Source organism: Conger conger, chromosome 9 (assembly GCF_963514075.1).
Source record: "Conger conger chromosome 9, fConCon1.1, whole genome shotgun sequence".
NCBI lineage: Eukaryota > Metazoa > Chordata > Actinopteri > Anguilliformes > Congridae > Conger > Conger conger.
The window spans coordinates 27,341,190-27,413,278 of NC_083768.1; the positions used below are offsets into that span (position 1 = coordinate 27,341,190).

Consider the following 72,089-nt stretch of genomic DNA (forward strand, 5'->3'; position numbering starts at 1 on the left):
ATCGGTACATAAAAAATAACTTTACCGCTGAAAAGCAAAACGTTTTGCACTTTCAAGGAAACGTTCTCACTTCAACACAGTAGGCCATTGCTATTTATCTCATTCTTACCCAACTGTCGCGTAAGTACACAGGTTATCACCTGAAACTTTCCAATTTCAAATCCGTTAAGTTTACAGCGTACATTCACTTATGCTACTTAAGCTCCACTACTCACGTCATGGAAGTTGAAAATATCCTACCTCAAGCAGGCACTCATCTTGCGAAATAACCCATTCTCCCTTTTTTGAAGTGATGGACGTAGCTGTCTTTGAGAGACGCACTGCAACACACTGCTTTCGGAAGTTCCCAGCTGATCGAAGTTGTATGGGTGAGCCGTAAATGCTGTTCGTGAGGAAAAAGTTGACAGCGTGCAGCCAAGTAACCGCAGAACTTTTTCAACACGTGACCTGAACTCAACACTTGCGATTAGTTGCTTCCCCGTTTTCAGTGCGCCCGGGATCTTACATTTTACCCAAGCGAAAACTTCTGTACCGAGTTTATGTGCCCTAACACGTAAATACGGCAGCCCACAACATATTGTTAGTCATGAATGCATGGAATAAAATAGTAGCCTATGAGTCATGTCATGGAAGAAAATGTCAGTTTCCAAACACAAAGGACATATGACATGCAAATCGTAAACAACGACATTGAACACTGAACAAAAGACACATGCCACTGTAATGTTTACATTTGGTGAGTGAAACAGCAGGTGCATAGCGGCCACAAAATGCGCTAGGTTGTGGTGGGAAACAATATCACCATATATATTTATAAATTTTGCTTTTTCCAGTCTTTGAAATAAGCAAAACAATTATTATTAAAAAAAATAATAGGCCTATATATAACTATCGCGATACAAATACAAGTTCGATACATACTTGAGGTGTAATTGATGCGTCTTTTTGTGTAATTGCACAAATGTCCATATATAGGCCTACATAATGTAGCCTAATAAAAAATCCTAAAATCTGTATTCCACGGGAATTTGCATCGAACATATTTGCATTGCTTATACAAGAGTATTTGCATGTAGGCAAGCTGTTGTCTTCAGAAATGAGCAGGCAAGAACTACCAATAGCTGATAATGATCGACTTAAGCTCTGTGGAGCTTTTTTACATTTTATTTATTTATTTATTTATTTATTTATTTATTTATTGTTTGTATAGATGATAGTACCAAAGTGAAATGGAAATGTTTTTGAAACGTTTGATACAACGTTCATCATCATTAACATATTTATGCATTTGTCATGGGAACTTTCAATGTAACTTTCCGGTCACTTTCTCTTATATGGAAAAAGAGACATGCGGCTGTTGTATTCTTAAAACCATCTAAGAAGAAATCCTGAATCACTGCTCTTAAAATAAAATGATTTAAAAAAAAAAAGGAATTTAAAAGGATGCATGGAAACTATATGCTAATTTAGCATCTTGACTCCTCTAAAGTTTTTTGGGGGAGTTTTGTTATTGTACTGTCGCTATTCAGGTGAATTACACGTTTTTTTTTATTTAACAATTCAAACAAATTTCTTTGGTCAGTGCCCTCCTTGTGGGTCTGCGTTGCCACTGTTAGAACGAATGGTTTAACGAGTTATTACGGATGGCGATAGCGCCCCCTGGAGCCTCGATCACTGGCCCTCATTCCAATCTGAAGGACCACCATGCTGGAAACGACTTTCAGCTGAGTGTAAGATATTATGCGTCATTGTTAGGCAGCTTGATATAAAAAAAATTGGCTAGTTTTGTTGTTAAAACATCATACTTGTGTCCCTTTGACCGGGAAATCATGTTGTACATTTAAGTGACATACTAAGATCTGTAAATATCTAGCCTAAATGGATTGACCTGCATCCGAGAGTACATTTAATATAAAATCAAAGAATATAGGCTAAAGGATTAACCTTAGCCGGCATTGCGCTTTTAAACCACTAGAGATAACATTGTGATAACTTTGTCAGCTTCATATGCCCAGCATATTAAAATGGGATAATCAGTTGCTGATATATGAAACCAGCATAAAACAACAAAAACAGGGCCAGGATGCATCCCGTTCCCTGATGAGAGGAACACAGTGGGGGGCTGTAAACATTAGCACAGAGAGCCTGTCCATTGCACATGGTTGGTTGTCGTCGACAACCTCAGTAGCAAGTGTTGTGTTGCACATTTCATCGCTCAAGCCCGTCCTGCGAAACAGAGATTGGACAAACTGCACCATCAATTTTCCGAAAACGCGGCCCAAATGTGACAACAGACGTATGCTAAATGGAGGAAATAAAGCAAAACATTGTTGAAACACCCTTAGCCCCACATGTTAGCGGCGGCTCGGCGAAGAGCTGCCATGCTCCCCGCTGTGAACTGGGAAAGTGATGTTGGTGCAGTTCCTCTTGCACAAGGGCAATGCCGTTCTCCGGGCCCGACTGAAGCCTTTTCATAGTCTGTTTTCTATTGCGACGTGCCAACATTGCAGCACTTGCTGGTGCCCCATAAAAAATATCAACTCTGATGAAATAAAACGTTTTTAAGAAAACTCTTATGGTTTCCCCCCTTAAACATGCGAAATACAGGAATTAAAGTTACAGTTGTATACATACTGTATATGCTGACATATTCTTCATTATGTAAAAGTTAATCAATTTACGAATTAAGGCTTTAAATACAAATACTAATTGTATTAATTACATAAAGAGATAGCATAACGTGGCTCTAATAAAAAACACATTATTGGAAAGAGATTTAAAACTGAACATTTCTCAAATTTGAGAATTCAAGATTTATTTTTAACTTACATATCATATGAAGTAAGAGTAATATATTTGGGAAACACATATCTGGGTGATTATATACACAGAACAGGGATTCCGATAAGAATAAAAAAAGAAGATGAATACATATTAGTGCTCTGATTATTATTAGTGCTTGTGCGCATATTTATGTATGTGGATACATTGATATGCATGTGTGTGAATCTGTATAGATACACTGACATTGAGGTCTCTATGGATATAAACAAACATACAACCACAGATAGACAGAGACAGACACGCAAACAAAAACCCATATGCACAACACACGCAGGTACACGCACGCACACAGACACAAACACAGAGTTAAAGATTAAATTAGATAGAATTTAAGATGAAGACAGCTCCCCAGGGATGAAAGTTAAGGAGAAGCAGGGGAAAAGAGTGAAACCCTTCTTGCACTCGTGTTTGGTTTTACTTAGAGAAACTACAACTGCCATGCAAAGCTCAGCAGTGGGAGACAAGAGAAGGGGAGGTGGGACTCACGGAAAGGGAACTTATGCAAATGTATTCAGGACAAAAGGCCCATTCATATGTCATAAACTGAAGACAGCAAACGTTAAACTGAGTATTTTAGTTTTGTCTGTTCATTTTACGGCTGGCGAGATGTTTGGACCTTATTACAAGTCAGAACCAATCTGCTTACTTGTACAATTCCAAACAATTTTAATAGGTAAAAATGTTAACTATAAAAAGTGTAGTGGATTATTTGCTTAGCGGTCCACAAAGTCTGTCACAACTTGCATAAATTACAATAATTGTATTTTATACAACATCCATTTGAATGGCAAGATATTATGCCTTATGTCTATTGTGTTTCTGTATCGAACAGCATAAACAACCCAGCAAGGCTTTTTGCAAATTTGATAAACTGTAATTATGAGTCCACTCATGTCTGCGTTAGTTTCTCTAAGGGTCAGTACACTTGTATTTTTCATGGAATGGGATTGTAATCTCATCTCTTAAACTGCACTAATTTCAATAATGAATTTTGACTTGATGATTTTAACTAAAATACACCCCCATCTTAAAATCAGTCCAAGTAAGAAGATGACCTGAGGAAAGAAAATGCAATGCTGTGGTTCTTCAGTGGGTGAGATTTATGATACAGCTCTGGCTGAATGGTACCATTTGTGCTAGTTGCAGGATTTTGTGTATAGCTCAACTAGGTTTGCTGAACTGTAAATAAATTCTGATTTAGCAGTGTCCAACAATTCTATTAAAACCCACTGTCTATGCATCCTCTAATACCACACAATTAGTGTAAAATTACCTACGCATACTCTCTGCTTCAAAGCAACTATGAGTTTGAAGCTATTGTGATGACATGACATTTTTATTAATTTTACCCATGGTATCAAATCCCTCATTTGAATCCCATTTGTTGAAATTAAGATTTATTTATTTTCCCCATTAGGAGTTAATATTACACTGCAAATAAAATATAAAAAAGGATTAAAATGTCTCAGTACATAGCAAATCTCAATACCTTTCTGAACTTATACATGGTGACAATTAATAAGCAGATACTCAGGTATCAGCAATAAATGGGAAGGTATGTGCGGTATTAACACTGACTGAAGATAGCACACTTAAACCTATTTCCCGGGATCAAACCTTTATTGTTTCAAAACTCTAAATTCCTTTACAATACAGTCATTTATTGTTACTTGTATGACTTGATGGATAATGTACAATGCCATATTTAATCCAATAATGAAACACAAGATCACAAATATGAAATATTTATCTCTAAGGATGAACGTTCTATGATAGTGGGAAGTTATGCACTGTTTCAATGTTAAAAGCAGCACACCCTCTTCCCTTTTTCAATCCATGACAGCATTGTTTTTTTTTTTTCTTCCAAAAGTGCATTTTAAGGATTGCAGTGATGACTGTTATATTTTTCTCAGTCTCAATGTACATTTCAATATTATCCTTTCAGAGGACTTTCTTACTGTGTTGTGTGTAACAAACAGCATTTTTACCTACAGATCCAACTACAACATTTATCTGAAGTAAATTAAAGAAAAATATATCAATATGCATGCCATGAACATTCCTCCATAAACATTTATAATAAATGTGTATTTTCAGAACATTACAGGGAAATTATTTTGATAATGATATTTTCCACAAAAGGACAAATGTCCATAATAATGAGAACTAATATATAACATCCAAAGACTTATGTTTAATTTACAGACAATATAACGGCTTTATGCCAATATGTATAGGGCATGCCCTTACAAAGAAAAGAAATTATTTGGTCCACGATTATAAATCTTCTGGGTTAAAAAACAAAACAAAAAAAAAAGTGTTCTTGCAACTGTCAAACCATGTCATGATAATGATTTTTTTTTTTTTTTTTCATTTTTCTAATGCAATGTTGATAAGAGAATTTATGAATAACACGAGATGTCTTTTTTTTTCTTTAAAAAAAATGTATGCAACACAAACAATTTTTTTTTTAGCTCATAATGCAACGATATTATACTTTTTTGTTCCAGGGAACAGCCTTCACTCTGTAGAATTTGGTACCCAGAGGAACTTTAAATCTGTTTTGAGCCTGAGGAGGGAAAAAAAGAGGGATATATTAATTACAGCAATACTCACCAAACAACCAAGAAACAGGCCCATAAATGATTTACCAAAATCATAATACCATTTGAATTGTTATTGTTCAAGCCTTGGCATGGATCCCCACTGTAAGAAAACTGTTCAAACCATACAACTCTAATTTGGTTTGTGGAGTGAAATGCATGTCGTTAATTGAACTGGATCAAATGTCACAAGGCACCTCCAGATTAAAAAACCAGAAGAGCTTCATATCTACACTCCTGCATATCACCAAGTCAAAAATATAATTAAGCAACACAAACAATTAAAGTATCGGAACAACAGGTGAAATTGTGATTCAATGCAGTAGCCTACGGATAATATTATCATGTCGTCAAAATTGTGATCGACACATTAAACCTCATTTCCCTAATAAAAAATAAATACCTAAATTGTACATGTATTTATCAGTATGCCAATTGATTACTTATAATAATTACTGCTGCGTTATAACAATCCATGTTACTGTCGAGGCACAATAAACGCAAATTAATTAATGCCATTACATGACCACGCTTAACTACAATGATCAATATGTTCTTGACACTAATGTCTGTAGGGAGGATTATTTTAAACGACGTAAACGCGCGATATCTGTGAGATTAAATTAGGTTCGATTTAAATACGACACCGTTAGACCTCCATCTCCTCGAGTCAGTATCTGGAGCGGTAATTTGAATTCCATTACGAGCAAACAGCAGAACTGTGGTCCTTAGGCACCCAAGTATGAAATCACTTGAATTGATGTAATGGGATGTAACTGGTTAACAATAATACAAATGGGGGCATTGTAATTGAAATTAATTCTTCACTTTCAGCAATAGATGGGAAATGGAAGAGATGTGACTAGAGAAACTGAAGGTGTGCGTTGCTGTTGCAGCGGATAAAAAACACAACCGGAATACAATATATTTTACAACAGACAAAAACTAATCAAATATATTGATCAAATCCACCGATTAATTTTACATCTGCGACCAAGATTTTATATACTAGCTCATGTTATTTCCAATCAGCGAGCTGCAATTCCCTAATGAAAAATACTAAGGCATGTTACGTCAGTCCATTACCTTTTTCGCCTGGCAATATTCCTTCTCCATCACTTTTCCCAGAACCCATGGCCGTCTGGCTGCCCCAGATGCTATTAAAAAGAAAAGCAAAGGAAATCTCATTACAGGACATGAAGCCATGATTTCTAGACCAGTATGTGTCTAACAACAGTAAGCAAGCCTGTTCCTGGAGTGCGAGAGATGGTCCTGATTTTTACTCCATCTAAACCTACAACTACATAAATGTAATATTTATAGGCACAATGATGTGACCACAGTTGATCATTTAAACTTCACTTCATCATTCATAATTTCACCACTCCGGCTCAGAATATACAGTCCACCAACCCTTGCCTACAAGTTCAGATCGAATAGAAACCAAAAACATCACTGGAACTCGAGTTGCCTATCGCTGAACAAGATTGATATTGCTCGAGACCCCAGAAAACTCACTGCCCATTACACGTTCCATTTTTGCAGAAAGCAATCAAAACTTCATTAGTTCCCCATTGACCTCAGTCATGATCTGCCTTTAGGTCCGTTTAAATACATTCAAATAAATTCAAATTTGAAATCAAAGTATAATCGGTGTAATCTGTGATGTGAATGAAAAATTTGACACTGATGACGATTTTTGAGACTGGGGGGGGGCTTGATGGCAAGATTTATTCTCTCCACGGTGGTGAAATCCGGTCAAGCCACTGGTTGAAATGCCCGATCGATTTTGAATAACAGAGGACTCAAATAAAAAGAATTCAAATCTGAGCTTGTCCAGCGCCTCCCGGTACAAAGCGGGCAGTGAGAACACCGCCCTTCAAATCCTTGTTTGAATGATGCGGTTTGAAGATAGTCCCTCCCTCTGGACAGTGTCAGGCAAAATCGCTCTCTGATTATCTGCATTCAAAGCCGGACTGCAGGATGGCAGTGGATGCACATATTAAGTGAATGTTTTTGTTACGCTGATTTCCAAGCCCAAAACACTAATTGGGAGTTTTGTTCTCTTTTGAAAATTTCTATCCTGTTCTAATTATAGATATCTTTATCTTTCCAGTCTTTTTGCTTTCTTTTATTTTTTTTTTATGAGTTAGTTCAATTGTGACTTCTTCAGACTCATATTTGGGGAACACATGAAAGGGAGATGGAGGCTTACTAAAGTCACTTCATTTCTTTGGTCTCAGCCTTATTTCTGTTGAGCGTTTGATTTTATGATAAAAGGACTGGTTTCAAATTTTGGGACCCCACAATAATTCCTGAATAAACTAGGATGTTGGGCTCTGTTTTCTCAGATCAGAGTTTAGTTTCCTCTGAAGTAGGAGTGTATTCTTCATTTATTCAGCCATTTCCACTGACTGCATCATCCTCTGTTAAACCAGGAGTGTAGAGTAGCCTTCCCCAAAAAGCAAGCGATTGGTGGCTGTCCAGACCAGTCAAACTGTACAGTGGCCAGTGAACCAGAGGAGGCACCTTTGGGTAGAGGCAGGGGAAACCCTCCCTCCCACTCCCTACAGAGACACTAACCAGGCAGCGCTAGCAGGGTCAGGAGGCATGAAATCACATGCTCTGGTCGGAAGGAACAACCAACAAATGAATGTAGAATTGACCAAGATGTATTCTCAAGCTGGAGCTTGAGCTACACTGAAACTATATTTTGAGTTTGCCGTATAATAGCTTGGCTTGCAGTGGACAATGGAGCTTTAAATCTTCATACACAATCATGAAATCATCCATGATTAAAACACATCTCTCTAAAATACAGAGATCATGACCGAGCACGCGGTAACAGATTTGTGACAAGTTTGGCATATGTTAAATAGACAATGCTCTTAATACAATCCAAACATGCCCTTAACTCTGACTCACAACTGAAAGCAAGTGTTACTTTTTTCCTCCAAAAAGACAGTTTGGAGACTTTGGCAATCGCTGAAATTAAAGAGGAAAAAAAAACATGTGCTTGTACTGAAAAACAAATGCTTTTAACCAAGGAACCGGAGAGTTAACACACAATCCAAAAAGTTCTTGGCATAAGGTGCAGAGTGAAAAATTCACATTTGGAAAAACAGAATGGAATACTTTGACATGCTTAAATAAAATCCTCACTGTTTTATCCTGTCTTCGGGGGATAAAACAGAGTTTTCAGTCTGTATTTCCTTTATATAAAATACAAACATTGACAGCGTCCAGGCCTGTGCCTTTACTGTATGTTTTAGGTCCAGTGACGGGTACTGACCTGGTTTGAGATCCAGGGCGGCGAGAGACTCAGAATGGAGGAAGTATAGAGTCGGGCCCACGGTGAACAGGACGTAGTTGTCGTGCCTTTCATCTAAGATGATGAGAACCAAGTCCCCAACCTGAAAACTTGGCACAGTAAAAAGAAACAAAATATTAGCTATATACCTATAACATTCACCCGATATAGATGAGTAAATATCCTCAACAAAAAGTAACAAATTTGACATTCTGCACTCATATTCACCGTTCCACTTGCAATCCAATGCATGGAGTACAAAGCCAAAACAACAGAAATTGTCGATGTCCAAATACTTACAGATACTCCTCTATACAGTGGTTTCAGGAAGTATTGAGGGGGTCACTTTCACTTTTTAAACACTTTATTGTGAAATCTATATATAAGTATTCAGACCGTGAATTCAGTACTTTGTAGAAGCCCCTTTGGCAACAATTACAGCTTTGAGTCTTGTGTAAGTCTCTACAAGCTTTGCAGTTCATCCTTCCTGTCAGATCCTCTCAAGGTCCATCAGATTGAATGGAAAGTGTCTGTGAACTGTCATTGTCAGATCTATCCACAGGTGTTCTATAGAGTTTAAGTCTGGGCTGGGCCACTCAAGGACAGTCAGAGACTCCACTCCAGCGTTGTCTTGGCTGTATGCTTCAGGTTGCTGTCATGCTGAAAGGTGAACCGTCACCCTAGTCTGAGGTTGCGTGCACTCCGGAGCAGGTTTTCTTCAAGGACCGCTCTGTATTTGGCAGCATTCATCCATCCATCCATCATCACCCGCTTATCCGGAGTCGGGTCGCGGGGGCAGTAGGCAAAGCCGGGTATTCCAGGCGTCCCTCTCCCCAGCAACACATTCTAGCTCCTCCTGGGGGATCCCGAGGCGTTCCCTGGCCAGGAGAGATATATAATCTCTCCAGCGGGCTCTGGGTCTCCCTCGGGGTCTCCGCCCAGTTGGACGAGCCCGGAAAACCTCCAAAGGGAGGCGCCCGGGAGGCATCCTGATCAGATGCCCGAACCACCTCAATTGGCTCCTTTCGACGTGAAGGAGCAGCGGCTCTACTCCGAGCTCCCTCCGGATGTCCGAGCTCCTCACCCTATCTCTAAGGCTGAGCCCGGCCACCCTACGGAGGAAGCTCATTTCGGCCGCTTGTATACGCGATCTCGTTCTTTCGGTCACTACCCAAAGCTCGTGACCATAGGTGAGGGTTGGGACGTAGATCGACCAGTAAATCGAGAGCTTCGCCTTCCGGCTCAGCTCCTTCTTCACCACAACGGTCCGGTGCAACGCCCGCATTACTGCTGACGCTGCACCGATCCGCCTGTCGATCTCACGCTCCCTTCTACCCTCACTCGTGAACAAGACCCCGAAATACTTGAACTCCTTCACTTGGGGCAAAGACTCGTTCCCAACCCGGAGGGAGCAATCCACCGTTTTCCGGCAGAGAACCATGGCCTCGGACTTGGAGGTGCTGACTCTCATCCCGGCCGCTTCACACTCGGCTGCAAACCGCTCCAGTGCGTGCTGAAGGTCACGGTCCGATGAAGCCAGCAGAACCACATCATCCGCAAAAAGCAGAGATGCGATTCTGAGGTCACCAAACCGGACACTCTCCTCACCTCGGCTGCGCCTTGAGATCCTGTCCATGAATACCACAAACAGGACCGGTGACAAGGGGCAACCTTGGCGGAGTCAAACACCCACCGGAAACGTGCTTGACTTTGTGCCGAGAATGCGGACACAGCTCTCACTTCGGTTATACAGGGACCTGATGGCTCGTAACAACGGCCCCGGTACCCCATACTCCCGCAGTACACCCCACAGGGTTCCCCGGGGGACACGGTCGAAAGCCTTCTCCAAGTCCACAAAGCACATGTGGACTGGATGGGCAAACTCCCATGACCCCGCCAGCAACCCTGCCAAGGTAAAGAGCTGGTCCACTGTTCCACGGCCAGGACGGAAGCCACATTGCTCCTCCTGAATCCGAGGTTCGACCGTCGGTCGGAGCCTCCTTTCCAGTACCCTAGAGTAAGCTTTCCCAGGGAGGCTGAGGAGTGTGATACCCCGGTAATTGGAGCACACCCTCCGGTCCCCCTTCTTGAAAATGGGGACCACCACCCAGGTCTGCCACTCTACAGGTACTGTCCCCGATCTCCACGCGACACTGAAGAGGCGTGTCAGCCAAGACAGCCCAACAATGTCCAGAGCCTTCAGCATCTCAGGGCGAATCTCATCTACACCCGGCGACTTGCCACTGAGGAGCTTTTTGACTACCTCAGCAACTTCCGCCAGGGATATAGGTGCAGATTCCCCCGAGTCTTCAGGCTCTGCCTCTTCCACAGAGGACGTGTTGTTCGGGTTCAGGAGCTCCTCGAAGTGCTCTTTCCACCGCCCGACAATATCCCCAGTCCGGGTCAGCAGTTCTCCTCCCCTGCTGAAAACAGCCTGAGACAAGCCCTGCTTTCCCTTTCTGAGTCGTCGGATGGTTTGCCAGAACTTCCTCGAGGCCAACCGAAAGTCCTTCTCCATAGCCTCCCCGAACTCCTCCCATACCCGGGTTTTTGCTTCAGCGACTGCCGAAGCTGCAGCCCTTCTGGCCACCCGGTACCTGTCTGCTGCTTCAGGGGACCCCCGGGCCAGCCAAGCCCGAAAGGCCTCCTTCTTCAGCAGCATTTATACTACCCTCAATTCTGACCAGTCTCCCTGTCCCTGCCTCTGAGAAGAACCCCCATAACATGATGCCACCACCATGCTTCCCTGTAGGGATGGTATTATCGAGGTAATGAGCAGTACCTGGTTCAATTTTTGTCTCATCAGTCCAGAGAATCTTTTTCCTCAGGCTTTCAGGAGTCCTTTAAATGCCGTTTTCCTAAACTCCAAGAGGGCTGTCGTATGCGTTTTACTCAAGATTGGCTTCTGTCGAGCCACTCTATCATAAAGGCTTGATTGATGGAATGCTGAGGAGATGGTCATCCTTCCGGTAGGTTCTCCCATCTCTGCAGAGGACCTCCCAAGCTCTGTTAAAGTGACTTGTTGGGTTCTTGGTCACCTCCCTGACCAAGGTCATTTTTGCCTGGTTACCCAGTTTGGCTGGACGGCCAACTATAGGAAGAGTCCTGGTGGTTCCAAACTTCTTCCACTGTTTGTGCTTGTGGGAACACTCAAAGCTCTAGAAATGGTTTTATACCCATGCACTGGTCTATAGCTCGCGAAAACAAATGCCTTCATGGCTTGGTTTTTGTCCTGAAATGCAGTGTGAATTGTGGGACCGTATTTACACATTCTAAACCAATCAATTAAATTTGCCACAGGTAGACTCAAGGCAATCAATTTCAAGACATATCCCAATGATAATTAAAGCAAACAGGATGCACCTGACCACAATTTGGAGTGACACAGCAAAGGGTGTGTTGATTGATGGGCAAAAATGTCAAATTAAATCTACAACACAACAAAGTGTGCAAAAAGTGAAGGGGTCTGAATACTTTCTGAAGCCACTGTACATATGTATAGTATACTTGGTGAGCACTTAATTAGGAATACCTGTACACCTACTTATTCATGCGATAACCTAATCAGCCAATTGTGTGGCAGCAGTGCAATGCATACAACCATGCAGATACGAGTCAGGAGCTTCAATTAATGTTCACATCATTTGTTATTGAGAGAGGTCAGAGAATGGCCAGACTGTGACCTTCCTGTCAGCTTTGAACAGTCTGGCCATTCTCTCTGGCCAATAACACATTACAACAGTGGTATCCAGAAGAGTGTCATCTCTGAATACACAACGGGGCGGCCTGTAGTGTAGTGTTTAAGGTACATGACTGGGACCCGCAAGGTCAGCGGTTCGATTCCCAATGTAGTCACAATAAGATCTGCACAGCCGTTGGGGCCTTGAGTAAGGCCTTTAACCCTGCATTGCTCCAGGCGGGAATGTCTCCTGCTTGGTCTAATCAACTGTACGTTGCTCTGGATAAGAGTGTCTGCCAAAATGCCAATAATGTAATGTAATAATGTAACAACACCTCAAACCTTTAAGTGGATAGGCTACAACAGCAGAATACTTAATACAAAATAAGTATAATAAATACCTAATAAAGTGCTCACTGAGTATATACCATATATGTAAGGCTCTGCAATGTACTTACTCTCTTATAGCGATTTTCTCAGAATGCCGTGAAGATACTGAAGACATGCTCTGGGACATCTACAAAGAATATACAAAGAAAAGAAAACTGATCAGTACTTATTTACTTAAATTCTATAACTGATAAAATTTCAAGCATTCAAACAAGAAAGGCATTTGTTGTTGAGCTTTTAAAAATGGTTGTACCATTCACCCTTCTTATGTAGTGTTTTCTAATAAGCTCTTAAATTTAATTCAATTCAATATGAATTTCAACATTTAATTCACTCGATTAAGATCATCCAAGCAAGCCTGACAAGACAATGTCTTCTGAAATAATAGGCAACGATACATGTTAAGTTCAAGCGCAGTGCACAGAGCACAAAACAAGAGTAGGTAAATAGCTTCTCAACCAGCCATGTGTCGATCAAATTTATTTACATACATATGTTACTCATGCATATTGCTCGATGAGGAGACTATTTTGATGCCAGATATTGTATGTGCGGCTCTGTAACAAAGATGTTTTTACTCCGTGGTGCTATGTTATGCAGACGGTTTGGTTTCTGAAGTCTACATTTCAACATCTGACTCACCATGCACACCCTCTCACAGCAGGTGAAATGATGTCTGACACAATGCCAAAGCAAAAGCGAGCTATGTTTTCGGCCTTGGATATTGGTTTTACCATGATATTTAGAAATGTTTTATCATTGAAACGGATCTGCATCAAAACTCTTTGAGTGAAAGGGAGGCGGCATGGATTATCCATAAACAGAACTGCCCAACAGGGAACTAAAGCAATATGTAAAAATCTTCATATATTTCTTCAATTACTATTAAATATGGGCTAATTGCTGCAACTGCCTGACAATACAAAATAATCTATCAATGGAATTCAAAATAATGTTTTTTCAAGAGACTTTACAACAAATTAGTGTAAAAGTAATAAAAATATAAATGATTAAATAAATAAAACAGAATATTACCAGTCTTTGACTGAGACGTTTGTTTTCTTCCTCCTTCATGTGTAAGGTCTGTAAAAATATATACAAAAATATTTCATTACAATGCACTCATATCAAATGACTAAATTCTACACAATTCTCTTCACACTCATTTCTATAAAGCATTCCAGTAAACCAGTATCCACATTTTGCTTTACCATTGGCAATACCAGCCCTTTGCAATTCTCCAAAATGGAATACATTTGAATTCAATCAACCTGAATGCTACACTGCAGACATGTGCGTTATTTACATAATTATTCACATTCTTCAAACACTACTTGAATTCATGGACCATCACTGAGATGCATGTATATTGATATCTCTGAAGCCCAATGCATGATGGGATTGTATTTACCCTTTCCAAAATAAGTATCCGCTGCTTCTCCTCAGATAACATGAGAATGTTTTCGCTGAAATGGAAAACATGGACTTATAACATGGAAGCTGTACATGCAAAGAAATTACACAATAATTACTAAGTGACATTACTAAGTCAGTGACTATGTTTTCACGGACACACACTATTCCAATTATATGTTCAACCACCGAACAAAGCACACACCCAGACAGCTATGTATTTTTGGCTGTCAATGTTAACATGTCAACTCAGGTCATTCATTTTAATTACAATTATTATTTACAATTGTTAAAGATAGGATGGTAGATGGAAAAATGGACCTTAGATACCTATTGGGTCTACCACAGGAAAAATAAGAAAATTTATTTAATTATAAAATTCAGAAAAAACAATCCCAGCGGTTGACACCCAGTGAATTTTAAACACTTGAAGAATGATATTAAACTATCCTTTAGCGCTGACCGAAAGATGTATACAAAATATTCAACCACGTAGAGAGGAATAAGATTGGGTTATTCCAATATGACCAAAACCACAATAAGGATTGTTACTTGGAATATAGTGCGCATGCAAACGTGGTCAATGGATACAAGAACTGTAATCAATTAAATGGAAATTCAGTAGTAAATTACCCTTTGAACACTATAACACTTGAGCGCTATAGCCCCTTCCATCCGATTGCTTTAGCTAGCTGTGCTCAGAGGCCGAACAGACACTATGTGGCGCGACGGCGGGCGCTTACTGAACGGTCATCATGCTGGCCTCCACGGCAGAGTCCACCCTCTCCTCCTCCCGGATGGCTGCGACCGAGGCCAGCCTCTCCGGGTCGCCAGGGGGCTCGTTGGAGCAGGTAGCGGGGCTGGGCTGGAAGTAGGTGGATGAAAGCATGGCGCTGCTTCGCAGGCGGTTCAGCTCCTCCTCCAGCTGCTTCTTCTCCTGCAGCAGGTCTGCCCGATCCCCCAGCAGGGTTTCAATCACACCTGCAGACACGCATCGCAGGTAAATATTCACACACCAAACACCAAACACAGTGTCTTTATACCCAATATATAAAAACCACCTGCAGACACACACACACCAAACACACAGTGTCTATATACCCAATATAAAAAACACCTGTTGACACACGCACCGCAGGTAAATATCCCACATGCCACACACCAAACACAGTGTGTATATACCAAACATAAAAAACACCAAACACAGTGTCTATACACCCAATATAAAACACCAAACACAGTGTCTATATACCCAATATATAAAACACCAAATGTACAGGGTCTATATACCCAATATAAAAATATACCAATCACCACTGCAGACACACGCAGCACCTATACTGTATACCTGACATAATAATCACGCAATATACACCTGATGTATATAAACAAGTCTATCAAAACTTACTACAATCTAAAACCTGTATGCCAGATATAATGCAGTTTATTACCCCACCAGCAGAGGTACACACTTTTTTCTGCTATTTTTTCGTCTAAAATGGCAGCTTGTTGTACATCTGGCACACTGTACACCTGACATCCTACTCACAATTTAGCAGTAAGAGAAATGCAGCAGATTGCATTCAATCTACTCTGCACTTGCTGGTTGTTGCTCGCTAATTATTGTTTATCCAGCAGTAGTAAATTAGCAGTGCTACATTTGGTGCATTGCATAATATGGGTCATGTTTAAATGAATCATTATACACATCTCTAACTGACAGTGTGGATGGATTTATAGATTCAGTCAAATGATAAACTGTATGCAAGGACAATAAACACACTAAATAAGCATAAAATCTACGAAAATGCAAACACATATTTAACACTGCGGTCAAGATGCCCTTTTTATGCAAAACAAGTTTATTCATTCATTTATATGATTGAGACTAGTTAAAATGAAAATTATAATGCAATTTATAAACCTCAGCTACATAAAGCATGTCAAACACATCACAAGTAGCTATAAAATTGACTAAAATATGAGAGTGGTTAGAAACCTTTGTCTTCTTCTTGCTGTTGGGTGACTTTTCTCAGCTTGTCAGTAAGTTCGTTGATTATCTGTTCCTTCTTCAGTTTTTCTCTCGTCAAAACAGTATTGAAGTTTGTCTAAATGTAAGAAAATTATAGAAAGAAATTAAATGACAGTTACCAGTTAGTGAATTCAGTCAAACAGTTCGGCAGGACTGCCATCTACCATGCCCAATTATAATACTTTCTATTTTGAACTCCAAATTGAGCAGCATGACTTGTTTGGCAAAGCCTATATTAAATTACTTGAGGCAAAAACTAAGGAAAACAGTGGGTAAGCCTTGCTGCTCATTTTTTTTGTATTTATAAAACACTGATAAGACAGTACAAGGTAAAAAGAGGATATTTGCAAGAACAGAGCTAATCCTTACACATCGCATTATAAATTATCAATGAAGCAAATGTTTTCTCCCAAACAGATTTTTTCCCCCCCGTTACATAATTAAAATCATCAAACACACTTTTTTTAAATTACATATAGATCCTGTCCTCAATGTAAACTATACTCACAGCATTACAATTTATTTTTCAGCAACAGCTGCAGAAATGCATTTCCTTTAATTCCACATCGACACAACAAATTGCTACAGATTTACATGACAATTTGTTTATTTTCAAGGGTTTGCAGCGTGGTATGCTTTACACAATGCAAGTGTACGGAACTCTTACAAAGGTTGATGTTGTAAAATGCCTTGTTGTTCTTGTAGCAGTTCTTGCTATTGTTAGATATTTCAAGTTATTTTAGACATTATTCATGTCATCATTTCAGTTTGTACACTGATTTTGCTGGTAAACGGGTGGTTAAGTTCCAATCAATCAATTGATCGATCAATGAATTAATCAAGGAAAAAATTTACTTCAACTGCAATGTTGCGATGTCAGAAGGCTTACATAAGACTGCAGCACAGTGATGCCTTTCAATTCCCCTGAAAAACTGGATAAATATATAAGAATGTAAAAACACAGGTCAAATGCCTGTTAAAACATTAAAAGAACAGCGTGTAGTGTTCCTCATGACTCATAACAAACAGTCTGCATGACTTTCTGTGCAAGTGACTCACTTAACAACAGTGACAGGCAACAAATACAGAAAAAAAAAAAAAAAACTAAAAACAAGCTATATTTACCCATACTCCACACCACTACCCACACAAGATCCATATATTTATATTCAATGTAAACACTCCGGACCTGATTTTGTTTAGTTTTTTTTAATACTGGTTCCAGTTTTTTCTTGACATTCTGACATTCTGTATATCAATGTGAAGGTCATATCTGCCTTTCAGTGTACGAAACCAAGTCTGGAGTTGTGGGCTGAAACTGTCTCAACAGTTCTCTTACATTTGAGAGGTCAGTGTGACCAAATGGAAAGAAGGGCTTCAAAATCCCTCAGAAATACGGAAATATTTCAACAGGAAAATGAAAGACGCCTTAACTGAACATGTTTATTTTGGTGTCGGAATGACATGTGTCATTTAAAGACGTTTGTTTCAATGGCGTTGAGACATTTGAACAAACAAAAGCTTTTTTAAAAACTTCATCAGAATAATGTAGAACCCACCAAAGAATTTAATGAACCTCTGAAATAGCCCACTCCAGCCAAATGAGAAGGCAACAATTCCTTCAGGATCTATTTGACCCTAACAGACGAAGTCTGAAGGTAATTAGTGAAATTATGATTCTTTTTCACATGTGCTAATTATGCAGATATAACGCATGTGGGTTTGACGGAAAATATGGTTTTTCCAGGTTCCATCTGTTTTCCCCGCTCACAGCCAGATCACTCCACTGATGCAAAGGAGCAGAGAGGTGGCGCGTGGCATTACAACGGGTGACGCAGTTGGCCCTTAGCAGCCTCTGCTTCAGAACTGGGTGCGAGTTGCATCAAGAGAGTGAAATCGCTAAAACGTCCAGAGGGAGTTATGGCACAAGAGCCGAGCGGCGCCTTCGCATTGGCCCGACGTGACGGCGGCACCCAGCTGACCCGGGGAACCAACCGGCGTCGATGGCGAATGGAACATCGGCAGGTACCCCGCGGTGGAGCGAGGGCGACAGCCGCGAACGCGACGTGTTCCTGCCACCGCAGATGAGGATTCGCAAACAGATGAGAACGCCCACCGCGTCGCCCGCTTCTGCCGTTGGCTCGGGGAGGGGCCAATCCACGATCCGTGGGAGTGGGGTGGGGTGGAGTGTGTGACAGCGAGGGGGGGGGGAGGGGGCTACGCGCACAGACAGGGAAAGGGGCGCACTACCTGTTGCTCTGCGATGAGTGACGTCTTGAGGTTCTGCATCTCCTCGTTCTTCCTCTTCTCCAGGGCCTCCAGCTGGGCCAGCAAGGCAGCCCGCTCCCCCTGCAGACGCTCCTCCAGACTGGCGCTGAGACTGTGCGCCACCTCAGGCTGGCCCCCGGCGTGCTCTGGCACCGAGGCTGCCCTGTGTCAGGCACAGGCAGAAGGGCACTGTCAGTCCTGTCAATCAACGCCAACAAAACGCTTCCACACAAAGGCATGCACCAGCTAGGACCGAGAGGTCGCCCGTCAAACACTGTTTTCGCCATTACACTTACAATAAACTGTAATAGTGGAATAGTTTACACTTAAACCATTCCACTATAGTGGAAACAAACACCCAATCAAAATAACAGCAAATATATAAGAGCTTCAAACATGTGCTTTGAAATGCTTCTAATCCTTCAGAAATAGAGCAGGCTGCCAAAACTGACGGCTGAAATTTATGGTTTTGGAAAATTCAAGAAACAGCTGCTATTTCTTCCTCCAGCCCTTTATTGGCTGTAATAAAACAGTGCGATAAACTTTTCATCCATGACGGTAGAGGCACAAACAACCCTGTCTGAGGTGAACAGTTGAATGCTGGAGAAACAAACAATGGTGAGGAAAGCGTAACTGAACACTACTGCAGATCAGTCAGGTAAATATATATGTACAGAAGACTTAAACTATAATTACAATAAACCATTATAATCAGGTCACTGTGAAAATTAATTTGGTCAACTAATTAACTGAATTCACTTAATTAAATGCATTATTCTGTGCAGTTGAGTCAAAATTGTTTACAAAAAACTGGTACCAAGGACTATTTAATTATTTTCCATATTTAGATGTTTTCCATCTTTAGAAGTATCATTTTGACTGCTATGCCAGACATCAATATTAATTTGTATTTTTTATTTTAGCACATTTTTGTTCTAATACTATATTAGCCAGAAGTCTACAATGTGACATGGATTGTCTGGTGAAAATGAATTTTCCATGAGTAACCAAAGCACATCTTTCAATTACACATATGGTCTCAAAAAGCAGTGGCCTTGAATTCCATTCCTTACCTTTCTGATGACCCTCTCTCCTTGAGCTCGTTTTCAAGTTGTCTGACTTTTGTTAACAGTCTTTCCTCGATTTCCTCCTTTTGCTGTTCAAAGTTTTTTAAGGCATTTGATAATGCAGCCTTCACTGCTTCCTCTTTCTGCTCCTCTATACTTTGTGCCGTCTCCACCTGCGCCAACCTTTGAGAAAGGAGTTCATTCTGCGACTCCAAATCGCAGATAACCTTCCTTAACTGCTGCTGCTCCTCCTGAAGGGCCCTTTCGTGATTGTCTTTCTCCTCCTTCAGGGCGGCAGCCCGGTCCTCCAGATCGTTCTTGAGCACTTGCACCTGCTCAATGAGGCTTCTCTCCGTCTCCTGAGCATCCTCTCGCAAAGTTGAGAAGTCATTGCGGAGTAAAGCGCTCTCCTCCTCGTGCCTGTCCACCAGCTCAGAGATGCAGTGGTCCTTCTCGATTCTCATCAGCGTCCTCAGCTCGGCCAGTCCCACTTCGTACTCTTCGTTCTTAACCTGGAGCTGCTCCTTCAGGGCGCTCATCTGCTTTCGCAAAGAGTCGGTCTCCGCCTCCACCCTGGAGTTCAACGTCTCCTGCTGCTGGCACCTGGCCTCTTGGTACAACAGTCGGACCTCCTCCATCTCCGCCTCTTTCAGGGCCATCTCCACCTCCAGCTTGCAGCGCATGTCGGAGAGCTCAGAGACGCGGGACTCGAGGTCCTTCACGCGACCCTCCCACTCCGTCAGCTCCACTGCGTGGAGGTCCACCAGCTCCTTCAGCTTGCTCACGTTCTCGGTGGCCAGGACGTCCAGGGCGGATCGGCCCTCCTGTCTGGCAGCATCCAGCTCACCGGCGTGCTGCTGCCGAAGCCGCTCCTCCAGCTCCTGGAGTCGGGACTTCTCCAGGTCTTCCATTTCCGCCCTGATCTTCTGCTGGCTGCGCTCGATCTCAAAATGCAGGTGCTCCAGTTGGTCCGCCAGCGAGTCTCTGGATAGAGTGACGGTCTTCATTTCATTGCTCTGATCGGCGAGCTTCTGTTCTAGGCCGAGCAAATGCTGTTTCTGACGGCTCTCCGATTCCGCAGTCCTTTCCCTGTCGCTTTCTAGCTGTGAGATCTCCTTTTCCTTCCGTTCCACGATACCTTCAAGCTCCAGGATGGCCCTTTGTAGGTCCTTGACCATATTCTGGTTCACCTCAGATTCTTCTTTGAGAGCTAGCATTTCTTTTTCATGGTCTGTTTTGAGAGCGCACAACTCATTTTGATGCATTTCATTCAAGTTTCCGTCATGGACGTACTTAATATTGTCAACAATGCTCCGCACTTCCATCGACATCGTTTTAAAAGCGAAACCGAAGTCCCTCTGTTCTTTCAGCACGAGACCGCGAAAGTGGTAGAGGTCCTCTTTGACGCTTTTCAAGTTGCACTGGGACTCCTCTGCGGCCGACCTGTACTTCTCTATGCACTGCTTCAGGACTGCCAGCCTGGAGTTCTCCCTCTCCAAGGTGGTTGTGTCCTGAATGCGTTTGCTGTCGATGGCATTTATGACCGAAGAATACAAGGACTCCACCATCATCTCGGGGCTCGTAGGGTCACTGATGGGATTCGGGGAGGTCAGGTGCTCCTCGATCACAAACTCGTTCACCGCGGACATGAAGTCCGACTCGGGGCTCTCGGCCAAAGAGTCGAGGTCCAGGGATCCCTGCTGTAGCACCGGGTCCATGTTGGGATGCCCTATAGTTTCGAAATCGAACGTGTGAGCATCGATGCTGTCCGGGGATAGTTCTTCTAATGGGCCAGGAATAGTCAGAGGCTGACATAGGGGACCCTGAAGACTTAGTGAGGAGGGCGTTTTGGAGGAGGTAGAGGAGGTTCCTACTGTGCTTTCAGGTCTTGGGACTGTAGGGGACCGTTGCCCCATCTGGCTGCTGGATATCTGGTGAAAAATTTGATAATTGTCAGTCATGAAACTGAAGCCGTCTTATTTTAAAAGAAAGAATAAATATAATTTAAGGAAGTGATTTGTGGAAATTTGAAGCATCTGGTGCGCATATAAAAAAAAATATTTCTTTATTTCAGTGGCATAACCCCAACATGCGCTTATACGCAATTAAAGCACTAACAGCAGACTACAGTGTGTGTTGGTATGGCTGATCACAAACATCCAGGGTGTTTGTCAGCCATTCAACAAACTCTCCATTTGAACACAGTACCTTTTGTTCACTCAGCAAGTCGGTGATGGTTTGAGACATTTCATCCACACTCTGGGTGGCTTGAACAAGCTGGTGGAGTATTTGAACATGTTGGTGCAAAGGCTCAAAATCACACAATGTTGGAACCCTTAAAAGAAAAAAAAACACTGATTAAAGATCAAAAAGCATATTAATGGCATGTGGAAAGCAATATGAAATTATTTTTGTCATTTATACTTTGTTATTTATACATTAAAGCCCCTGAATTTTCAGGCAGAAAAAACCATTTCCCTATACAGTTATTTGCCATACAAACTGAAAGCCTGAAATATAATGGCAGAATTTAAATTATTCCTGAAACTGTTCCTCTGATGCTACTCGTTGGTTACACAAGGAGGACTGAAATACATGCCATACCTGAGAAAAGGCTGGACTTCAGAAGGACAGCAAGACTTCAAAAACTGCAGGTCACACAGGGAGATTTCCGGAAGCTCAGAGTCAAACCTTCGAGGTTTGCGTGTCTGTGTGTGACCAGTAGGGACAGAGACAGAACGCCAGTGAGTGGGGTAACATTATTTGTAGGATGAATCCATTTCTACGTCCGCCTATCCATTGCGCTACCATGGAAAGTGCACGATCCTACTGTATACGGCAGAAAACTTACGCAAAATGAAGTGGGAGGCCATGAATCAAGTCCTCGAAACAATCGGTTTCTGAGAAAAGATTTCCCTGCGAACACCAGAAAATAAAGAAGTTAAGGACAACTGCTAATGCATTCCTTTTAATGCAAGATAAATTAAACAGTCTTTGGCAGCACAATCTTTGTTTTCTGAATGTTTGAAAAGGTAGAGAAGGCAGGATGAAAAGTAATGTTTGAGAAGGAATGTTTAGAGAACTCACTGAACAACTTCCCAAAGGTTTCCCTTTTTGCTTTCTCAGCTTCATAGAGCTGCTTCCCATCCTTCACGAGGGCACAGGCCCACTGAAACAGGAAACAAAAGCCATTGCTATCATTTGTATTCTAAAAATGGAATAAATGTGCCAAAAAGGTAGTTGATGATACAAAAAGGAGAAAGGAAAAAATAGTTATTGACATAAGCTTTATTTTCCAACATGCGTAAAGTTTATTAATGATTCGATGGAATCAACCATCATACATTTTTCTAATGAAAAATCTCAGAAAACAGGATCCACAATTAATTGCACCCCTGGTTTAGTACTTCGTGAAAAACCCCCTGGCAAAGATAACAGCCACAAGTCTTTTCCTATTTGTGAAAAGGGTAGAGGGATGGAGGGATTTTTGACCATACCTCCATGCAGAACTTTTCAGAATTATTGATATCCTTGGGATGCCCCCCTCTTTAGTTCAGACTACAGGACTTGCCATTGCAGAACACGGTTCTATTTACTTTTGGAGTCACTGTCCTGCTGGACAATCTACTTACGACCAAGACCAGCACCTGTGGTTTTTAGGAAGATTACTAAATATTGCCCGTGGTGCTGACCTCTCTGTAGTGCCGTATGAAAATCTTCCGCCTCACAACCTCCACCACGGCCAGACAGTACATCTGCGGGACGGTGCTGAGCGCCTCCACAATGCGCACCCTCTCCAGCAGCTCCGTCAGCAGACGCAGGAGGGCCTGCAGCTTCTCCCCATCCTGGTCCGCATGGAGCATCACGTAGCAGCACCATCTGGGCACATACGGAAAGGCGCAGTGGAGCTAAGTGGTTGCTGCTCATTAACCCTTAGAAGTTCAAGTAAGATCACTAATATGCGTTTAGTTTAGTATGGTATAGTTTTTTTATTTGCCATCTCCAATTCCATCGAATTTGGAATGTCCATTTCATGAACTCAAGCGGCCGTGCAGCCGGCATAGTAGAGTACTACATAGTAGCCGGTGGAGTGAAGAGACTCTGGCTGCTTCTTTTCACACTGAAGCCACAAGCTGCGCACATGCAGAGTAGGGGCGGAGGAGACCCATTCATACACGTGCATGAATGCTAGCCAAGGTGCCTGGACGGCCACAATTTGTGTTAAAGGGGCAGACCACCAAGCATCAAACGAAGTCTCACGGCTTTAATGAGATGCGCCATGAGAAAATGCCCTTTCAGTGGAACTGCCCCTTTAAGGCAGAAGCCTTCTTTTCCTCAGTCATACATTTTACCACGTCAACATTGTACTGCATATGTATTAGTGTGATTAATACACATCTGATTTACATTACATGTTTTAGCACAGAACAAAGATAATAACATTTGTGAGACATGACACATGTTGAAGCAAGGCAAGGATTCTTTGCATAGTATAATTTGATAAACTGCATGAATAGAGATTATTGATGTAAAGACGAGCAACTGTGCATTGCTTGATTTTAAGAACAAAGGACATCTACATTCCTGCCATCTGTCACACAGCATACAGCATGATGGCAAGCCAGTTGAAACCAGCAGCAGTCAATAGCCTCTGACATTCGGCAGAATTTTTGGTCATTATACTGAGCAGGATGATAAATAATTAAACACATGAAGCGCAGGGTTGTGCCTCATTTGTTAGAGTACACAATTATTAGTTTATTTAGTCTGACAAAGTAATCCATCACCGTCCACTCTCATAGATGCAGCTTTTATGGACACATTTCCCAATTATCACAACAATACCCTAGAACATGATGAATAAAAGTTCAAGAAATTAAGTGAGTGAAAGATTAAATGTATTTCTTACTTGAGGCGAACTTGCAGATTGTTGGCCAGCTCCTGTTTGGCAGTGGTGCACTTCTGCTTGATGTCTAAGAGTTTCCTGTGGTTGGTCAACATGATCATCAGCTGGTTTGCATGACTGAGACACAGGTCAGGAAGCACCGAAGTGTCCTTCAGGTTTTCAGCCCTCTTCTGATTGGCCAGAAATCCCTGGGCAAGGGTTAGTGGAAGACAAGTTAATTTAGTTTGAAACAAATAACAAAAACATCAATTAAAACTGATTAATGTAACCAATAGCTTTAATCTCAGACAGGTAAATAAACAACTCGGGTGTCAACAAAAATAGCTGGTAGACTTATCCAATGGAAGGAATGTCGCGTAAAATACTCAACAATGTTCATAGATCAGTTTTATGCAATATCTCCTTCAGAATACTTCTTCACGGTGCGCTGCCATATCAATGGAGAATGTGACGAGGAAGTTCCAGTTTTAGCCACTGAAGTAATCAGTTCAGCATTCGTACTCAAACTACAACAGAAATCCTAAACTACTACAGACCTTATAAAGGTGATATGCAGTATTTCACAGCACAGTTATCAAAATACAGCAATGATAGTTGTTATACATATTCAAAAAATGAATAAACAACCCCCCCTGCCATGATGAGACAAGACAACAAGATCTGGGGACTGGGGACTTGCAACTAAGAAGGCTTACACATGGACGCTATACCCGGGCCTGACCTGGCCTGGCTTGGTCCCCCTGGAAGTTCAGTTAAAGACCGCCACCTGCTGGTCAGCTTCCTCCTATCATTAATATCAGGGTGACTGGCTTTTTAAGACAGGTCGATACATTTGGACCCGAGGAGAGGGCCGAGCAAGCTTAGTCAATCTGAAACGAGCACACGTGCATCTGTCCCTTCCCATGTGCCCATATTTCCAGAGAACAGGGCTCTTACAATGCACAAACTCTAGAGCCACATAATCTAATTAATTCCCTCCTTTGTCCTGCCACACACAGGCTGTCCACACCCTACATGGTTAAAGGCTCTCGTGACACACACCCAGAAGACCGCCATGTCAAATAGGATGGAGGCCGGCCAACACGGCATTATGGAGGCACGCACCTGGAGAGTTAGAAAGTCCATTACTTCCCCTTTCAATCGTTTCAGCACAGAAAACCTGCGCTACTTCACACGGATATGAAATTTCTATTCTGTCACCTTTATGGGTCTTTATAAAAGAGAATTCCCCACTGGGGACCAGTTGTTCCAAACTGGTCTTAATAGCGTAGCACCCAGATGCTGCTATTCAGACACAAAGCTGGAAGCGAGTGTTTTATACCCCGTTTGGCATTCACAAAACATCACATTAAACAGGGAATAAAAATCTACGTGGAAAACTGAATCAACAACAGAAACAAAAAGAAAGTGAAGGAAGTAATTTGAATGTTGGGGTGCGTGGACATGAGTCTAGTTCTAAACTTCTTTTAAGGTATATTACCATGTATATTAAAACTTGAATTTACAAATGTTATCTTGCATGCGTGACTCTGCCAAAGAGAAAAGAAGGGGAAAGTATCTGTTCATGGCTGTAATTCATATAAAGTATGTACAATTGCCCAGATTCTGCATGGTGCACAGAGTATTAAAAGCACTGGAAAACTGATTCAAGGCAAGAATACAAGCCCTATATTATCAATAAAAACTGGCTGCGCCCAATTGATACTTCTGTCCCTTATGACAAACCATATTCATCCACATAAATGAGACTTTTTACCTGATATGGAAATGCTATATTCATCCGTTTGTGGAATGTTAAACATATTTTTATGAGATTAAAAACTCATTTTCGGCACATTAACTCCTAAATCCAAAGTTACAAAAGCAGCACATTTCTGACAGAGGCTTCTGTCGGATTCCATTTGCACAAGCCTCTGCGTTCAAGTAAAACTTTCCTTAACAGGATATGAAAAGACAAGATCCAGCGTCTTTCAGTTTTAAGAAAATCAATGCTTACCTGAGCAAGTTCTTTCTGTTCGTTGACCAACTTTTTACAGCTTGCAATCATCTGGTCAAGAGCGTACAGCCTGTCCTCCAGGCCCTTAATGGCCTTCATGTTCTGATTATCCAGTTTGGCAATAGTGTCCCGACAATCTGCCAAAAAGGGCTGAATGATCCTCGGATCAAGCTGAAAATTTTAGAAGACAGGTATTAACTGAGGGCACAACATCAGCTCTCCTTACACTCTCACTGTAAATAAATACACCACACAAAATCGCAGATATTCGAAGAAAAGCAAAGCTGTTGAATAGAGTATGTATTATGCCTAAAGAAGGATCCTTATCACAGGGAAAAATTTATTATAGCTGGATTTATTATATTTCTAATATGAGGCCAAATTGTGGTGGTCACCTCACCTCTAATGCAAAGAACAAAATGTTAAATTGTCTTTTAGTTGTATTACTTACTATTTATCGAAGGAAGAGAACTTGAGGTTGTTCACCTTAGCTGAACCGAGGAACAATCAAACTGATTTTACAGACACAATGTGCTGGTTTTGTGACCCATTTGCTTTGGCAAATAGAAGCAAAATATTTACTTTCAGACTCCTTGAGGGTGTGTATATAAGTGTGTGCATACATGCATGTTATGCAAAAGCATTAAGAAAAAAGGTTCACGTCAGGACAGGGTCACTCAAGGACATTCTCCCACTTCCTCTTAAACCACTCCAACATAGCTTCTGCCTTGAGCTTTGGGTCACTGCCCTGTAGGTGAACTTCCATCCAAAAGGTGTGTCTTTAACAGGTTAAAGCAGGCTCTCCATTAGGACTTGGCCTTACTTTGCTGCATGCATTTACCTCTTGAAAAGGTCCCTGGGGCCTGCTGCTAAGAAGCATCGCTGTAACGTGATGCCGTCAGCACTACACTTGACAGTAGGTTATGGTGCTCACTGAGTGGAACGCTGTATTAGATTTCCATGCAACATTTACAACAAAAGGCTCTAATTTTGTATGATTTGACCCCAGAATGTCCCATTAAATGCTTAGATACAAAGCTTACTGTTGAATGCTGTTTTTCGGTAATGGAAACAAATCCAGCCGTATTATCTAAGCCAATCATGTACTTAATATTAAGCGCCGTTTCAGCATGAAAGTTAGAAGAGTCCTCCAATAAAATACAAAAGCCACCTAACTCATATATAATGTATATGCTGGTGCAAACAAACTGGCTTCCCTTGGGATAAGGGCACTTTTCAAAAATGTCCAGATAACATATTGTTCCTGCTTAGTGAGGACAGCAACAACAAAGAATGGACTGTAACCACTGCTGTCCTCACTAAGTGGGAACAACGTGTTCTTTGAAAAGTGCCCATAGCCCACAGACATATCACTTAAACTAACAAATATATAATCAGAACAAGTAAAATGAACTGCACAGCATGCTACTGCAAATGAACTATGTCAGTCATCTTACTTTTTTGCTGTGGTCAGGCAGTCTAATAAATTACTACTGGCAACTCAGAGGTATTTACAAAGGTCCTTCAGCATTTTTGTAATTGGGTATGCCGACGTCGAAAATAAAGACAACCATTGAACAGTTTTTCAGTTTTTAAAGGTATGCAACAATTTACTCAGCACTTTAGGATGATTTCATGAACCAATTATGCATTTTGTTGAACAGGTGGTTGAACTAAGATTAGCCAGCATTAGCATAGCAAGTATTTGTGGCACTGTGACGTGTTTTCAGAAATGAGAATGAGCTGGGGTCTGGTCTTATTCAGTCTGTTTTTCCATTGTCTAGGTTGGTCAGAAAGGGAGTTGTCCAGGTTGTCTCACTGTGCCATTACGTCTGTAATCCTACACTTCCATCAATAAAATGCAATTTGAGATCTAGCCAACAGTAATTTTCAGATCTCAAACCACAGAGTATACACGGTGCTTTGTCCCGTGTGAACAAATTATTTTTGCAGCCATAAATGACTGCATTATGAAGTATGTGGACTTACTCTGTTGATGGAATCGAAGCACTTCCTCACGACCGACTCCACGTCGTTTGGCCTGTCCTGTACGTTGATCCAGTCCAGCAGGGTGACGTTAAAGGAGGGCGGGCTGCTCTCCTCTGGGGAGTCGGTCTCCTGCAGCGCCGCCCTCAGGCTGCTGCTGTCCGTCATCTCGCTCTCCTCCCGCGCCCCGCCGCCCGGCCCCTGCGTCGGCGTCTCTGCCGAAGCCGTGAAGGAGCCAGGGGACTTCCCTCCGCTCCGGGACTCCCCGGGACACAGGACCGAGTCCACCGACTTCTCCTCCTCCGTGCCCTCGCCGTCCGTTGGCGAGCTGGACTTCAGGCTCTCTCTGTAGCTGTTGCGCGTCAAACACTCCAGGAGGGGAATCTTGGCCATGACTGATACAGCGGTGCCTAGCCTTTAAAATGCATGCGACAAGACTGCGGTTAGCTGGGATCCATTTTGTACTGAATAAAATGCCAGTTCATCTTTAATACTTGTGAATAAGATAGCAGACACCATTTTATATGTACAATTTGGAAATAAAGGTATTGTGAAGCCAAATGTCAAAACATATTTTTGAAAATTTCTTGACAGCAGCTATGAGTTAAACTTTAGGGAAGTTCCTAGCCCAAACAGTACTCCCTATTGCCACAATGTGAGCATTGCAAGAAAACTGCACTGAATTTGGCAACAAGATTTTAAGAGTGACGTTTCATTTCAATAAATAACATATAATCATCTTTCATTTATGCAGACTAGTGACCTGTGGCACCTGTGGAATTTCCCTGAAGTTCATTACATGCCGGTTTAAAAATGCTCAGCTTTAGATTAATAATCTGTCACTTCACTGTGCTGGACTGGAGGATAATAACTGAAATAAAACTTTAAATCCCAAATGGTCAGGAGATGGAGACAGACACTGGCGGGACCAACTGTGGGACAGCAAGTTGTAATCTGAGGAGAAATGCGTCTCTCACTGAAGAACACTGAAAGCCTGTGGGGACCATGCGTGTCATCAACCTAATGGAGTGGTAACCTGAGGAACCTGGACCGGGTTAACCCCAAGTCAATTTCAGATTAAAATCGGTCAATATCCTTTCCTGTGTCAAGGACGGCTTTACAGGTCGAGCGTACTATGACTGTAAGGGGACTAAATAATCGTCCTTGTTTTAGTTGCCAAAATATCAGCTTCTGGATAACACTGCTATTAAAATTATATCATCTCACGTGGACGCTCAATGGTCTATCACCCTAACCTTATCAACATATATTTTTTTGAAATATTGTGGTAAAATTTATCGTAGGTCATTATAAATGAATAAAACATGATTCTGTTTCCCATCTGTCGGAATAAGGATGCCTGAGTCAGTGGTTCATCCGTCTGGTGGTTCAGTAAGGTTTCCCTTACCAAACACAGACCACTGCACTGCTCATTTCAAGCACACTGGTGCACTACAACTAACTACTTCAATCAAAATTTTATTAATACTATTATAAAACTCCCACTACAAAACCATGAGGCTGCATTTCGTGTGTGCCAAATGGTAACACAAGCAATGTTTGGCGCTGCATTTCAGTGCCTATGCATTTAAAAGAAAACAACTCTCTAAAAGCATGATATGATGTTATGAAGATCATTGGTATGAGGGAATTGTGATAGTGTAAACTATTTATCAAATTTACAAGCGTCCAACTGCACACTTTTACTAGGTTTTGTTTACCGTAACTAGAAAGCAAAAAAGTAAAAGAAAAAGTAAACAACAAAATGCCACATGGCACATAATTTAGTGCATATTGCACTGTAGCATTATATGCACTGCCTGAAGAGCTTTTTCCTTTTATAAGGAGCTATCTGTACAATATGTGTTCTTCAGTGCACTCAGTCACTCAATTAACTGGCCACACTTATAATGAGTGATAGACTATGTGTGATTTATAATGCATGAATCACAGATGACTGTGACAGGGGGGGCTGTTCTGGCTCTTACCAAAAGGTCAGGAAAAATAAAACAGTAAAAAAGCTGAACGTCAATAAACTGGATTTTGTGTGCGAAAAAAGCGGCAAGGGTGAGATGTTTTAGCCAGACATGCCGAGTTCCAGATTAGTGAGGCACAATTTAAAAACATTCACCGCTTGTTCTGACAATTCTCCAAGCCCGTATGACAGGTTTGGCTTTGACATATGAAGGTATTTTAGACTGAGTAAGACAATGAACAAGAACCAGATGAAAGACAATTAGGGGCCCAACTAGCAAGAGCTTTACTTAAATCCCAATTATTTATTGGAAGTTTTTTTATAGTGATCTATAGAAACAGCCACTTCTTTACAAAAGGTTTATGAACAAGTCTGCATTAAAGCTGAACTTGTGCCCAACCTGGCTGTTTCTGGAATTAAAGTGACAAGGCATCATACAACAAGAACCATAATTCGAATTAGCCATGGTTTAATTTGTATGTGCTGTGTGGTATGGTAAACATTACATTAACATTGTTCGGATGATAAAGCATACAGGAAGAGGAACTCGGGAACTGAGCATAATGATGGAGTTAGGGGGACCTCTAATGTTCAATTGGTAAATGCACACTGAAAGCACAGAAAACCTAAGCATGTATGAGAATCCAGCATGGAGGTTATTTTAATTGTTTTAAGTTGTCTTCAGAATGCTAAACAGGCACAGTCATGCATAAGATAATGTATTAATGCGCTGGTTTAAATTACAGCAAAGCTGATGTCCTAATGTAAACGTGATTGAAATATATGCAAGACAAAATACATTGCTGATGTCTCTATATAACCACTGCATTTGTCTTGTGCTGAGGTGTGTAAGTTATACAGTGGTGTGAAAACGTGTTTGCCCCCTTCCTGATTTCTTATTTTTTTGCATGTTTGTCACACTTAAATGTTTCAGATCATCAAACAAATTTAAATATTATTCAAAGACAACACAAGTAAACACAAATTGCAGTTTTTAAATGATGGTTTTTATTATTAAGGGAGAAAAAAAATCCAAACCTACATGGCCCTGTGTGAAAAAGTGATTGCCCCCTAAACCTAATAACTGGTTGGGCCACCGTTAGCAGCAACAACTCCAATCAAGCTTTTGCGATAATTTGCAATGAGTCTCTTACAGCGCTGTGGAGGAATTTTGGCCCACTCATCTTTGCAGAATTGTTGTAATTCAGCCACATTGGAGGGTTTTGGAGCATGAACCGCCTTTTTAAGGTCATGCCACAGCATCTCAATAGGATTCAGGTCAGGACTTTGACTAGGCCACTCCAAAGTCTTCATTTTGTTTTTCTTCAGCCATTCAGAGGTGGACTTGCTGGTGTGTTTGGGCTCATTGTCCTGCTGCAGAACCCAAGTTTGTTTCAGCTTGAGGTCACGAACAGATGGCCGGACATTCTCCTTCAGGATTTTTTTGGAAGACAGCAGAATTCATGGTTCCATTTATCACAGCAAGTCTTCCAGGTCCTGAAGCAGCAAAACAGCCCCAGACCATCACACTACCACCACCATACTTTACTGTTGGTATGATGTTCTTTTTCTGAAATGCGGTGTTACTTTTACGCCAGATGTAATGGGACACACACCTTCCAAAAAGTTCAACTTCTGTCTCATCAGACCACAGAGTATTTTCCCAAAAGTCTTGGGGATCAAGATGTTTTCTGGAAAAATTGAGACGTTCTTTTTGCTCAGCAGTGGTTTTCGTCTTGGAACTCTGCCATGCAGGCCATTTTTGCCCAGTCTCTTTCTTAAAGTGGAGTCATGAACACTGACCTTAACTGAGGCAAGTGAGGCCTGCAGTTCTTTGGATGTTGTTGTGGGGTCTTTTGTGACCTCTTGGATGAGTCGTCGCTGCGCTCTTGGGGTAATTTTGGTCGGCCGGCCACTCCTGGGAAGGTTTACCACTGTTCCATGTTTTCGCCATTTGTGGATAATGGCTCTCACTGTGGTTCACTGGAGTCCCAAAGCTTTAGAAATAGCTTTATAACCTTTTCCAGACTGATAGATCTCAATTACTTTCTTTCTCATTTGTTCCTGAATTTCTTTAGATCTCGGCATGATGTCTAGCTTTTGAGGATCATTTGGTCTACTTCACTTTGTCAGGCAGGTCCTATTTAAGTGATTTCTTGATTGAGAACAGGTGTGGCAGTAATCAGGCCTGGGTGTGGCTAGAGAAATTGAACTCAGGTTTGATAAACCACAGTTAAGTTATGTTTTAACAGGGGGGGCAATCACTTTTTCCACACAGGGCCATGTAGGTTTGCATTTTTTTTCTCCCTTAATAATAAAAACCTTCATTTAAAAACTACATTTTGTGTTTACTTGTGTTGTCTTTGAATAATATTTAAATTTGTTTGATGATCTCAAACATTTAAGTGTGACAAACATGAAAAGACACTTTTACACACCACTGTATGCACTTATAGGTTATTATCTTATATTTAACAAAACTGAATTAAGACACTCAGTGAAAATGATACTTACTTATTAAGTTTCAGTTTGATGTCTTCAATGTCCCGTTGATAATTCATGTAGGCAGTGTCGAATTTCCAAAGCAGCTTCTGGTATGACAAGGTGCAGTCATCCAGGTTTGCCATTATGGCTGCCCAGCCTTGATGCTGAAGGTGCTCATCGTGAACCAAGCGCTCACAGAAAGAGCAGAGTTTCTTGGCAACTTCAAACATTTCCTTTTGAACAAAAAAAAAAAAGAAAATCAGAAAGTTAATTAACAGTCATTTAAAATATGTTGTCACACCTGTTGATGTAGTAAAAGCATGTTTTGGTTTCAGTAAGGACCAAATAGAAAGTCACTTCAAAGTACCTGCCACAGAATGTTTAATAAAAATATTTAATCTACCAATTAAAGTTTGCTTACACTATTTGAGTCCACATATTGAGTTGTAACAATACATTTATTTAATTATTTCCGTTTTTTTAGGTCATATCTTGTGTAAAATAACTCCCGTTACTGTAGCAATACACATCGCATGCTCAATCCAACCACAATGAATTGAATTCCTTGGGGCAACCGCAAGAACAGATTCTGGTAAGAACGCCAGTACCAAAGTTGCTATGTTCCAAGTAGTTTAGCAGTTTAGTAATACCAGGAAATAAAAGCTTAAATTCTGAACTCTTGTCTCGTGTTCATCTCAACCCCAAATGTATTCAGTGTATTGCAAAAGCAGAGGAATTGGCCTTGCTGTTCCAATACTTTTGGAGGGGACTGGATCGGTTTCGTTAATAAATGTGTTTTATTTTTGTTTTTTTACTTAAGGCAGATATGGCAGAAGTAGGCGATATGGCAAAAGGTGACCATCAGCATTGGTTTTGGCCCAAGAATGGGACACCAATCAACCTCAAATTACAAATACCAAAGATATGTGGTATAGTTTGTCATCTAGTGAAGGCTCACTTACAAAAGACCTAATGTTTTGTTTAATTTTTTTCACCCAGGTTGAATGCTTTGCTGTTTGTGTTGCTGCAAATGTGGTACCAGCCTGCTCTCTTGTCTTCCTGACGTTAACCTTTTAACCTTAATCTTCAATCTAAAGTCCCTAGTTACAAATAAACAATGCAAGTGCATCAGTATCTTTACCTATCCAAGTCATCCCCATGGTAGTGATACATATATATTTTTTCTATTGCCAAATGTTGTATGTTAATACCTCAACGTACAACATCATACAATGGACAGTTATATCTGTGCGCAAAATCCCTGCAAGCACCATGCCAAATCGGTCGGGCTCAAAACAATTCAAATTTAGGGAAGTGACAATTGCACACATCTCAGGAGTACTCCACAGAGGCAGAGGTGAACACATCCCATGGAGAACGTGACCACATTTAAAGATCAGTCTGACCAGTCAAATATCACATGATCACATTACACTGTAAGTGAATATCGAGGCCATTGCATTTTCATTCCTTGTGCTTGAAACACCTGTGGGCTGAACAGACATAGCTATGCAATTTTCACTCAAATATGATAATTTCACAGGAATATGAAAATAAAATTGCCAAATACTATTATATTAAAAGAATAAACCGTGTTCTATGATATTCATTTTTTGATACCATTTCAGTTTTAGAGTGGTGATGCCAGGCAGTTGTGATGAAGATTTATTTTGGAAATTAGGACGATGGTTTACAGTGGTGGCATAGGGCATAGGACAATACACAAAACTGCAAAGCAGTTTGTGGAGCATTTGATCTTTCCAAAGGCTGTGTATCTGAACATATGATAGTACAGTCAGTATTCACAATTATGAACATTAATTTCAGAATTTCCATTGCGCAAAAATTTCTCCAAGCGCAGCAGTCTCAAATTGTACGCGCCGCAGGAAATAGTTTCCACTAAAAAATATCTTGGGTTTTCTTCCAAGAATAACTGGTTAATAATATATATTAATAATAATATTATGTGTAACCACTGCAGGCACAATGTTGCTGAACTAGCTGCAGTTATGGAGTTACTTAAAGCCCAATTTCTTGCTTTAGTTTAGACCATGAATCCCCAAACGTCCTTTACCTGGCATTGTAAAGTCGACAGATCGTTCGTAATCGTAATTTAAAATACCGTTCATCATCCACAAAACTGTCCGGGCCAACACAAAACGTACACTACCCTGACATAATATCCAAAACCCAAGAAAGAGAACTACCCCTTTAAGTACAATGGGTAAACATTTCAAGAACACAAAAAGCCCCCGACCAACCAGCGCAAACGCAGCTGCCGCCAGGGCAGACTGCCATTTTGCCACAGCACACAGAGCTGCACAAGCATGTTTACACCATGCTCAGTATCCTCATCACTGCTGTACAGCACTTGCACTGGATGGGTGGGGTGCAGATTGGTGCAAATGCACAGATTTAAAGCGTCTATAAATGAAAGTGACTGCAAACAGCCCACAAACAAGGCAGAATGAATGAGGAATTCCATGTCATTAGCAAATTCATTTGCACCATTGACAGACCAATTTCGTCAACACAGTCCTGAAACATTTATATAATCTGTATAGAATATGGTGCAAACAAATGTAGGATCTCTAACACACATTTGCTCTTTCACCAGTCCAAATGAATTAATGCTGGCCATAAATAGACCACACATCACAGATGACCTCTGAGAGCTAGGCTATAAATTTGTGATCTAAGCATAGACGCATTTGAACAGAACACAGTCAAAATAAGCTCCACCTGATAAACCTGAACTGGAAAAGGATTCAGTCTATCAGTGTACAGCAGTGGTTTACACCATGGTCCCACAGGTTTATCAATGGATCAATACAAAATGTCACCTCTTCCAAAATCAATCGTTTACCAACAGAAAGGGAAGAAATGGTCAAGACTGGTTGAATCTCCTTACAGTAAATGAACATAGTAAAGTAATCATCCCTCATTAGACCTTAAAAGTATCGTATAAAAAAAAAATAAACAACTCTTGATGCTTTGAAAATTGCAATAAAGGTTTGAACAACACAGCATACACATTTAGCATTGGATAGAATTTCACAGGTGAAAATAAACAAAACTGATCATAATAATGATCCAGACATGACATGCTGTAACCTGGCAGATCAAACATGCGAGTAGCTAGAGGTCAGAGCAAACAGTATGCACTGAATAAACAAAAGAATGGAAAACTAGAAGATGGCACTCACGAGAGCACACACCTCCACATACACTATGCAATTGTGGATATTCTCCAAAAGTTACTCATTTCTTCCATGCCCTTCACATCAGGCGATTCACACATTTCCATGAACCTCGCGTTTTGTGGTGTGGACAATATTTGAATCTGTTCAGAAGTTATATGCCGATCAGTGTGAAAAGTTAACCACTTTTTCTCTCTCCCATGACCAAGCTTTATGCAGTTTCATGCAATCCATTCATAACTTTTGGAGATATCCTGCTAACAGACAAATGGATGGAATTGAGCTAAACAATAATGCCCATCAAATGTTGATGGAAGTAATAAGGATACTGTATGCAAAGGAAACATTGAAAGGGTCTTGATTGTGCTATACTGTGCATGTTATTGTTGTTAATATACCGTTAATATTTTTTCCATCTGAACCAGTGCTTCCCTTGTTTTTGCATCCTCAAAACAGAACCCAATGTGGTAGCATTATTTATAGACTTGGTTAGTTTCATTTTGATTGTGCTGGTATCCGCTTACGTATATTGTGGCACCCATTTAATGAGCCAGCTATGAAATGACAAAGGAACTGGAAATTCAGATAATAAAAGTTAATAACAGATGTGATATTCCTTAATTAAAGATTTCAAACTCTGTGGTATCTCTTTCATTGTATTCCCACTAAGACCCTCACTTCCATGACCCTATGGACATATTCCCCACTTCAGGGGAATGTATATTTCCCTAATACTTTCATGAAAAATAATAGGAATATCGGCATTACAATAAATTCATGATTTAATAACATTTCAAATTATAGTTTTAATATATAAAATATCATGGACAATTTTGTGACACACTGAAATTTTGAATAGAAAACAACCAACCCTGGCAGAAAACCTTGCCCAGAGAAACTCACAGTGTATGTTTTTGGAATATTATACATGGACATAAGCTATTCAGGCTGAGTACTTCCCTCATGGGTGCAGCAGCAGTAGCACACCTATGATTTGAACTACAAACTAGAGTCACAAACAAACCTAGTTTCCTAACCACTACACCAAACAGCTACCTGAGTTTCAACTGATTCCATTTTCCAGTAAAACATTCAGATGCATCCATTCCACAAAAGCCTTGCATCAAGAATTATGTCCACAGAGAAAACCAAATATTAACAAAGGAGGACATTAATCAGTTACTGAACATAACGATGTGACTAATCTACAGTATACACTACTCAGCGAACTCTGACCAGAATGACCAAACCTAATTTAATGTAACATGACCTCAACCATAGCAGTTGAACTTAAAGGAAAGGAAGTGTGTGGATAAAGAAATGTTATGGACGGCTATTGTAAGTCTGCATGGTAGAGAAAGTGCAGGATTGCCGAACATTTGTGCATACACATTTCAAAAATATCCTTGTACAATTTCTTATTAAATTGTATTCTTAGTGAAATGTCATTAATATAATTGAATAATACTATGCCAGTTTAAAAATACAAAGTAAGAAAGAACAAAATAAGTTACCACTGCAAGCTGTGTTCGCGAGGCAACAGTGTGAAAGACTGCTGGCATCATCAATGACTCCTCCACCTTCAGTTCCATCTGGTTCTCTATGGAAAAGGTGGTTTTGGGGATTGTTGGAGCCCGGTCACAAAGGATCATCTCTTTGTTGAACAAGAAGATCGGGTTGGTGTCCTAAAGAAACACATAAAAAGAAAGAGCAATTTTATTAGAACTGTTTTATTATTCTCTAAGTTTTGATGGTGCAGTGGATTTTGTGCATTGGCTGTAATGCAGTGGTGCACAACTCCGGTCCTGGAGGGCCGGTCTGCAAGCTGGTCTTTATTCCAACCAATTTATTAATTTTTCTGACAGCTCTAGAAATTATGTTGGTTTACCCCTGTACTCCGGTACAGTAAAACCTTTAGGACACACTTGCAGTAGCTGTAGCCGGTGCATATACAAATGTCTGATCAAGACATTATTTAGCTAATTATTTAATTAAAAGCAGAAGTTGGCACAAAATCATGAAGCGGATTAGCCCTTGCTGCGCACACCTGCTCGAATGTCTCAAAGAAAAAAAAATGTCCACAACATGTCCGCACCAAGCAGTCTTTCCGAAAGCTGGCATTCCTTAAACTATCTACAGTGTCAATGATCATTAACATTTACATGAACATGGGTGTGTCCGATTTGAATTAGTGCAGAATGATAACGAGTTTTTACCCACTGTCAAATTCACAGAAAGTAATAGAAAATTTGAATAAGAAATTAAAACGCCATGACAGCATTCGGCCTCACTAAATGCAGCCTTTTCATGCAAATACAAATTTCCAAATAAAAAAGGTGAGCCCACAAGTTCAACTTACCGTGCCGGCACTGTAGCTGCAGACACGCCTGTCTGCGACCATGCACTCCCCTCCATTGACAACAAGAACCTGGTGTTGCGTTGCGATCTTGTATTTGACCTGGATGGCATGTTTAAGGTCCGAAACCCTGTAAGAAACATGCAACTTCTGTCAAACAAGTGAACCTCACAAGCAAACAGCCATAAGCCGAGAGAGGGAAGAGAGTGCATCTTACGTCTGGACGGCGAGCTCGGTGTCAAAAGTCAGTGTGCTTCCATTGTTGACCTGAAACACATACAACTTCATGTTGGATTCTCCGGCAGTCTTCACGTCTCCCTTCCTTGTTCATTTAGTCATTTAGCACCTTCCTGCACAAAGAGAAGAAAGCAAAATGAGTACAGATACTTATATTGTGGATGTTGTAGAAGGTTCCAACCTCATTACATCTCAACTGAGTTATGAGCCCAAAAATTATTATCAAATTGAAAAATACTACATACATTGTGGTGTAACCAGTTGTAACAGTAGATCAAGTTCAGTATTTCAGGACAATAATAACAATGCAGCAATAGTCATGATTACATATGACATTACACATTTTCAATGAGCTCTGTCACAAAAATATTGTATTACTTCCTGGACGACTGGGGCAGAAGTTGTGCTTTCTTGATTGCAGTACTACAGGGTATAATATAATAACGGGCAATTACAAGGTGTGTCTAAAGAAAGCGAACACTAATAGACAATACTTCTATTAAATTAATTTAGAAGCATAAGTGAAACAATTATAAATTATTCCTAATAATCTGAAGTAATATGAAGCCTCTGGGCTCATGTTACTTAATTATATGGCAATTAATTACCAATCATTAACATCATACACTTACTTAACGACACAGGACGCTGTCTTAACTCCAGCCAAGTGTTTCAGGAAAAGGAGAGCAACTGCTGTAAAATACTTTGGCAACTGAAACATCAAAGTGGGTTTCCGAACTGCTAACAGAGTCTGTAAGGAAAAAATGAAAGACTCTCTTAATTGCAGTCAGTCTGATTGTCAATGTTTTTAACAAAAAAATACAATTAAGTAATGTTATGTCACGTCAAGCAAGCACCTAACATAAGGCTATAATTAGCTGAAGCTCGCCACCAGTAACACCAGTGTAGACAAAGCGTTAACATGGCACCTGCATTGACTTGTTTGAGGAGTTTCAGGTACGACTCAGTGCGACATAAATTAATTTACAAGTACACCTTCTGGAACAATGAAACGTCCACCACACAATTACGTTTAGTTAATTTAACTGGGAAAGGATACGGAAATAAATTACTGGTAACGGTATCTTGGAACAGCAGGCCAGCGAATGGCGAAACATCACTGCCAGCTGAACACGAGGAGCCTAGCTTCATAGCAAGCTAGCAATTCAGCAGTTGCCAAAAGCAAGTTAACTTAGGTAATTTTAACCAGCTCGCTAACTTAGCCACCCAAATCAATCTGCCAATATACTGCATAGCTAGATAACGTTAATCAGCATGCTACTCCGTTGCAGGTGAACATCGTGTATATATCCACTTTAAAATATTTTATATATTTCATGCATTTTGCCTTTGACACTCTGCAGTTTAAAAGGTCGGTAAATTAAGTTAACGTTACAGGCTGAGTCATGTCATGGTCAACATGGGGCCACCCAATTTATTTCACCTTGAAAAATGTAATCTGTTATTTTCAGATTATGACATTGGCTGACTAGATGGTCTTGAAAAAGACACAGTCGTAACCTGGGTATTTAACGTTAGATATTTTCAACTCGTACCAATTAGTAAAGCTAGCCTGCTAGCTAACTATCTGGGTTTACATTACAGATAGACAGTAGCATAGCTAGCTAACAACTGCATACAGTCAGGCCTACTGGATTGCACCAGACAAAGAACAGAACATAACATCCCTCCATGAAACGGCAATGAAATTCCCGTTTCAAAATGTTATTCGTTGTAACCAACCCGTAATCATTTGTCACATCCCGTCTCCGTTATCCGCTACCACCAGGCCCCAAAAATACTGTATTGTCCGCTAAATATCAGCTGTCATTTAGCTAACAAGCCAACTCTCTGGTTAGCCAATGTAGCTAGCTACAAGACAATGTCAATGCACTGCTATATGGTTATTATTTCTACATGTTGCTATGAATTTGCTATCCAGGCAACCAAGAACGTATTCTTTTTCGTATTCACCGGTTCCATTCGACAAAATATAAACACAACTGATGGCAAAGCTGCAATCGTAACAGCAATGGAAATACTCTCACCTCGGCGTTTGTTTGTCATATCCTCCAGGCTTCGCTTGCTAGCTCATCTGGGATCGCAAATCAGCTAGCTAGACCGTAAGCTAGCGCCCAAATGTTAACGCTATTATATTCAGAAGATTTTCTGAATATATATTTTTTCTGAAGCCCTGATCATATTACCCGTTTTATTATCGGGCTGTTCTGTGTATTGTTGTTTTTCTTATCGCCGATCTTTCCAACAGGGATTGTGTAACCTATGTGTTTATATCAAGTAGCTAGCTAGCTACCACCCTGTATCTGCTGCTGTGTTTTGTTGTTGTCGTCACCGCGAATCGCGATGCACTCTGGGACATAACGAGGAAAATGCCTGGGCAGTGTTTTGCTTTATGAACGCAGTACGAAAAGAGGCTTTGGTGGTGTGTTTTGGCTTCTGATTGGGCTTCGTTTGCGTGGTCTGCACTGACTTCCTGTTATGGTCAGATCGCAAAAACACATTGGTCTTTTGTATTAAGTTAAACGTCCTGGGGCACTATATTACAGTTGACATGATTTTTAGTTATTTTATATTTTGTATCGTTCTTAAATAACTTTTAAAAAACATCTTAACGTTTCATGACAGTAAATAGCATGAACCTTTTCATGTTTCAATGGATTGAAAATTCTAACATTTTATAAAAACTTGTTCTCATAAACTGATACGGGTGTTTGGTACTTGGAATGTGTGGGCCATGGAGAGATGTCTTCAATTAGATTTGGTCTATCTATTGTACACTCAGTTACTGCTTTATTACAGCATGTAGACCTGTATACCAGCTTGTTAATGTAAATATCTAATCAGCCAATCATATGGCAGCAGCTCAATGTAAAAGTATGCAGGCATGGTCAAGAGGTTCAGTTGTTGTTCAGACCAAACATCAGAATGGGGAACAAATGTGATCTAAGTGACTTTGACCATAGAATGATTAGTGCCAGATGGGGTGGGTTGAGTATCTCAGAAACGGCTGATCTCCTGGGATTTTCATTTATTTTTATATTATTTCACTGATATTTTATTCAGCTGTAGAGTCTCAATCCATTAATACACAATGTACAGTAATTATGTGGGGATACATTAAAATATGTATGAAGAGACCATTTGAAACGATTTCCATTTTGAAATCATTAAGATTGATCTTGCTTATGTGCAAGTACCACAAAGTTGTGTGAGTCAACCTGATATATAATCAGATATGGTTTTATGCATGTAAAGAAGTAGGGAGAATTTAAAAACAAGAATAGAAATGTGTTTGCATATATAACGATTCTGATAGATCTTTGAAAGCTGTTGATCAAATGGTATGTGACACTTTGCATTTTCATGAAACTGTACACCAATTGGCCAAGAGTTGTTGTACACAAGTCCTTGTTACTTTCAATAGCAGTTGTATAGGGAATTTACTTTACTGAATGTTTTAACATTGTTAATATACAGTATGTAGTTGTATCAGTTTGACTATAATTTACCTGTATGCTACTAAGGCTACAAACTTCCATTTCTTCTTCCAGTATTCATATTCTGCCCCTTACTAGCCTTTCACCCAAAACATATCATCAGATAAATATGTGAACTTGTAGTTCAGACCCCAATATGTTACATTTCACAGCTGTATAGAAACCCTGGGTATTTGTTGAGTCTGTAGGTCAGAACACCACTCCCCCAGCCACTGCCGTTTGATTCAACCTGTAGTACACCACACTTCACCAATGGTTATCCTTCCAGCTGCACAACAGCTTTGAGCCTATCTGCTGAGCTGGCGTATAGCTGACATAATCCTTGTATAATTGGCTTTTATGTATAATTTGTGCCTATTCTATTATTTTCTTTCCCCCGCTGTTTTCCAGGAGTGGCTCTCAACTTCCCTTTCCTGGGGTCAGGGAATCATTTCCCCACTTTCCACCCAAACAGTCGCTGTTTTTCTTTGATTCTTTGTTACCTCTGGAAAACATGGCCAGTTCTTGTCATTATATAGTTCTAAAATACAATGTGAGCACTTTATTAGGTAGACCTGTACACCAGCTTGTTAAATGCAAATGTTTAATCAGCCAATCATGTGGCGGAAACTAAATGTATAAAAGCATGCAGATGAGGTCAAGAGTTTTCAGCTCTTTTAGAATGATTGTTGGTGCCAGACAGGGTGGTTTGATAATCTCAGGAAGTGCTGAACCCTTGGGATTTTCTTGCACAACAGTCTTTCAGACTTGCAAAGAATGGTGCAAAAAAAAAAACATCCAGCAGTTCTGAGAGGTTAATGAGAGAGGTCAGAGAAGGGCCAGACTGGTCGAAGCTGACAGGAAGGTGACAGTAACGCAAATAATGCAAATATATAAGTGGCATACAGTAGATCATCTCTGAACACACAATTGGATAGGCAACAGCAGCAGAAGACTGTAAAAAAATAAGTCTAATAAATCTAATAAATACACTGAACATCAATGAATGACACTCAAATAAAGCTGAAAGTAGAAGAATTCTGACAGCAACTGCTTTTGCATCTTTTATTAAGAATCACAGCTAACAAGTTTCGGAGTTAACACTCTTTCATCAGAGCACTCAAATAATGTTTCATTCAAAAGTGATTTAATTAACACATTAACACATTTTTGATTGATGGACTGAATTGCATGTGCATTTCTTTTCACGATCAGTAAGGAGTTAAGCCCTAGATTTATGGATATACAGTTGTTTCTATGGCTTTTTTACATTACGCAGTCTCTTTATTTGTTAAAATAAGTGATGAGTCTTTGCTTGAACTGGAAGCACCTATTTATCAGTGCAGGGATCTGCACCACAATCCATAATAAATTCTGGCTGTGCTAGTGCGGGGCGGCCTGTAGCGTAGTGGTTCAGGTAAATGACTGGGACACGCAAGGTTGGTGGTTCTAATCCCGGTGTAGCCACTATAAGATCCGCACAGTCATTGGGCCCTTAACCCTGCATTGCTCCAGGGGAGGATTGTCTCCTGCTTAGTCTAATCAACTGTACGTCGCTCTGGATAAGAGCATCTGCCAAAATGCCAATAGTGTAATGTAGTTACAAATTTTTGGGAGCTATGCAAGTCACATATGATTGGATAAACTCAACCAGGAAAGGTCAGATTCAGTTGGGCGGGTATCCCCCACCTCATCACATAATTGGCAGTTTACTGGTTTCTGGCATCTGCATTCTGTACTGTGAATGCGCAGCTCAGCTGGAGGATTTCAGAGTAAATACTGTAGAAGTGATGACTGGCAGAGCGTGTTTTTGAGGATGTCCATGCTTGTGTGTGCTCTCATGAATTTATTGGAGCATGGTACACAGACATGGGATAGCCCGATAATTACATTCTAGCATTTAAAATGTGAAAACAATGGTCAATGAAATATTTTAAAAACATTGTTTTCTCCTATTATTTAATATATAATTAATTAATAAACAAGAATGCTGTCCCCTAAACATGGTCATACTGCACACGTTGAAATACACACTGTAGTAATATTTCTTCATATTGACATTATTGCAGTAGTTGAAAGACAGCCTATAATTTTGTTGAGCTATTTTTAATAATTGTAATTTTTCTTTCTTTCTCTGGGAAGAACAGATACTCGGTCTTGTGTGTATTCCTGCACTTGTTTGTAAGTGAAATATTTTCTGGAATGTTTTTTTATATGTAAATTCTAAATGACACACAGAGAAAAGGACAGTGCCCGAAGGAACAGCAGAGATAATCTGAATACATTTCTGTTGTTTTTCTGTGTGTAAACAGAATGGGTTTATGAAAAGTGTCTGCATGTATCTGTTATACAACGTCCTCCCACAACAGGGAATTAGCAGAGACACCCATTATACTAGCAATAGTCACAGGAGTGTCATTTACAGTTTAATACATACAGTTTAATTACAAAACAGATCTATTATTTGCGCATAAAACAATAGTTTTATCTGATGGGAATGAAAGACAGTTAACCTGTTTGTTCAATAATCAGTCAGTAAAAAAATATTGACAATTTTAAAAAGCCCCAAAACTTCCTCCCATTTTGTTAGATGGTTCACTCCATAGCTTCTTTCTCTGCAAGTGGAAAAAATCTTGGTCACCAGTGTTTCTTGCTAAAATACGAAGAAGGCATTTTCTGTTGTTGAGGCACCATGAATGGCTTTTTCCCCAAGCACCACGTTCCTCAGTTATCACTATAATTTATAGCTTATTTTTGACAAAATTATCAGTTAGAACCTCATAATTCTAAAGTCTCGTAGTGTATACGCTAGTAGCAGTAGGGAAAAACTTGGCAAGCAAGTAGCATGAAGGGATCACTTTCATTATTGTTTAATGCTTTCCATTATTGTTTAATGCTGTTGGAAAGCATAAAGATGCTTCAATGTTATTCCTTAGGATTTCCAGTACTTTCTACATCTTTGACGGATGTAATACATGTAATCATCTCCCATGCAGTATTTCTAATTAGTGGCAAAGGGCTATGTAGCATTCTCATTTTTCACCATTTGGCCTCAGTTAAGAAGAAAATAATATACAATAGGGAAAATTATCACCCTGTGTCTGGGATCAGTGTTCATTTCATGTTCACCAAAATACAGGTAATGCAGACTTAATTACTGCCTCGCTAAGGACACACTGACAGCACATTCTTTGACACAAGCCTTTGATTATTGTATGATAGAAACGTATTGTGGATGAATCAAATGAATCTGATTAGTAATAACTTCATTGTTAGTCACAGACTTGGTGAACGCAAAGTTTGCTGTGCACATCTATGCCTCAAACCCTTTTTGACAACATGCAAGCACAATTGAATATATATATATATATATATATATATATATATATATATATATATATATATATATATATATATATATATACACACACACACACACACACACATACATACACAGTACTGTGCAAAAGCTTTAGGCAGGTGTGAAAAAATGCTGTAAAATAAGAATGCTTTCAAAAATAGAAATGTTAATAGTTTATTTTTATCAATTAACAAAATGCATGAACAGAAGAAGTGAATGAACAGAAGAAAAATCTAAATCAAATTAATATGTTGTGTGACCACCCTTTGCCTTCAAAACAGCATCAATTCATCAAGGTATACTTGCACACAGTTTTTGATGGAACTTGGCAGGTAGGTTGTTCCAAACATCTTGGAGAACTAGTCACAGTTCTTCTGTGGATTTAGGCAGCCTCAAATGCTTCTCTCTTCATGTAATCCCAGACAGACTCGATGACGTTGAGATCAGGGCTCTGTGGGGACCATACCATCACTTCCAGGACTCCTTGTTCTTCTTTACGCTGAAGATAGTTCTTAATGACATTGGCTGTATGTTTGGGGTCATTGTCCTGCTGCAGAATAAATTTTGGGCCAATCAGATGCCTACCTGTACTTCTCAGCATTGAGGAGACCATTAATTCTGACCAAATCCCCAACTCCATTTGCAGAAACGCAGCCCCAAACTTGAACCTCAAAGAACCTCCACCATGCTTCACTGTTGCCTGCAGACACTCATTCTTTTACTGCTCTCCAGCCCTTTGGTGAACAAACTGCCTTCTGCTACAGCCAGATATTTCATGATACTTGACTCATCAGTCCAGAGAACCTGCTGCCATTTTTCTGCAACCTTGTTTCCAAGTCCAAGGTATGGCTTTTTGGCCACAATTCTACCATGAAGACCACTGCTGACCAGCCTTCTCCGCACAGATGGGTATACCTAGGGCCCAATGGGCCAATTCTGAGCTGATGGCACTGCTGCACATCTTCCAATTGCGAAGGGAAGTAAGCATGATGTGTCTTTCATCTGCTGCACATTTTCCTTGGCCGACCACTGCATCTACAGTCTTCAACGTTGCCCATTTCTTTGTGCTTCTTCAACAGAGCTTGGACAGCACATCTGGAAACCCCTGTCTGCCTTTAAATTTCTGCCTGGGAGAGACCTTGCTGATGCAGTACAACTACCTTGTGTCTTGTTGCTGTGCTCAGTCTTGCCATGGTGTATGACTTCTGACATCTTGAGCAACCTCAGAAGCAGAGTTTGGCTGTTCTTCACCCATTTTTAACCCTGCTACACAGCTGTTTCTGTTTCAGTTAATGATTGTGTTTCAACCTATATATTAAATTGAGGATCATTAGCTCCTGTTTCGTATAATTGGTTAATCACACACACCTGACTATATGCATACAAAATCCCTGACTTTGTGCAAGTGTACCTAGAAGAATTGATGCTGGTTTGAAGGCAAAGGGTGGTCACTTTGCATTTTGTTAATTGATAAAAAATAAACTTCTAATATTTCTATTTTTGAAAGCATTCTTACTTTACAGCATTTCACACCTGCCTAATACTTTTGCACAGTACTGTATATATTTGTAATTTTTTATGATTGAGTTTGCGCCCTGGTCCTGCCGAAGCTAAGGTTGGCCGGCACCCGTGGAGCAGCATAATTGTCATGGGGTGAGGGACTCGGCAGGCTCTGTGGGATTGGCATATACAATACATCCCTGATTGCACTCCCCTCGGAGTCACGGTCTTGGGAACTTGAGACAATGCGGCTTGTAGAAGGTGTATTGCTCTCTAAAATCCAGAATCTCCTGTACCCAGATCAACTTGGGACATTGGAATAGGTACAATTCGCTTTCCGTATTCCTTTCATGCATTCATTCATTTCACCTGAGTCTTGTTACCTGTTCCTCACACTCACACCTGTTTGTCTTTTCAGTTCAACCACCTGTGTGTTTATTCCTGTATGTTTTTGTCAGTTCTTTGGCAGATTGTTATGTGCTTGTCCCTGCCTACTTGTCTACGAACTCTGGCCGATTGACTCTGCCTGTTTTACCTGTCCTGAATTGAATAAAGACTTCTATTCAGTGTATTTCCTGGTTGCGATTGGTTCTTCAGTCCTGGTGCACAAAGAGCATTGTTATTTTTGGGGATTACTCATGGTTAGGGTTATTCATTTGTTTTGAATTGTATTCGTAAATCATGGCAATACTATAATTAGCTATTTTTACATGCCGGCATGTTAGGTGTGGGCACCTTTCAGTAATGTGCCATCTGTAAGTGACCATTGTTGGCAGTTCCTGGTTCCCGAGACTGGGCCAGCTGTTTCCTAATGCGTAATGCGATATTTTCTTCCTTGTGTGATATATGCTCACCAATCCCTGGGGCTCTTAGTCACCACCCAGGAAACCCGGGAGGAGAGTCTCCCAAAGCACCAAATGCTGGGGGAACAAACATTATATTCATATACATGGCATTTCATCCCCAGCCTGTCCCACACTTATGGAGCTGGAATATATTGTAAAATATACAGGCATGATTCATACAGTATATAGCAGCACTTCATAATATATTGGCACATATACTAATCATTGCCACTTAATGAGAGTAATATGTATATTACACTATATTATAGTACCTATTTATAAATAATTTGTTCCACAAAGGTCGACATATTAAATTGCTCTATATGCCATTTCCATAAGGGCCGTCATAGTATGCTTGTTGGCAAATAGTGGGCTGAATGGCCTCTTCCCATTAAGATGGGATAAGATCAAACATTACCAAGTTCTTATCCTCATAGGGATAAGAACTTGGTAATGTTAGAACTGGACACGACAGAGGAATCTCACTGTGCACGGTCCTCTCGTCCATTATGGTAAAGAATTAATACGCAAAGTTGCATAAGCTTTAAATTATAGAAGAACTGATGTATGTTAATGCATAAGTTTGAACTATTCAGGGCATTATTTCAATATTAATGTCAGACTGTGTTGGCAGAGAATATTCATAAATATTACTTGACAACTATAAATCTGTACATGCTGTAGCATACTGTTACTAATCTTGAGTATTTAACACAGCTTGGGTTATACAAATGCATATCAATTCTGGCCAATTGACTCCTAATATAGTACAGTATGGCTCTACGTGTTTTCAGGTGCCTCTGTGTTCTGTGTTTTAGTCCCCTGCAAGAACTTAGCATCACGTTTTGAGAAATGTTGCTTGGTAATGTTCATACTTCCACAATCTTTTTTTAAACATGTTTGTGGTGCCAGCCATTTACTTTAAAATGTTTATAGTTTTGTTATTCATCACAAAGGATGCAGCAAATTTAGATCTGATCTTACCACCAAATTTGGAAAAGCCTTCACCAATTTTCTTAACATGGCAAGTTGTACAGCTATGAGCCTGCAAACTGTAAAAGAAAAAACCCGGTTTATGTAAAATGGTCTGAGGAAAGCAATTGCTTTGAACCATTTGAGTAGGGGAGCTTAATCTGTTAACATATTATCTGGTCTTTTTTTTTTTAGGTGCATTAAAAAGGTTTATTACTTTTTCTAATTTGAGACAACTTGGTTAATTTGCTCAAATTAAGAAAAGGTTTTACCGTGTACCCACAGTTACAGAATGGAAAAAATAATCAATAAAAGGGTCTTCAAGTTCTTCTTCATGTATTCTGCAAATATGTTTAAATTTAATTTAATTTAATTACATTAAAGGGGCCTTCATATGCACAAAATAATTACTCAGGGGTTACTGTGGTTATTCATCCAGTTAGGGAGAGTAAGCTACAATATCCTTAAAACCCCCTTAGTTTTTGTAGGAACTTCAATTTCAGAACTGTAATCTTGTTCCTCATTATTCTGAGAGCATATTCATCTTAAATATTGACTTTAATTTGCGCAAAGAAAGTGAGTGAGTGATGTGGCCCAGATATTCTGTTCAGCAGTAGTATCTCATACCATATATGTTGAAACCACCAAAGGCACAGTAACATATTAACATTGACACAACCTTAACCACCCCTGCCATGCACACACAATATGAGGGTCAAGGTTACACTAAACATTTTTCATTTTTGGTTTCACAGACATCAGTACAGATCCTTTGTGCAAAAAAGATTGATGACTTCCTCCAATTGAAAATGTACTCAGTTTCACAGCACAAGGGCAACAGATAAAGAGCGGTCAGGCATTTGCATGAACAACTGCTCCTTTGCTCTCCAAATGACATGAATTATTCATTTTGCCCAGAGGCAGCCAATCACAGCCAGCAGGAGTGTGTCCAAGACTAGGCCACGCCCATGAGGCCAGCAGAAGCTTTTTCCTGGCCTGAGAAAACACAGGCACAGGTGGTGTCAGTGTGGATAAAGAAGGCCAGGAGATCGTTGGATCAGCATCAATGAGGATGGCAACAATGCAATGTGAGACTCCTAGTCTGCTTGTGCTGAAAACTACTGCATATTTCTGTTATGTGTATGAGTGGAATACTCATCCATGGTCCATCAGGTTTGATCACACAGTCATTTAGTTTGCAATTAAAATGTTGTTGAACTTTCAAATGTTCAAAACTATATTTTAATGTTACTGTGCAATGGCTTCCTTTGTGCATAAATGCTTACATGTGCTTATATTGTTAATAGTGGTCGATCAATCCTAAAATATGTTGATTGTGTTCCTGTTCTAAAACACATCATCAAAGAACAAAGCTGGCACACCACGTTGTCGGGGACTGGTGTGATCATCATTCAAATCACATTATCACAATTGAATCTCGGTCAATCCCAGTAAATTTAGTTTTGAATGTAATGTTATTAATGCAATTAAAAGTATTTACAGTACTTTGACTAAATAGCATTCGATAATAAGGAGTGACACTAATAAATGTGTCAGCCTATTTGCTGTAAGAGCAGCCTTTTCATGCATTGAATACTGTAATTCATCGTTTTATTGCAACCGCTGTAGTGAAAAAGAGATTTAAGTGAAATGGGCAGACAAGATGAGAACTGCAGGTCTGGGACATTTATCTTGGTTGAAGAAGCAGACCCGATAAGATTAGGGCCGCATCAGAAATATCTGAACCTTAGGACCCTCTAGTGTATGAAGTTGTACATTGCAACGTGACTGTTTTTGTAATAACTGAAGGGAAGATGCACTTATCAAAATCACCAGCAGGTGTAGCCATTGCATTAGACCAAAAATATCCTTGTCAAGTTTTAAGTGCTAGAACTAATTCACACAGTGTGGATAACATAACATAATGAATGTGGCACATTTTCACATTTTGTACAGGGGAAGTTTGGGTGATGGGGTAGTGTTAGGTGGGGGGAGACCAAGGGCTGAGGAAAAGCTCAAATGCCATTTATACTTGTATGGAGTGCATACTGTCCAATAAAACATTTCTGTATGAAAGAAAATAAGAGTATTTAATTTGCCTGTCTGTGAATTCATGAAAAAAACTCAAATATGCAATGGAGTTCAGGAGAGCACAGAATATGCAATGTCACCCAATTTCTACATTTTAATTTTTGAATTGGCTATACAAAAGTCCACAAATCCTTTGAATCATGTTATTAAAACTGTTTCTTATGATTAATAATGAAATTCATGTTCAGCCCTCTCAGTAATGTTGGCATGTATGAAAGAAGAGACTGACAGAGATTTAATTACACCACTATGCACAAGTGACAGCCATTAACTAACCATAGCAAATGTTTCAAAAAGCATCTCACTGCCCAAAACAGAGAACCCTCTTTCTTTCTTTGTACTTTTTTTTATTATTATTCAAAAATGAGTGTCAAGACAGAAACTATGACTTGCACATATTTAAAATGGAAATGAACAGTGTTGGAAACCCAGTAAAGTAAATACAAAAAACAACAACAGTGGACCATGAACCCATCTGAAGCAAAAAGTTTCTGTGCTCTTATAACCCCACAGGCTCTTCTGTGCCTTCCTGGAAAAAAGTGGTTTTCTATTCTGAATGTAAAAAGGCTGTATACCAAGTAGATATAGAACATTCTAATGAAAGCTTAGACTGAGGAGCTTCTGGGATGGGGTCAGTGGGGAGAACAGGTGTTTTATGGTAAAAAACTGACCTTTGTCCACCCTTCTCTTTCCTCTGCATTTCAGTTTTGACAGAAAGACAGTGTTTTTCAGGGGTTATGCAGGAAATTCTCACAGGACATAAACGGGATGTCTACTGCCCAGGCAACATAACTGCATCAAACACTGAACTGAATTGTATGTGTATTTCAAAAGTATATATAAAAATAAATGCATAATAAATGCATCTTTCTATTACCTGTATGGCCACTGTGAAATCCAGTAATGTATTATACAGTAACATGGTACTTACACTGATGATACTAATGGTTGAAACAAAATTTAAAAATAAGTTTAAAGACTGGCACCTCACCAACTACTTGCTGAGTACCGGCATGGATGCAAGCAACTCAATATTGTTGAGTGTCTGAAGCTTGGAGCTAGCTAGGGAAGAGTTGTATTCGACAGGGAGGATGGGGCTTTCTGTCATTCTGTCATTCTGAGGATGGCTAACACTGAACTGAAACTTGGTAATCATATAGAAGTCAGATAGCAAACATGTGCCTCTTTATGTGGTTGGACACAGCCTCACTGTCCCTCTGATTCCCTTGTCTCTCCAATGCACAACAACTGCAAAGATGCGCATGGCTATTTAAAAGTATCAGAATGTGCCATCAAACCAGGATTTTTATGGAAATTAGTACGATTTTAGGAGATTGGCCTGTCATGCATTAGTGATAACCTATGATAATAATCCTTGCAGTAATTAGAAAATAAGTCACATTGTACATGGAAGATTGTCTAGCAAATATGAATGTATTTGAAACCAAAATTACAGGCTTCAAATGTGAAAGAAAATAGTTTGACTGGGCTAGAGCACACTTCATGCTTAAATCAATGCTTTACATTACATTATTAGCATTTGGCAGACACTTTTATCCAGAGCAACGTACAGTTGATTAGACTAAGCAGGAGACAATCCTCCACTGGAGCAATGCAGGGTTAAGACAGCTGTGTGGATCTTATAGTGGCTACACCGGGCTTAGAACCACCAACCTTGCGTGTCCCAGTCATTTACTTTAACCACTACGCTGCAGGCCGCCCCCGCTTTATGAGAATTGAAGCAGCAGGAGACTACATTGATGAAACGATTCAGGCAGTAGGTGACTTAATGTATGAAGGTTTGAAACCAGCTGGTATCTCACATGAAGCCCACTGCCTCTCGGCTTGATATTATCTGTTATCACTATTTGATGTGATCAGTAGCAGCATTCTGTCTATTATCAATACCACCAGCATTGCCCATACATGCTTTAATGATGTAGTCAAACCTTGACACCAGGACACTTTACAACTTCCGTCCTGTCTCTAAATTGTCTTTTCTCTTCAAGATTTTGGAAAAAGCAGTTACTTCCCAGTTGTCACCATCCCTGAGCAAAATGGCATTCTTGAAATGTTCCAATTAGCTTTCAGAGCTCATCATAGCACACAATCTGCTCTGCTGAAATGACCTGTTCCTTGCTGTTGATGCCAGTGATTGTGCTATTTTAATCCTCTTAGATCTGAGTGCCACTTTCAACATTGACGACCACAAAATACTAATTGAGCATCCTGAGCAAAAGATTAGTCTTCAGGGTACAGTGTTAGGTTTATGTCCTACCTTAGGCACAGGGCTTATTCTGTGGACACTTCTCCTCCACCACCTCCATGTGGGGTCTCGCAAGGGTCCATTCTTGGGCCTATCCTTTTCTCCATCTATATACTCCCCCTAGGACAGTAAATAGTATAAGATAGATATTACATGACTACAATATCTCTTTCCTTTGCTATGCAGGTGATACTTAGCTCTACCTCCCCCTGGAACCAAATGATCCATTGGATGGCCATCAACTTCCTAAAATTAAATGAAGTTTTTTGTTCGGCCCTCCTAAATCCATTAACACAAACCACACTGCCCCCTTGTGGTTGAGTCATCGAAGTCCCAAATTATTGTTGCATTCATATTTCTAAGATACGATTTAGATGTTCATCGGCCTCTTATCTGCAAAGCAGGGCAATAAAACAGCAGGCTCCCAATTGAGATCAAGTTTATACACAGATATAAAGTAGTTCTGGGTTGGTCCTTCACTGAGACGTTCAGTGCTAAATTATAGAAACATATATGTATTTATGTAACGTTTGTGTATACTGTATGTCATGCTCTGACATAAATTTGTTCTGTTAAAATTTCTGAATGGGTCAAGCCTCTCCTTTAATTTAAGTCTTCAGCCATGTGTGTGCGGTAAATCATTTTTGAGATTTTGACACTTTTATAGGACTAGTAGCCTACAGAATGTGCAGAAATTGCCTTATTGGGGGCTGAAGTTGAAAGGGTTAACAACATCCAGGAAGATTTAGGTCAACTCTTCCCATTTTCAAATCCCATGGCAGGAACTTAGGTGCTTTGTTTGACTCAGAGCTCTGATTTAACAGGCAGGTAAACTTGGTTATAAAAGGGAGCTTCTTCCAATTAAGAAGGATAGGCAAACTATAATCATCTCTCTCTTTTAATGGCCTAGAAAAAATAATGCTTTTATCAGCACTCGTTTAGACTACTGCAATTCCCTTCATGCAGGTGTCAGTCAGTCACTCCCCACACACTTACAATTAGTTCAAAATGCTGCTGCAAGACTTCTTCACTTGTTCTAAGAAGAGGGATCACATCACTCCTATTTTAGCCCCTGTACATTGGCCTCCAGTCCATTTCTGAATTTATTTTAAGATTTTGCCTTTTGTTTTTAAAGTACTTAATGGGCTGGCTCCCTCTTACATTACCAACCTACTTTTCCTTTATGTGACTTTGAGGTCTCTGAGGTCTTCCAATCAGTTACTTTTAGCTGTTCCAGCTGTTGAAGTGAAAGGGCGACCGTGCTTTTTGCCTCGAGGCTGTGGAACAGCTTATCATTGCATATTCAGTCTGCCCCACCCATCTCCCTTTTTAAATATATATATATATGTATATTTTTATATGTACAGCACTTTGATACAACTATTGCTGTTTTAATTCTTTGAGCCAAATTGGTTTATTGGAGAAACCATCCATTCTTTACTCTCCTGTTAATTTGCTCTATTGTTTATAGAGGGAACAAATGCATTTTTATGAATATTTAGATTTTAGGGGATGGGAAAAGAATTAGCATCTAGAAAGTGATGTAATACTTGTAGTTCCTGCCTGCAGTTGGGTCAACATGCTTGCTGAGGGTATGATGCAGATTGGTTTTGAATCATATTTTAATAGTTTTATAGATAACATTTTTTAATTCGAATTTATCAAATATAAATTAGAAATGAGCATCTGTTCAATCTATTTTTTTAGGGCAAAAAACTGGTGGTTTCTCTCAGTGACCACTGTGCATTTGGGGATAAAACAGGCCAAAAAACAGGTGGTTCTGCACAGTAACCATTATGAATCTAGGACACCATTTTCAGGGTTAATTTCTTCATGCAAAATTAGGGATTTATAGGCATATATTTGAGACTTGAGGTGTTATTGTAGCTTCACATATATCAATCCCACACCTATGTGAAGGACATCATAGCCAGAGAAATGTTTATTTTTGAGATGGTAGTGAGACTACTAGTGGATTATATTCCATCAGATGGTTCATCATGTAGCAAGGATGAAAGTGAGAGGCGTGATAAAGATCAGTAAGATCAGGAAGATCAGCATCTTCAATATGAAATATCTTGAAATTCCAGGCCAAAATACCCATCCCTCTCTCTCTGGCATAAGACTGTTGTCATTTAGGTGTAGATTGTGAAGAGTCCAGCTGAATTGACTGAGGCTCATCAGAGAGGGAATGTATGAGCATCTCAGCTGTGCATACAAGGACCAATAATCACAATCCACTGGTGCCTCATTAATCTGCATGAGGATGCTGATAGGCATGAACACCTTCCTCTCCTCAGTGGAAACAGACTAGACCATTTTTCCAGCTTGTCATACAGATTAGTTTGAAATGCTCAAGGAGATGGTCTTCAAACAGACTTTCAAATTCAAGTGTTTGTTTGAGGACCAACTGATACAGTCAGCGCTCTTTAATGCACAGTGGTTACTGAAAGAAACCACCTCAGAACTGAACTTTGACCCTGACCTGACGGGGGCGACAATGGCTGGTGGTAAGAGCAGTCGTATGGCAGTCGGAGGGTTGCTGGTTCGAATCCCACCCTGGGTGTGTCAAAGTGTTCTTGAGCAAGACACCTACCCCCGAAATGCTGCTGATGAGCTGGTTGGTGCCTTGCATGGCATCCATTCGCCGTTGGTGTGTGAGTGTGTGTATGAATGGGTGAATGAGAAGCATCAATTGTACAGCGCTTTGGATAAAGAAAGAAAATGCCTACCATTTTACCTTTGACTCTGTGGCCCCAATTTTATAATAGTTTGATGATCTATGGCTCATGTCAATAAAGTTCAAGTTTTACTTATAGGTGACTAAATTAATGAAGGATTAATGCAGCAGGTGACTAAATTAATGAATGAGATGGAGGCAGCAGGTGAATAAATTAATGAATGAGATGGAGGCAGCAGGTGAATAAATTAATGAATGAGATGGAGGCAGCAGGTGAATAAATTAAATTGAAGCTGATGACGAAAGTGCAGGGTGCGGCTGGAGGCAGGAAGTGCAGGTAGTGTCACTTTAAAATGAACTGCAATATGAATAGTACTTGAACTACCTTAATTCACAGGACAGTATAACTGCATAAATCATCCTAAAGCAAACAGGTGTCATGACTTGATGATGTTGGAGAACTAGTTTTGGCTTGGAGACCCAGACAATATCATTCGATTATTTTAGCAAACTTGCATTGTCCACATACCAAAATAATCTGTTAATTATCCGGAATGCTGTCTTTTCTGTCTCTATCACTGGTCCCCATGCTGAGAGTTTATTGCTTTATGACTTCGGAAGATTTTTTCGATGAGAAGGTCATAGTCATCCCCCCTTTCTCCCACTTTCTCCCCCCTTACAGACTCTGATGTTTCTCAACTCCTGCTCTCCCACCGCCCTACAACCTGTTCCCTTGACCCTATCCCCTCTTCTCTTCTCCAGACTATCACACCTGACATTCTCCCATTTGTCACCTCCCTTGTCAACTCCTCCCTGTCTTCCGGCTGTTTTCCAGCATCCTCCAAGAGGGCCCACATCACTCCGTTGCTGAAAAAGCCTACCGTGGATCCCTCCATCATCCAGAACTACCGCGCAGTATCTCTTCTTCCTTTTCTTTCTAAAACCATTGTACGAGCTGCTTCTACTCAACTTTCTTCTTTCTTTTCTAACAACAACCTGCTAGACCCCCATCAGTCGGGCCACTCGACAGAGACTGCGCTCCTCTCCGTCAGTGAGTCGCTCCATGCCGCACGAGCAGCCTCCCTCTCCTCTGTCCTCATTCTTCTAGATCTCTCTGCTGCCTTCAACACTGTGGATCACACTCGTTCCCCTGGCCCTGTGATCACTGCACATCGGCTATCCTACCACGGACGATACCCAACTCTTCATCTCATTCCCACCATCTGATGCACAGGTTTCTGCCTGTATCTCTGCTTGCCTGAGTGATATCCAGAGCTGGATGGACAACCACCATCTAAAGCTCAACCCAGGTAAGACTGAAATGATATTCATCCCTGCTAATACCTCTCCCCATCTGGATCTCTCCATTTCCCTCGGGGATACCACACTCACGCCATCACCCAGTGCAAGGAACCTCAGTGTGGTGATGGACAGCAGACTGTCCCTTTCCGAGAACATTGCGGCGGTGACCCGGTCATGCAGGTTCTTCCTATACAACATACGGAGAATCCGCCCCTTTCTCACCCCCTACTCGACCCAGCTCCTGGTCCAAGCGATGGTTCTGTCCTGCCTGGACTACTGCAATTCCCTCTTGGCTGGCCTCCCAGCCTCCGCCATCAGACCCCTCCAACTTATCCAGAATGCAGCAGCTCGTCTGGTCTTCAACCTTCCCAAATACTCACACGTCACCCCCCTGCTTACTTCCCTCCACTGGCTGCCTGTCATGGCTCGCATCAAAGCAGTTAAGGGGTCTTCCCCAGCTTACCTACAAAAAATCATCAGACCCTACACCCCTGCCAGACCTCTTCGTTCAGCCTCCACAGGCCGCTTGGCACCTCCCCCTCTCTGAACCTCACGCTCACGACTACTGTCTGTTCTGGCTCCACGGTGGTGGAACAAACTCCCCGTTGAGGTCAGAACTGTAGAATCTCTCCCCACCTTCAAGCGCAAACTGAAGACGCACCTCTTCAAGCAGCACCTCTCCCCATCCCTCCCTACCTCCCTGTGAACCTTAATTGTTGTCTTTGTGATTTACTTTGTGTTTCGGTATTTTTTAGTTGGCTAGGTAAGCAGTATTTGGATAGTTAAGTTTGGTCACTTTTGCTTTGTTTGTTTGTTTGTTTGTTTGTTTATTTGTTTGTTTAAAAAAGAAAAAAGAAAAAAAAGAGGCCCTGGTCCTTATCTTTGTTGTACGGGTAGCAATTGAAATTGTACTTCCCTCTAGGGTCTTTCAGCACACTTATCCCTTGTTATGGGTATGCACTTTGTTCTACGTCGCTCTGGATAAGAGCGTCTGCCAAATGCCAATAATGTAATGTAATGCAATGTAATATTCTCAAGTGATTTTCTCTTTCTTCTCCTTCCTAGCATGGTACTGATCAGAATAACATAGCCAACATGTTTAGTCAAATTCTGTGGCAACCCTGCTATACTACAAGAAGTGGATATTGGGCTCCTGAGTTATAATACAACAATATAACATTCATAAGAAGAAAGATGATAAAGATATAAAATGAGACATCCCAGTACCGGTTCCGCAGACATTTCTTTGACAGCAGATTTAAAGTACAGTGTCAGAGAAATAAGGTCCTTCAAAATGTCAGCTTGGAAATGTTCTATGACAACCACATCCAGACATCCATCAAACTATTCACTTTGAGTTACTTTCTAAAACTATATTTCAAAGACAAGAAAATTGTTTTGGCTGTGAACCAAGAACAAATGAACATTAAATGGTCTGAGCTGGAAAGAGTTTGTAGTATGCTCCACACGACATGGCTAATATTTTATTTTTTGTTTTTGTTCGGGAACTAAAGTAAAGCCAATTATAACAAGCTCATATTCTGGCTATTTCTCTTCTTTTGTATCTCACTATGTATATTTGTATTTGTAATATAGTTAAGCTGGACCAAGTGTGAAATATACATAATATACAGGCCAGCACACTCAAAATAATAATGGTGGACACACTTAAATTATATACTGTAGATAGCTGCAATGCAACAACACATATACAGTGGTGTGAAAAAGTGTTTGCCCCCTTCCTGATTTCTTATTTTTTTGCATGTTTGTCACACTTAAATGTATCAGATCAAACAAATTTAAATATTATTCAAAGACAACACAAGTAAACACAAAATGCAGTTTTTAAATGAAGGTTTTTATTATTAAGGGAGAAAAAAATTCCAAACCTACATGGCCCTGTGTGAAAAAGTGATTGCCCCCTAAACCTAATAACTGGTTGGGCCACCCTTAGCAGCAACAACTGCAATCAAGCATTTGCGATAACTTGCAATGAGTCTCTTACAGCGCTGTGGAGGAATTTTGGCCCACTCATCTTTGCAGAATTGTTGTAATTCAGCCACATTGGAGGGTTTGAGCATGAACCGCCTTTTTAAGGTCATGCCACAGCATCTCAATAGGATTCAGGTCAGGACTTTGACTAGGCCACTCCAAAGTCTTCATTTTGTTTTTCTTCAGCCATTCAGAGGTGGACTTGCTGGTGTGTTTTGGATCATTGTCCTGCTGCAGAACCCAAGTTCGTTTCAGCCTGAGGTCACGAACAGATGGCCGGACATTCTCCTTCAGGATTTTTTGGTAGACAGTAGAATTCATGGTTCCATTTATCACAGCAAGTCTTCCAGGTCCTGAAGCAGCAAAACAGCCCCAGACCATCACACTACCACCACCATATTTTACTGTTGGTATGATGTTCTTTTTCTGAAATGCGGTGTTACTTTTACGCCAGATGTAATGGGACACACACCTTCCAAAAAGTTCAACTTTTGTCTCGTCAGACCACAGAGTATTTTCCCAAAGGTCTTGGGGATCATCAAGATGTTTTCTGGCAAAATTGAGACGAACCTTAATGTTCTTTTTGCTCAGCAGTGGTTTTCGTCTTGGAACTCTGCCAAGCAGGCCATTTTTGCCCAGTCTCTTTCTTATGGTGGAGTCATGAACACTGACCTTAACTGAGGCAAGTGAGGCCTGCAGTTCTTTGGATGTTGTTGTGGGGTCTTTTGTGACCTCTTGGATGAGTCGTCGCTGCGCTCTTGGGGTAATTTTGGTCGGCTGGCCACTCCTGGGAAGGTTCACCACTGTTCCATGTTTTCGCCATTTGTGGATAATGGCTCTCACTGTGGTTCGCTGGAGTCCCAAAGCTTTAGAAATGGCTTTATAACCTTTTCCAGACTGATAGATCTCAATTACTTTCTTTCTCATTTGTTCCTGAATTTCTTTAGATCTCGGCATGATGTCTAACTTTTGAGGATCATTTGGTCTACTTCACTTTGCCGGCAGGTCCTATTTAAGTGATTTCTTGATTGAGAGCAGGTGTGGCAGTAATCAGGCCTGGGTGTGGCTAGAGAAATTGAACTCAGGTTTGATAAACCACAGTTAAGTTATGTTTTAACAGGGGGGGGCAATCACTTTTTCACACAGGGCCATGTAGGTTTGGATTTTTTTTCTCCCTTAATAATAAAAACCTTCATTTAAAAACTACATTTTGTGTTTACTTGTGTTGTCTTTGAATAATATTTAAATGTGTTTGATGATCTCAAACATTTAAGTGTGACAAACATGCAAAAAAATAAGAAATCAGGAAGGGGGCAAACACTTTTTCACACCACTGTACTGGGGCTGGGACTAATATAATAAGTGGGACCCTGAGCCCAGTGTGGTTCAGAGTCTGTATCTGAGACAGAGATCACAGGTTGTCCTCTTTCTTTCAAGTTCAGAATTTACTATGAATGAATCATCAAGGGTCATGTTATGGGAATATACGCTCCTCAAGCACTTTATTAGGAACATTTTTACTTTATTACACCTGCTAATTACTCATGCAATTATCTAATCAGCCAATTGTGTGGCAGGAGCCCAATGCATACAATCATGTAGATATGGGTCAGGAGCTTCAGTTAATGAATAACTAAAAATCCAGTGAGCAGCAGTTCTGCAGAAACGCCTTGTTAATGAGAGACATGAGAAGAGAATGGCCAGACTGGTCAAAGCTGACAGGAAGGTGATAGTAACGCAAATAATCACAGTGGTATGCAGAAGAGCATCTCTGAACACACAATGCATCATAACGCCAAGTGGATAGGCTACAGCAGTCTACTAAATACCTAATAAAGTGCTCACTGAGAATATATTGTATACTGTAGCTGGCTGCCATTCGCATCTGGGCGGCTGCTTTATAAATAATTTGTAAAGAGAGCTCATAGAATACTAGGAATACTGAAGTACCATTCTATCAACATATTCTTGTAAGGGACAAGTGAGGCTTCACTATCCCCCTGATAGGTGGCACTGCCATTGGGTGCCACCCATTGGCACAAAGGAACCAATCAGATATATTTGCTCTCCATACGCTATGATTTCAAATCAGTTTGTCACTTGTAACACATGAACACTCCAGCCATTTGGAGGGGTTAATGAAACCCAACTTTCCCATTACTTATCAAATCATTGAAATTATTTTTAAAAGTTCAATGGGTTTGTAGAATTGAAAACTTGTCTCTAAACTTTGTTTAGAAGTGCTGCCTTTATTAGTCTCACCCTCAGGGTCTGTTTAATCGACAATCTTGTTGCTGTGCTCATCCAAGTTGTTGCCACTTTTTAAATGAAATATTTCAGGGCGATTGAAGCAGAAAATGATAGTTATTTCGCAATTGAAGTAATTTAGCCCCTTAAGCCTCACCAGTCCAGGGCTGGGCCAGTGTGGTTTTTTGCATTCATTATTTCTTTGGAATTTTCAATCTCTATGGTAACAGGATATACCATTTGAAAGCGTTAAAACTCACAGTTTTATCTGTATAATCTATTTTAAAGCCATTGCTTTAGAGACAACCGGCCCTTACAGTGTGTTTTTTTTCCCTGCTTAACAAAACTGTAGCATTTTCAATACGCATGCTGAGATTGTTATGCTGTGGCAAAAACTGTTCTTGAGTTTTTCTCGACCTGTTTTTATCTGAGGAAACTACCAGGAGAGGGAGAGGTAGGGGGAGTATGACAGGTGGGGGAAGTGCAAACACTTTTTTTCAGGAGGATATATTTTCAATGTTATATACTTCAGGAAGCAAAAGGTATTTTACATGTCATAATATCATTTAGTTTCTGTGTGTCCTTTTGGAGTCTCCAAATATCCTTTTTGGAAAACTGCCTAGACATAGCTTAGTAAAAACAATTCTCATTTTGGTGATAGTGTCATCAAATGTGAAAGCAAATTTGTCCAGTGTTTTTGGCTGTGGCTCCCTTGTTTTTCTTTTTTAAAGATATTTTTTAGGCCTTTTTCAGCTTTATTGGACAGTATAGTGTCGAGAGACAGGAAGAATGGGAGCGAGAGAGAGGGAAAGACATGCGACAAATTGTCGGGCGGTCGGATTCGAACCACCGACGTCGCGGCTCGCAATAAGCATGCGGTCAGTGCTCTACAGGCTGCGCCACCGAGACACCCACTCTCTTGTGTTTCTAAGTGCAACAGGCACCGCTACAATAATCTATATCCTAACAGAAAATCTTTTCGGTGAGAAAAAAATCTTTCACTTCCACTGTGGTTGAGCTTTGATTTAGTAATACTAAAACAAGCCCCAAAGGGTTACCTTTCACAAAGATTATACCTGTACTTAAAAGGGTTCAAGAATAGTAAGCATTGAATTTTTGGTATGTAATATTCAAGCTTGTGTAAAGAAAATACTTAAGGGTTTTTTTGTTGAATTTCATCACATACAGGATGGGTCAATTGGAAAATTAATTTAATTCAAGTTTAAAATGGAGAAATCATAATTTAATTCATTACACATTTCCAGTTGTTTTTATGCCATGACGACATTGAAGTTTGGAAAGTGAAACAAGTCGAACTTTAAAGGATGGGCTCGATCAATTTGTGTTATTCCCAATGTGTCTCCAAAAAAACCGACTGATCAATATTTCATTGCTGTCTCATAAATATGTCCTTTGTGCCTGTTTCCTATGCCGCAGGAAAGAGCTTTCACTGCTCTGCTCCTCTTCTTAGAATTCCTGGCACTTTGGCGTGTCCCCAGGCCTGATCTTGGCTGTCTCTTATAGACAACTAAGCAGCAGGTCACAGCAATTAGTGGAGGGATGGGAACATCGCTCCCATCGAAGAGATCACCGAGGTCAACCGGGCCCAGGGCCCTACCTTCACACGCGCATGCACCCGCCATCTGGGAGTGGCTGAGTCCGCCGGAGACCGCAGCTCAAAAGGGCAACTGCACGGCGAGGTGATTTCACCAATTATGTAAGAGATCACAGGTCCTGAATTTCATTACTTTTCAATCTTAATAATTTACACACTGGGAGGATTTATTTCTTATTCAGATAAGGGAGTTATAATGGTAATATGAGGCCTTACTGACGTCCACTTATGCAGGAAAGGTTTTGGATCAGTATGGCACGGGTCAGGCTTTAAGCAAGGACATTTTGGACCATTTCTGCCTTGTCTAGACCCTTTAATAGGCTATATCTTCAGAACTACAGTATATGAAATACAGACTTGGTTCCGCTATACAGTATTTCCAAAGAAAACAAACATACCATGATACATGTATATAAACAATGATGAAATGTCCTACTCATTTACTCTTTTATGGATCAGGTACATATAGTTTAAGAGCTACTTATGAAATTTGTTTTGCAGTAACTCCTTGCATACAACTTTATTGAATAAGTTTCTAGTTTAACAAGGTCCACTCAAAGATTCTCAAAACCAGTTTGAAATATCATAATCGTGAAACATATTGCAGGCTCACCAAGCTATGTCTGTAATGTGATACACTCTGGCAAGTGAACTTTGCTGTAAAGTAGTGGCTGATTGGGAGCAAGGGGGCAAAGCATGCCACTGCCTAGTGACAGCAATTCTGAAAGGACAGAATAGGACCACTCCATATTATCCGTGCTTCAGAACCTTCTAGAATGTGCACCTGAAGTCTTTCCAAAGAAGGACACTAAGGGGGTCAACATTAAGTTATTTACGCTGTGGAGGTGCCCTGTCACAAAAATGGAAAGTGGAAGGACATGAAATACAGCACAACTTCTCTGAATCAGGGCATATTCCATATGCATTGTTATCACTTGTCAAAGTTCATGAGTTGTCATGGAGCCTGTCTCAAATGCACAGGGGCAAATATATGCAGTGCAAAAATGTGCTTATCTGTCACTCATAATTAATTGGGTCGCATATACCATGTAGTGCTGAATTATACTGTTCATGCTTTTAATTGCGTGCATAAAAAATGTATTGTCATTTACTGTATTTTTGTTTTTTGTTTTTGACATATATTATATTTAGTTTGTGATGCAAACTCTTAAGTGCCTTTCTTTGTGGAACATAGTGTGAGCCAGTTCATCTTCAACAAATAAATTGTAACTAATGTAATTTTATTCTCCACGCTGTCAGTGTAATTGGCTCTGCTGCGAAATGGTTGTCAACTGGAAATGACAACCTCACCATCCACTGTCTGCAGCATCTGATTGTACTCAACAGACTCTTCCGGAAAGAACACCTCTCTCACCATGACTTCAAAAAGTTATGAAGACATGTATTGTTAAGAAGCGAACCAAAACTAACTCTCGTTGTTTGCGGAAAATGTTTCCACATCTGATCAATGATTTATATCCTAAGATGCCATTTTTCCATTTCTTGCTCACCATCCATAGTTCTTTTGCTTTTCCCATGCTGATGGGTGATAAAGGGATTCATAATTATTGTTACATCATTTTTATACTTTTATACTGAAATGGGAAGTAATGGAATGGCACGTCATAGCTCCTTGAGACTGAGATGACCTGTAAAATCGTATTGCCAATTTCACTTTGTTTGATTTTATTTACAATAATTGTTAGAGGTGCTAATAATTTTGACACCTATGGTTTTTAGACTGTATATATATATATATATATATATATATATATATGAGAGTGGACTGTCTGCTCTCCTCAAAACAGCTCTGCTTAGCCCACAAATTTGCCTCCCTTAGTTTGTTTTTGCGCTCCCTTCTGTTTTGTGTCCAGCTCCCCTGAGCACGACTTAGGAGAAATGACTTTATAGCTGAAAGTACTCACACATCCTCCAGGAATGAGGCACATGCAAATCATTTTGTGCTTTGGACTACAGTTTAAGACAGTACCAGGAAGATATAATCCCTAGACATTAGCAATATTGAGCTCATGGTGTTATGATGCAATAAAACTCAAGAGAAATTTGTGAGTAAATATTATTGGCCATGAATTCACGTAATTGCAATACTAATCTGACTCCAGGGCCACCGCCCTGCATTAATGCTTTGTTCATCCTGAATCCTGCTCATTTTTAGGTGCTACTGCAGGGCCTACAGTTTTGTCCACACACACATTTTCTGCAAATTTCTGTGATTTATTTTCCTTTACAATATGACATAAACATTACTGGGCATCTCAGGGCATCCCTGGTCCTTGCAGGTAAGTGCTTCTTACCAAAAATATTTTTGTGTGTTTGTTGTGTTCTCCAGACTGTAGGAATAAAAAGACAATCCTTACTTGGAAACTACAGTTGCATTTCCTTAACAATTGACAATGCCTAGAGGTATGATTTTTTCACACCACATCATGAAAAAAATTTGTGTTATTCTGTATGCCAATAAAATTGTCACTGGCTTGTGGGTGATTACAAGGGTGAAATATACACACCTCATCACAAGTGCTTATTGCATGGGAATAGCGGGAGAAGTGGCAACTTGAAAGGCACAATTAGGATTCCAAATTGGGTGTTACTTAAAAATCCCTTCAGCTAAACCTATGTTCTAAATAAGATGCATTCACTGGATTTTATGAAAGCAGATTTTACACAAAATGTATAAAAACACTGGCAGTTAAACTATGCCAGTCAGTCTATGAAAATACTCACTAATTTAGCTTTTTCTAGAGCTGTGAAAAATATACAGTACTAATAAACTTGATGTCTTTTGCATTTAATGTCTTTTGTACTACAGTCCAGCAGGGGGCAGCATTGCAGCATTATGAACCGGAGCTTGTAACAGGAAATCATTTGCTGCAGTATTCTAGAGAGGTATTGCAATACCAATGAAGGGGTATAAAACCTTGGACAAGGCTTTCTCACCGCTGTCTTGCAAATAGTTACTACAAGAGCAAAAGTACGTATGTAAAGCCATAGAAAGAAAACAGAAAATTGCTGTCGAAAATATTTTAACCACCAGTTCAAGGTCAATATCCCAGTCAGGTACTCAAAACAATCCGAAATGACAAAAATCAAAACAAACAGCGAGTTTAATCAAATTCCCTCAACCGTGCCCATGCCCTGAGCTGTATTTCAGCACCGCCTGTTATCTTCAGAGAGTAATTGGGGCCACAGTGAACGGAACGGGATAATATCACATTTTGTTTGAGCTTGTGAATAAATTCTGGTGCCCATAGCACCCCTGTGGGTACAAAACCACTGACTACGCAACAGGAGCCTCTGCACATTTCATTCATATTTACCTTTGGGTGAATGAATGTGCCAGTAACCCAAACTCCATCTGAATTATTCATTAACTCCATTATCATGCTGCTCATGAATGAACTGCAACTACAGTAGAAAAGGCTCGACTCTATTCCCCTTAATTCTGACTTTGGTATAATCTTTGCACACGAGTATGAAAAATTAGAACTTAGATACAGAGCAAAGCAAAAATTTAATTGGTAAAAAGAGAAGGAAATAGGAGTGATACAGGTTCCAGCTTTATACGGACAATAAAATGCTATATGTTTATTCCATATGAATGCAAATATGGTTACATACAAAACAATCTATAGCAATATTAAACAGAAACCATCTCATTGTGCCATGGTATGCATTCAAATCCATAATCAAAAAGTTAAATTGTGCTGTTCTTACATACCCAATTACCCCATAATTACATTACAATTATGTTTGCACTTTGTCTCCTTTGTCTTTCTGGCAGTTGAAGGGCACAATATGAAATAACTTTGCTCATCAATGTCCACTCTCTCTCTTTCCCTTTGCATGGTGATACTGTTCTCTGCACCCAGCAGAAATGCACTCTCACTTCTGTCAAGATCTTGTGGTTTTATTGTTTTATCATTTATGTATTGTTTTATTGTCTCTCTCATTGTTTTCTCTATTGTCAGTGTTAACATGGTAATTAGTAAATGTTTTAAATCCTGGCTGCAAACCAGATTTCTCCTTGTGGGACAATAAAGATTGATTGATCAATATTGATTGATTGGCTATAATGAATGTGTCTGTGGAAGAAATGGATGCTTCTGGATGTATGGGTTAAAATGGGAACCCCAGTGAATGATGGGATGGATACGTGCTGAACAATCAGGTTTCCGTTTTCAGCTTGACATTTTTTCATGTTTGTAAATATATATATTTTTGCCTTCACTATAGCCTTCATGCCAAATTACTCGCACCATTTCATGTTTCCATCTCAGCCATTGCCAGTATTCATAAAAGTGTGATAAGTCTAGTTTCCAAAGCAACAGGCTTGCAGCTTCAGGTTGTAGGTGTATGTGTCTGCATTGTGAAATAGCTCTGTTATTCTTACAGAACGAGAGATAACTAGCGGAGCGGTTGCTAGGATTAGCGGCTGGGCTCATTGTTTACGATGCATGTTGATGCGCAGGTAGCGGTTGCTAGGCAGAGCAGCGTCGGGGTGTTGTTACTGCTACATGGCTACGCGGATCACGTCATGCTGCATTGAGCATTACTGAAACACCCCGTGGAGCAAGGCCCTACAGCAAGGGCCAATCTGTTTCAGCATGCCGTGCCAAGTTCTGCTCTCAGTTACATAATCAGCTCTGCGTTATTTCATCTGATGTTTTGGAGAAAGTCATGAGCTACAGCTGTGGTCCGATATAGGAGCAAACCAGCTCCGCTTCACGACAGGGGTATCACGTCTCATCAGAAAAGGGCATACATGGGTGCAGGTTATTGTTTTAGTCCTGCACTGTGCAAATATAATGGCGGAGAGTTGCCTGCCAGTAACTAACAAAATGATGAATGAATGAGATTTTCTTTGCAAATAAGGGTCGGCAAATTAATGTTTTGTTTAATTAAGCTTCAGGATCAATATAATCTCTCCCCTTCCCCTTGGTTCACTCTATAAATTCAGAACTAACTCTCTCCAGCCCAATGCAATTCATCCCATTTGCATTATCATGTCAAACTCAATCATCTAATTTATGAAAATGTATTGCCTATCTGTGCTATACTCTATACACAACTAAAAATGCCTCAGATATGCTGCATGTAAATACAAATTCATGAATATTTCAACACAGGGTTGGCATTTTTGCAGTATTCAGAATTTTCACACCACTAGCTTCATTAGCTGTCCTTTAAACATTCATGGCTAAATTAGACCATTTGACCTTAAACATAGATTCACATCTTTTGAATTCAAACAACATTGGTTGGCTTTGACAATATTCACACAAGGGTTATTTTGTTCTTTACAGTTATTCTTCTTTTAAGTCTTAACATGCTTGAATACTATTTCTGAATTAACAGATTTTTAAGAAGTATATTATACTATATTGTCTCTCTATCTATCTCTCTTTCTCTCCCTCCCTCTCTCCCTCTCTCTCTCCCTCCCTCTGTGTGCTTGCTTTTCTAATTATGGCCTTTGGGTCCTGCTGGTCCCCACTGCAGCGTTATTCAAATGCCCTGCCCCAGTCATCCCCACAGGCCAGGAAGAGGTGTCAGAAAGCTCTGGCCAGGATTTTTCCATTAATAATTTCCCTGTAATAATACGCTCAGCAGGGAGGTGTGTATTCACACTTATCTAATGTCAGATGTGTGAGTTTGAAAGGCTGATGTTCTTGAGGGGGCATCGCCCCACAAACACAGGCACAAATGCTGCCACAAACACATATCACAAAACAAGGGAGTCAAAGCAGCGATACTGCGGATCCCTGGTAGAACAATTTAAAAATGATGAATCCAATGTAGTTGGATAAAGGGTGACTTACGATGAAAGAAAACATAAGTGCATCCACTGGGGTTATGAGACCAACAGTGCCAGACCAGGCTAAAAGCATTCCCAAACCGGGAAGCGTACGTGCAATATCAGTAAATCACTAGTGCTATACTGGACTAAAAATATTCCAAAACCCAAAAGTGGAAGTCCAATATCAATAAAGCACTAGTGCCATACCTGGCTAAAACATTCCAATACCCGACAGTGAATGTGTAACATCATTAAAGCACAAAATGTAGCTTACTTGCTTGCTTACTTGCACCAACCCATGATTATAATTTGAGGCTTGGGCCCTGCACCATATCAACAAAATGTAGAATAATTCACATGGAAGATCAAAAATAATAATCACAACAACAACAACAACAACAACAACAACAACAAAAATAATCATAATAATCATAATAATAATGTTCATTCCACATTAAATGCCAAGTAATAAAGTTGCATAGTTTTATTATTGGTACAGTGGGCTCCAGAATTATTGGCACCTTTGATAAATATGCTGTAAATGAAAAAAATGATACAGTTATTGACATAAGATTTGCCAATTTCATTTTGTTTGATTTTATTTCCAATAATTGTTCGGGGTGGCAATAATTTTGGCACCTGTGGTTTTCAGAAACAAAATAGATTACTAAATAAAAAACATTGATACATCTGCATAGTTTTCCTGTTTGAACATAAAATAGAGATCAATATAGATTTTGTGTAACATATTCATATAATGCTGCCATTTTTATTAAGGGTTTTATAAGGGTGCCAATAATTCCGGAGCCCATCGTATATTAAAGTGGTTGTTTGATGGATTGCCAGCTAGTGACCACCGTCGTCCTGGATTCAGGGGGCGACGGACTGTCACACCCAGGACAGCTGGTACAGTAGGCTGGGAATGCCAGATAGGAAAACCCTGCCGCTCACACGTTCCTCCCGCTAGCCGGATGAGCTGACTGTCCTGACTGCCAGTGCCAACGCATCCATCTGTCTCAGCAGCTCACATACAGGCAGCTCGGATCAGACTAGCACATCTAAAGACTCCATTTCAAACCATACATAGTCACTGTGTGTTCGTATACATTCGTGTATTTCCTATACGTATATTACTGAATATGTCTGCATATGTATACATCGCGACATCCCAATATGCCTGCCTGCAACATTTTAACAAGTAGTATGCTGTTTTCTGAGCAACAAAATATCACTATGCTGTTGATTTCCGATGGTTATACCTCTAAGAACCAGGAACATTGGTTTCTGGGGTTAATTTAACTCATGTATTGTTCATGACAGTTGATGGTATGTATCAGTCAAATGTGTTTCACTATAAGCTGTAAGTCCACCTCATTCAGAGAAATGGCTGGGAACTGGCCAGGAAGTGATTTATGCTAGTTTATCCAATCCAGTGAGATGGTTGGTTCAAATACGGTCATTCAATGACCTGGGAGGCCAGGACTCTTAATGACACATTGAGCTTGCAGCAAAAATTGATTTATCAAATTATATAAATTATGTAAATTCTTCTATCTAGGGGGTTTGTTTTTTGTATTCCCTCTGGAATATTTCCTTTGGTAAGTGCTGTGTGACCACCTGTTTGTAAATTGTCTGTCTATCAATGGAACATTAGAGTTAGATTATTGGTGGTGAGGCCTCTTGTTTACATTTGCATTCATCTGGCTTTTTCTGCAGCAAATGGGCACGTGGAGATTCAAACGTTTAATTGCACGTTAGCCATGTAGTTAAAGCGTAAAAAAACTAAGCCTGGTGATGATATGTTTAAAATCTATCTTGGGGAAATGCATGTTTAGATGGGCAGACCACCCCACTAGATGGCGATACAGTGCCTTGGAATGCGACATTTGTTCGTTTACCGCAGTATTTGGTAGGTTGAGATTCTCCTTTGCTTGCATCAACTGCATTGCCTGTGATACACACTCCCCTTTCCCTTAAAAAGCGAGAGTATTACACAGCCATGCTTTTGTTTTCTACGTGAGCTGTGTGAGAAAGATTTCTGCCCATGAGCTGTTATCATGTACAGGAGTGCCCTGCCATTTTATTTTGCCGGTCCGGTTTACAGATATCTAGCTACAGTTAATGGCAGATCTCGATGCAGGACCCACGTGTACACTGTTCTCAGCACCACCTACAGCCCTTCATGGTGCTGTCTTCTCTCCTGTGAAGGAAGGAGCGGTCTACAGTCATGAGCCAGTCAAATCCTGGCTGATAGGATGAAACACAGGAATGCAAAAGCGAGTATAAAGGCAAGAATGGGAGCCATTTTCATTGCATTACGTTTTGCCTTCGTTCCTGTATTCATTCTTATCTTGTTGAAAGGAACACCATCCCTTTTATCTTTATTAAGAGTCAGTCTTTCCTAATTATGTCTGTAGTACTATGAATACAAACTGCCATCTCTGTGTTAGGCTTAGTACTTCTGTCTTTGGTATACAGTGCCTAACATAATTATTCAATGCAGGCAATAAAAAATAATGTTGTTATACTTGTTCAGAGAAAATATCTAGCTCAACAAGTGAACATGTTTCTTTTTTTCCCAAGAGGAATCTGCCAATTACTCACACCCCTATTTTAAGTACTTTTACACCCTTCTTTCACAAGGATAACAACATTGAGTCCTCTTCTATGGTTGGTGAACATGTTGGTGGGGATCATTGGCCATTCTGTCATACAGAACCTTTCAGGATGTTCTAATCTGCACTTGTGGACTGCCCACTCAAACCTTTAAGTTTCAATTAGGTTCAAGTCTGGAGACTAAGATCGCTATTGCAAAGGAAAAAAGTCATAGGTAAATTTGGGGTTTAAGCCCTGCTGAAGATCTATTTACAGCCCAGTTAGTGCTTCCTAGTGGAGGGATACCAGGTTATTTGCTGATTGTCTTAGCATTTGCTTGAGCACATGATTCCATTAACCTTAACAAGAGCCCCAGGACTGGCATATGCTAAACAACCCTCTGACATCAAAGAGCCATCCCCATATTTCACCACACATATTATAGTCCTTTTCAACATACACATAAGTATGTCTTTTGATGTCAAAAAGCTAGTTTTTTTTGTCATTTGATAATAGGGGTTCATCTCTATGTAAGGAATACAGCACAAGATGTGGGGTTCATCTC

At 40.3% G+C, this 72,089-nt stretch overlaps 1 protein-coding gene across 1 annotated transcript; it reads right to left on the reverse strand.

Moving 5' to 3' along the window:
- Window positions 1-4,445: 4,445 nt before the first annotated feature.
- On the reverse strand, window positions 4,446-41,104 carry rb1cc1 (RB1-inducible coiled-coil 1). The gene is made up of 24 exons (XM_061255410.1): window positions 40,795-41,104; window positions 39,379-39,497; window positions 38,727-38,859; window positions 38,513-38,639; window positions 37,668-37,838; window positions 32,984-33,186; window positions 28,498-28,909; window positions 26,509-26,679; window positions 24,516-24,700; window positions 23,299-23,485; window positions 22,694-22,775; window positions 22,458-22,522; window positions 22,211-22,314; window positions 21,815-21,941; window positions 19,613-21,537; window positions 18,522-18,702; window positions 16,239-16,347; window positions 14,983-15,220; window positions 14,238-14,292; window positions 13,862-13,909; window positions 12,895-12,953; window positions 8,740-8,867; window positions 6,534-6,604; window positions 4,446-5,413 (listed from the first exon to the last, which is right to left on the reverse strand). Exons 3-24 carry the CDS (start codon window positions 38,795-38,797, stop codon window positions 5,336-5,338), a joined length of 4,797 nt encoding a protein of 1,598 aa, XP_061111394.1. The 5' UTR covers window positions 38,798-38,859; window positions 39,379-39,497; window positions 40,795-41,104; the 3' UTR covers window positions 4,446-5,335.
- Window positions 41,105-72,089: the final 30,985 nt, after the last annotated feature.

Excerpts from the sequence above, each read along its gene's own strand:
- rb1cc1 (XM_061255410.1), bottom strand. The coding sequence starts at position 38,797 with ATGAAGTTGTATGTGTTTCAGGTCAACAATGGAAGCACACTGACTTTT. Across the intron at positions 37,839-38,512 it reads GCAGCTACAGTGCCGGCACG|GACACCAACCCGATCTTCTT; the intron begins GTAAGTTGAACT and ends GTGTTTCTTTAG. Across the intron at positions 21,942-22,210 it reads GAAGTCCAGCCTTTTCTCAG|GGTTCCAACATTGTGTGATT; the intron begins GTATGGCATGTA and ends TTTTCTTTTAAG.